The sequence below is a fragment of a genome, unplaced genomic scaffold (assembly GCF_019419815.1).
Source record: "Pyrus x bretschneideri cultivar Hongxiangsu unplaced genomic scaffold, Pyrus_bretschneideri_v1 Contig15, whole genome shotgun sequence".
Classification (NCBI taxonomy): domain Eukaryota; kingdom Viridiplantae; phylum Streptophyta; class Magnoliopsida; order Rosales; family Rosaceae; genus Pyrus; species Pyrus x bretschneideri.
In genome coordinates, this window is record NW_025999446.1 from 1,207,986 (window position 1) to 1,277,463 (window position 69,478).

The window sequence follows — 69,478 nt, forward strand, 5'->3', positions numbered from 1 at the left end:
CAGGTGGAGTGTACGACTGGGGTTTTACACCCTTGCACGCTATATATATAAACCATCCGGCATTGTCCACCAAGCATAACCAAATAGCTTGTGCCAGAAAGCAACATAACAAAAGGAGGCAGATTGTCTGCCTTCCTGTTTGGGTGCTCTTCCTATCCCCTCTTATTTGTGCGATCACGTTAAACCACGTCAACATTTTATATTCCTATTGTTTTTTGTCTTATTATCTCTATAAAAAAAAATCAACATAAAATATTGACGTGGCTTAACTATAACCGCACAAAATAAAAAAAGATGGAAAATGGCATCCAAACAGGAAGGCAGACAATTTGCCTCCAATTTATACCTCAACTCTTTTAAATAATACTAACAACTAAGCAGAAGAACAATCAACTACTCCTTCGTTACGTTACGATGTATGATGCCAGTAACGGACCAATAAAATGCAGCCACGTAATGCAATCCTGCTCAGGATGGTTCAAGGTTGGCTAACCACTCTTCTACTTCTGAGTTTCTAAGTTTGGCCACCCACACAAGGTTTGGCACTAAAAGGACAACAAAAGCATGTAACAGATTGAAAAAATATAGCATTTTTGGACACAAATGATACATAGAAATGGCATGTCAATAATTTACATTACGAAGGAAAGTAGCATGCTTCTGCTTCTACCATTGTTCAGTCGATCTTCGTTCAACAAGTCAAAACAAAGTATTTCAGATTCAAATAGAAACAAACATGTACAGGAATATTAAGAAGGGAAGCGATTTCGCACAAACCTTTTTCTTCCCCTGCACTCCTCCCTTTGTTTCTCATTTGGATTGAAATAAATCACATGAGAATCAACGGGAGTGTTAAAATCACTTCCCATTTAAGAATCTAAAGAATAATGCTACTTATGTCAAAAAATGGCTAATGTCTATGAAACTCTCTACTCTTTATCCCTATTTTCGGATGCCCACATAATGCCTGTCTCATAGGGTAACAATGCATACGACTTCGATAATATTTCTATGATGTATAGCTTTGACATAAAAGATAAGAACAACAATGCATATGACTTTGATGATATTTATATGATGTATGGCTTTGAATTAAAAGATAAGAACTTTCTAATTTAACACATTACAAATATACCTCCATGCCGATAAACTTAGAGGACTGACAGAGAGGGCAGATGCTGAGCTTAGTTTCACAATCTTTACACAGGCAAAGATGCTTGCAAGGTAATAGAAGCATGCACACTTCATTGACTCGGCAGGCCTTGCAAGTCATCATCTCTTTCCCATCATTATTCTCCTTGCAAAACATTTCCAAATTGATCGAACGGCCATTGCAGCAAGAAGCTGTATCATCTACCTCACTGTCACCGCATCCTTCTTTACTATCTCTACTTTGAGCATATACATGCTGAAGATTAAACCTTAGAGCTGAGATCATGTTTTCATTGCGCCTGGCTAGCTGTTGCCAAGCACCTGCTTCAACAGTCAACTGTTCCATTTGCTCTTCAAGCTCCATATTCTTCTCGTTAATGCTCTCCACTTCTGCTTCTTTCTCTTGCAGCTTCCGATGAACTTTGTCTTCCACAGCCGAGAGGGTCTGAAGTTGTGTGGCTAGGACCTTGTCCATGATAGTTTGCCGCAGTCGGTCACCCTACAAATTAAGAAATTAGAGTTAGTTTGATCAGTTCAAGAATCTATCGAATGGTTGTTTCTTGCTAGTAAGTAAACACGTTGACATAAAAGCAATCACCAAAAAGCAATTGGGACCCACAAAATATCCAACAAACCAAAAATAGAAGGCCCAACGTGAAAACCCCAGAGAGATTCTTGAGAAAAGAAAAAAAAAAGTTACAGAATTTGCCAGAATAAGAAAATTTCTTAGTAATTCATTTATTGTCAATACAATTCTCAACAGCTCCTCCAGAATGGCTAAGGGCATGTAAACCATCCACCCGGTACCACTACACACTTCTACTAAGGGTGAAGAATTCAAAGGGATCAAATAGGAAATCATAGTCTGGTCCCCCAAGGAATCTAACTAGCAAAAGAAGACTTAACCACAAATTTACAAACCACACTTTCCTCACACCACCACTTCTACAGCCTTAAGCCGCAAGGATCCTCCATCAAAATGGAATACTTAAGAACATTATCCGAGTTTGCAAAATCTAGTTCATTTTATTAGGGCTTGGCCTCTCATTGTTTAAGTAATGACTCCAATTCACTAAATACAGTTCACATTTAGATTGTATCCATAGTTGTGAAGAGTAGGAATCAAAATTTATCAGATTATAGTCCGCCGGATGAAGCATTTTACTATTAAAACATGTGCCATAAATTTAGTAACAAATGGCACGTATTTTAGTCATAGATATTGAATCATGATTGGATGCAAACATTATATGTTATGTGTCATGTGATTTGGGAAGTTGATAATATTTTGGGTTAACATCTTGAACTGAACTAAATGACACGCAGTGCCATCTCTATTCTCTAATCATAATGGCCTCGAACATACCAAAGCATTTAAGTAATGGTAAATAACGTGGACACAATCTGTATATAAATATCAATGACCATTTCAAATAAGGCAAAGGGATAATAGACTCATATAATTTTGTGCTACACTAGAAATGTTGATTTTCTAGTTTTTGGGTATAAGAATCGTTGAAATACTACTTAGCCAGTTAACCGAACTGCTACTAAACTCAACAACCTATTATAGATGAAAATCAAATCATGGATTTTATAGATGAAAATCATCCTAAACGAAATCCAAGAATCTGCGATAAAAAAAATTATTAGTAGTTCAAACCCGTACATAAACTCAACAAAAATGGCATGATCATCAAAACAATGACATAATACCACTCTACATACAAACATATACAAAAATGTAAGAGCATTGATCATCAGCAGATTAAGTAAGCATCTAAAAAAGTTCCTACAAAACATTCAACAAAGCAACAAGAAGATAAGGTCTTTTCCAAGAAACAAGACCTGGGCCTTGAGGAATCTATCAATCTCAGCATCCTGTCGTTGTAGCTCATGATCAATGTCATCACTGATAAGTGACAGCAACGATGAGTCCCCTGTAGAAGCCATTCGAGTATTGTCAAGTGACAAACCCAAGCCTGTGGAGACCGATTGCGGTTGCAGGAAATCAATGGACGATATTTGTGAGTTGTTCTCCAGGAAATTCTGTTCCTTTAGCTTTTTCCTTTTGGATTCGAACCCGTAATGACATTGCAAATCGGCGCCATTATCGCTGCCATCCGTTGCAGCCACCGGACCGGGCGCGAATCCTACTACATGAACTAAAAAGAAGACACCACTTATTTCAGGTAATGTTCCACAAGCTCAAGATCAAATAATCAAGGCTCTGTTTGGTTGCTAAGAAAATCTAGGAAAAGATAAGGGACAAAAATGTCACGGAATAATTAAAGTCTTGAACTTTAAGCAATTAAGTTATTAAATTTTGATAAATTCAGATCAAATTCGCAGCGAAAACACGGAAATGACGCTAAAGTGACCATTTTTATCTAAAACCCTCTGGAAATTGGAGCACTGGATTTCAAAAATCCAAACTTTATGGCTTGGCAATGTTACAGATTCTCGGCAACCAAACAGAGCATAAGAAAATTTAAGAAAAGGAGGAGGAAAGAGAAATTACAGGGCGGGACGTAAGGAGGATGCTGCTGGGGGTGATCGTGTATATTGCCGGGGTCGTAATACGCCACCGCCGGCGACATCTGGCCGTCGATTGTGTACAAATTTCTACACCAAAAATGTGGAAAAAGAAATAGAGATTAAAATAAATAAATAAATAAATAAGGAGAAGTCATTAATATTAGACGAAATTGATGAAATAATTACCTGAAAGACTTGGATTGTTGCTGCTGTTGTTGGGGTGGGTAGTGCTGTTGGAAATGGTGCTGGGGAACAGCCATATCTATTGAGGTTCTAGAGAAAGAGAGTCAGAGAGTTTTAGAGAGATAAGGAGAGAGTTCCTTTCTCCGATGGGACAGAAATGGAGAGAGAGAGAGAGAGAGAGAGAGGTTGCTTATTGCTTGTGTGAAAGGCACAACTGGCTCGCTGGCCGTGGGAAGATTCCATCTTTATTTTTCACCGCTTGTCCTCATTTGTTATCAGGCTTCTTATTTGTGGGCTTGTTTGGTAAATCCCACAAATTTTACTCTTGCTCTAATAGCTTGGGTCCAATTTTATCGGGCCTGATAACGAATAAAAGAAAGAGAAGTTCGGTTAAGTCACACAATGAAAAATTTAATTTGATATTGAATTTACCTTCAATAAGATTCGAACCTAAAACCTCTCACTTACAAATAAAAAAGAATATCACTAGATTGTAATACTAAGTAATAATAATGATAATTCATGTGGGTTGACATTTGACATGATCTTACAACTCAATGAAGGTGTTCATGGGTCGGGTCGGGTCGGGCTCATGTCGAGAAGGATTGGACACGTACAGTCTCTTCTTACCCAACATAATTAGTAATTATTTTCCAAGCCCAAAAATGATGCGAGTTCGTAGTCCGTATTTCACATAACATGGTTCGAGTTCAATTTCTAATGCTAGTGAATCATACAATAGAAATTGAAATATCTTTACGAGTCTTTTCAACCTCCCAAAAAGTGATAATAAATCCAGTAACTAATCCTTTTTAATGAAAAAAAAAAACACGATACGAATACTGAAAGTGACATGATTACTAAAAATATTATGAATCGGGTTAATTTTCAAGCCCAAACTTACATAAGGTTTATATCAAATAAAAGGGTAACGTTTTCATACTATGTAACATTCATACTAAGGGCTTTTTCAAATTAAAATTGTAAGTTGGAAAAATTAAGAGAGGGTAAGAGAATCTCCAAATGAGACATCAAATATTGAACACTAAATTTCAACTTGATGATCTACGTGGTAGTTTGACATCATACTAAAATTACATCTCTAACCAATGTGTCTAATATATTATTTTATATTTTAATATATTAACTTTTCAAATCATATTGAATGCTAAAAGAAATATAAATAACTTTTCGGTACTGTTTAGTGTTTAGTTATCTCCTCCGTGCTTAATTTCGTTGTTTTCGTATATATGCAGGAGAGCAAGTTCACAACAACTAGGCTCGGTTGGTTCTGGCTCTATGGTTAGATTTTAGACCAAAAAACATCAAAAGTATTGCCTCCATAAGTGATGCAATATACAATACATGCTAAAGTCTTCATCACAAAATACTTTTGATGAAGACTTCAACATGTATTGCCTAATGTTACTCTCCTCGTGGCCCACAAGGTTTTCTAGGCCCACGCCCTATATATTCCTCATGGCCCAAGCTCTATTAAAGTTCCAACAAATCACAACTCCCACCGCGGTTGAAAGGGAGATGCCACTTCCATCGAATCCCTAACAAATCACAACTCCCACCGCGGTAGGAGATGCCACTTCCATCAAATCCCTAACAAATCGTAAGAACCACCTTAATATCCATAATTCAGTATCGTAAAAATCAAGAATCATCTAGGAACTAATTTATCCATTCACATTCATTCTTTCCTTTATTCACATTCATGAATTCCTCTTATGACTTTCTCATACAATATATAACAAGGAGAAATGTAAAGAGGCTCTTTCAAAGTGGGATTCTTCATAAATTTTTTTATCGCCTCATATTTTAATATCAATTTAAATTCTTTCATTATAAAATATTGTACCAAAACTACGAAGCAATTAATTAGTGATCTCATATGCTTATAGCCACCGAAAAGAAAAAAAAAATTACGAATTACAATAATTTCATACTTTTTCAATTACAATAAAATGAAAATAAAAATGAATAAATAAATAAGAGAGAGAATGTGTGAATATAGTAAGTAGTAATACAACCTGAAAATCAACATTCATCTTGGGCACTCGGGCAGACCAAAAGTCCCAAACCGTGTTTCCTTTTCCTCCCTCAGAGTCTGCCCGCTGAGTTGTCCCACCACTTGTCCTCTTCAACGAAAACAAAGAAAAAGAATAATTTTTAACGAATTTCGTGTGCTTCCTCCTCCTATGTCGATCAACTAGTGGTGCAGTTCGTGAGCTTGATCGGAACGTTGAGCTTCTTGGGATCAAAAGTCACAGAACAATCAACCCGTCGGTTGAATTTCGGCTTCACCAACTTCCCCAAAACGTAGGCTCTGGATCGGATCACGAAGCTCAGCTGCAGCGGCACCGGCAGCGCCGTCGTCCCCGTCACGCTGTTCATGCTCGCGCCGCTTCCGTACAGCGGTATTTTATCGCTAAATACCCGAACGCTGATCGATCTTTGACTCTTCCTCGATTGATAAAACTTTTTAATCTGCAAAACCCAATTGAGATTAACGATCTAATCGATGACTTAATGGATGAAACTATGAAAGTTACGTATTGAAATTGGAAATTGGACTTACTGGACCGGAGGCGATTGTGATTTGGAAGTATGATAGATCTAGAGGCTTCGGCATTACGTGCATTCCGAAGAACGTGCCGGTGTTGCGGAATGTGAACTTCACTGTGGAATTGACTGAGATCATATCAGTGGAAACGCCGGTGGAATCCGAACCCGCTTGAATCTTGAACTGTTCGAACGTCACACTCTGCAATTATACAAAATTCACCCGAATTAATCACTACCCAGATAATCAATTTTCCAAATGGAGATTGATAATCGACAATGGCGAATCGGACGAACCTTCATGGTGATCTTGGGCTTCATGGGCCTACTGGCGCCCCAGAGAATCAGAGCGAACATGGAGAAGAGGAGGAAGAAACCGAGAACGAAAGCTGGAAAGTAGCACCGCCGTGGGAAGCCTTTGGATCCCTCTTCTCCCTCCAGAAGGCCTTCCTCTTCGATGACGGCTTGCTCCTTCCACGGCCTCTGTCCCTTCCGGTTGTGGCGGGACCCGTCATTGGGGTTGATCTTTCGGGATCCGGATTTGAGGGACCCGGAGAACCGGGTGGAGGAGGACTCGCGGGAGTGGCGGCCGTTGGAGGAGTGGGAGTGGGGAGGGGAGCCGGAGGGACTGATGACGGGGGTGGACTGAAAAGACGTCGTGGTTTTCTCTCCATCGTGGGAGTCGCGCGAGGGGCTCTGGACGTAGTAGACTGGGCGGCGGCCTGGGGATCTGGTGGGGGACGACGGCGCGAGGCTGGTCACCTCGGAGTCGGTCTTGGCGTGCATTGCAGCGGACTTTGGATTGTTTGGTTTCGATTCGGAGTTGCTTTAATGGAGGAGCTGAGCTGAGCTAGTGTTATGGTGGTGATCTTGGAGTAAGATTATACCTTACTGCGGTGGAGAGGAAAGACAAAAGTCACAAAAGTGGGGTGCCAATTTTTATTATTATTATTATTATTTAAAAAGATATAACTGGTGGCAAATTATGATTATTCATCTTTGTTGAAAGCCGATAAGACTCACAAATATATTTTAACATTTTTCTAGTCACAAGTCTAACTTCTACACCAACAGAAAGTTTCGAACCCAAAACCTCAAATTTTTAATGCTAATTTTTAATGGAAAATGTTATTGGCATTTCAAAAATCTCATTCTACCTTTTTCACAAATATATTTTTCTTTCCAAATATAAAAAGTTTGAAATATAGAATAAGATTTTTTGAATGCCATTAACAATTCATTTTTTAATTAGGGGATTAATGTTTGTGATTTGGTGGGTGAGAAAGTTTAGGTTAGGCGAAATAATGGAAACTAATTAAACTGACAGACATATCACAGTTGGCACCGATCGAATGTCATATGACAAATTGCCAGATACTCATATATGTTGCTGTTGTTTGTAAATAATTCACACACTCACGCTTTTTTATCTTTCACGCATTATTATATAAAGATTTTTTTATTAGCATTTCATCGTTGAATACATTCTATTTCCCTACACCCCAAATCGCTTAAAAAAGATCCTATCCAACTGTAAATTATATATAATTTTGTATACACCTACACTCACAATGCCGTGATTATGTTTTTTTTTTTTTAATAAAAAAATGTTAAGGATTCCGCAACATTAGAGATGGAGTACTTTGAAATATTCAAATCTTCTTTGAGATAGTGTAGTAGAGGTCTTTTTTTTTTTCTTTTGCTAAAAATGTTCAAGCACGTTTGCTATTTATTTATTAGGATGGTTTGTGGTGCAATTTCATTCAAGCATGATTGCAGAACCGAGAATCTACATGGACACAGCAATAGCAAAATCAAATAGCCCTTTCATGATTCCTTATTTAAGAAAAGCCAGCAAAATAGCTATTTCTGAGTTTAAAATCAAATTCACATTTAGAGCTTAATTCCCCTAAATTGACAAAAATCTTGGAGCAGTAAAACCATGCGCACTATTTATGTGCTGAAGACAAAGGGTTTAAGTTTATTTTTAGGAAATGATGAAGACTCGAGGTAGATTTTGGTGTGGGTTGTGTGGGGTGTATGAAATGTGTGGGTGTGAGGGTTGTTTCGGTTAGTAAGTAGGGATGTATTAAGATAATTTTTAGTTTAAAAAGTAAATGTGAGGTGTCTTCATCAATATATGGGATGTTAATAAAAAAATCTTTATATAAATATTATTTATTATTTATATTTAATTTGTTCAATTTAATGGATACAAACAAAAAGGACTGCAAAAAACTAAAAAAAAATGTGTGAGAATCAAAATTTACTTTCTTGGTCTAAAGTGATTATACCTTCTTCCAATTATAATATTGCTAGTTCACTTGTATTAAAAAAATAAGAGTTGATTATGTGTTTATGGGAAATTATTGAATGTAAACAATCAAATTTTGTACTTTAACAATCGTAATTTTTTTTTTTTTAATACAACAATATCTTTACAATAAGGGATAGGGGGCATTAGGCTAGGTTACGGAATGAGAACTCTATAACAAGTCGTATCTAACTCGTGATTTACAAAAATCGAACTTAAAACTTTTTACTTAGAAATAAATTTAAAAAAAAAAAAAACTATAATGCTAAGTGAGTAACGATCGTAAATTAAACATATGTTTTTATCATGCACGACTTCTTTTACAAAAAAGATAATGAGCAATGCATACTGACTTTTTGTATGTTTATATAAAAAATAAAATGTGAGTTTTATTTTACAACTTGTAATTAAATATATAGAAATTGAGAACCATATCAATTGGTTAGAGGGCTATTTGATCTCTTACAATTTCTTCTTTTTCTTTTCCAGATGAATCCCATCCAAATTTGACGGCACTTCCTCCCGTTGAAGGCCACAGTCCCCTCCTCCCTCTTTCTATCATTCACCTACGCTTTCTCCTCTTTCTTATTAAGATTTATAAAAATAAATAAAAAAAGACAAAAACCCAAATCCAAGAACTCCACATCCCTGATTTCAAAAAATACAATACGTTATGAGGCGATTACATTTTATCACCTTGAAGATTGCTTTATATATTGCTTTGCATCCTATTGTTAAATATATAACTTATGCTGGTGATATTTTACATTAAAATAATTAGAACAACAAAAATGAAAACTTATTTTCAGACGTATAAGAAGAACACACGTATTTATCCAATTTGGCAATGCCTAAGCCTTCAATTTTTTTTTGCAATTGTGTTAAACTTAGCAAATTGTGATGTGTCTTGTAGTGGTATTGTTAAATAATGAACTGGCTCATTTGAGTTACGATTTTGTCGTAATTAAAATCTCATAAATGTTGCGTGGATCAAATTATTAATAAAAAATTAAAAAATGAATTAATTGCTAACTTTTATCAGATAATGTAGGGATTGTAAGTTTGCGCCATCTTTGAACAGAAAAAGAGGTGAGAATAAATAAAGATGACATCCACCTCTGCAATGAATCTTAATTCTGTCATGTCAGTCGAAGCCAACATTGGCTGTTGGGACCTCCGCACGGGCGTCAAGCAGCTCCGCTACAAGCTCTGCGCCTCTCCGCCTCACGGCCTCATCTGCGTAGGCGAACGGTTCCTCGCCTCCTCTCAGCTTCGCGAGTCTTCTTCCTCCTCTGGCTCTGTCCTGGCCTTGGTCCAAGGTAAGATCACCTCCTTTCTTATGCACACAACATGTTTGATGAATTGCCTCAATTGATAAAAGTCTGCATTTTTATTGAATTTTGGGAATTCTTGCAATTTTATTGAATTTTGGGAGTTTTGATGTGCAGCCGCAAGTTCATGTCTAGAGCTTTCCAAAAGAACCGATCAATCCGCTTGCTGCGAACAGCGAAGGCACATAGATTGCTGGCGGAGGCTCGTCGGGGAATATCTACTTGTGGGAGGTTATTTTTCCGAATCATTTTCTTTAACTTCTTGTTTTTTCGTAGCATGTATTCTTATAAGTTCCTCAATATCCATTACATGTCTTTTGCCTATGGCCCTATTATGTACTGATGCATTCTTATGCGTCTCCAATAAACAAAAAAGCAATGCATTCTTGAAACTGCATGTGTATTACAGTTTTGATTTGGGTGTACATTTCTTAGGTTTGGAGCGTAGGAAGTCGGAGATTATTGAGAAATATTGTTTTCCCGACTATATTCCAGTTTGCAATTTTCTTTGTTATTCAGATGAGTTTTCTTCAGTTAACACTTCTCTAATTTTTAACTGTGTATTTTTCGTTTTTTAAAGTATAATTGCCAAAGATTGTTGCACGTTTTAAGAACCCTGCATTCTACCTTTAGTTATGACAGGCCTTGCATTCTGGCGAACTGAATCAAGGAACATTCATTTTGGTATATTTTTGTTTGGGCCCGAAATAATGTTGTTGGGCCGAGCAGAAGGTTGTGCTCGGCCCAAGGCTGTGTCAAATACTATGGGCCGAGTGATAAATTCCGGGCCGGTTAACAGGGTCGGTCGAGTCCTATCCTAAGAAGGAGTAGTCCAGTTGGACAGAAAGGGTCGAGGAAGTCCTAGTGCAACCTGGATTCCCTGCCGGCAGAGAATGAAGCCTCGGAAGAGGGAAAAATTCAAAGTCCTAGTGGGGGTAGGTTTGTTCGAAGTAAAGTTGGAACGAGACAAGGACTCCTAGTCCAAATAAGGGTGCGATTCAGTCTCAAGGAATGGGGGCTATAAATACAAGAAATCATGCGATGCAGAAGACCTTCGATTCAACATACAATTGCCATGCGCAAAGCCTCTCATACATCTTGAGATTTTTTCCTTTTCTCTTCCGCCAACACACCTTCAGTTTGGATAAACAGCACTGTGGAGGCACCCGGTGAACACCTTCAGTTTGGATAAACAGCACTGTCGCCGTAGAATCAGCCGACCGAAGCGCACCTTCAGTTTGGATAAACAACACTGCGTCGAGGCCGACTGGTTACCTATCTAAGTCTCGGCCGAGAAGGGTTTTCGAATCCTTGTTGGCAGAGGTCACCTTGTTAGCTCTCTTGGCGAAGCAAGGTGTCACGAGTTCGTTATTCGGCATGCCGGACGCCGAGTGATTTTATGATTGGATACTCACAAGTGAGTTTCAGAGTTCGGCATTCTGACGGCCGAACTACATTCACCATCAAGACCTACATCACCTTTGAGTGCTTGTGTCCATATAGTCTGGTGTCGATTCGATGTGCTTATACTCTTACGAATGTGATTCGTAATCACAGTGACCGAATCAGGCGCCGACGATTTGTGAACTTCGCAGAACTAGCAGCCTTGTCTTCAGGCTCTAGAACCCATAGACCGAGAGTGTTCCTTCCTCGGTCGCAGTCGCAAGATAAAGAAGTCAACAACGCGCTTAACGCAACATCAACGAATTTTACTCCTCGGCCGATGAGTTGGCACGCCCCACATTCAACCGAAGGACGTAGTTAGCTTGTTAGTTATTCGGCCTGCGCGCCACGTAGGTTTTGTAATTATTAGAGTCAACAATTTTGAATGAGCAAAACACATTTAACTTGAACTTTGTACTTTTGACTTTTGAACAGCTAAGTTTTTACTTGCTTAGCATATGGCATTTCTGGAAATTATTTGATTTCTAGATTAGAAGATGGCATGGTTCGAGTTTGGGATGCTAGAACTCATAATATTCTTCGCATGTTCAAACATGCAAAAGGTTATCTCAATTCTATTTGAATTATTTCCTTCCCTGGGTTTATGCATATTTGATGATATTGAGGCAAATTTAGCTGTATTTGATTAGCACTATTTCATAATACAGTTTATATTCAAATATCTCAGTTGTTTGCGTTTAATCTGCCAAACTTTACTAATTTGTTTAGTATTTACATAAAATTTGCACTGTACTCTGCAGGTCCAGTGAATAATATTCTAGTCGTTCAACAACACTTTTCTAAGAAATATTGTTCTGACTTCAACTGAAGACCTCATACAAGTCTGGATCACTTTGCATTATACTACACACACACGCTTTTGATATGCCTATGTCCAGACGATCTTCATTCTCCCCGAAAGCAAAGGAAATGACCATTCTGCTGAAATCTGTAATGTAGCAGCCAACCACCGGTTCTAGTAATGCATGCAGGCTTCTCTCCCTTTCCATCTCACTTCCTCTAAAGAGAAAATGTGTTAGCCCTGCGTCCATTAGCAGCACTCGCAACAGTCAAGCGGGTAGGATTAACAAAAAATACAAAAGGTCAACGAAACATGCATGCATAAACTAAACACCCCAATTAATTTCGAGATTACCTGTTTCTGCACTCTTCCTTTTTGATGATTTTTGCACCCGGCCAAAGTCAGCTCCAATGTAATGGTTTCGGTTTACTTCAGGCAGCATTCTTTGTACACCCTGTCTGCAAAATTTTGTGAGCATAAACTATTACTTTCTTGCATATAATTTTGGGTTTAAAGTTGCTTATAGTCTAAAATCCAGAGATTTTAAAAGTAAAATAAAACTAGAGCATTGCAAATCATAACATTGGGAGAGGAGGAATCGTGCTCGGGACCTGGAATATGGTCTTAACCGAGTTACAAGTCCCTTGAAACATTATATATGCAGTTATGCTTGTCTAGTTGGAATCTTGTCAAGTTGGATTGATGTAAAATGAAGAGTGAGTTGGTAAATAAATAGAAAAGAGGTTAATTACTAGAAGTGGAAGGCCTCTCATGCAACTAAACAACATCCTCTGCTTCGACTATGCCTTCACCCTCTCACTAGAAGTGGAAGGCCTCTCAAGTAACTCAACAACATCCTCTGCCTCGACTATGCCTTCACCATCATCATCAAAATCAGATGATTCTGATGTTGGGCATGTGAGAAATCTTAGGCCACTCCTTTGCTTTGCCTTTTTGGTAACCTGGTGCAAGGCTGCCACACTCTACGATGGAAAGTTTCCGCAGTGGTGTTTTTAGCAAGAAGTCTGGCAATCTTTTTCGCTGAGGGCAGTACCCAATCTGTAAAGAAGAAAGGCATGGCATTTTGGTAATATGAGAATCCTCTTCCTTTCACTCTTCCACTCCTTTCCACGCTTCCCACTCATACATGTTCCAAAATTCGAGTACTTTCAATTTTGGGAATATAATGCATGATGATGCTGATGACGTTTCCTTTTCTATTCCCAGAAACTCAACTCCAACCTTTTTCACTCCATTCATACGCCAAAGGGTTAGTGTTTCGAGGGATGGCAATTTTCCCAAAGGAGGTAAAACTTCATATTCATTCCATTCCTCAAGGCAAAGAAATCTCAAATTGTTTAATGACATGATCCAGTTAGGGGCAGTGCTTCCATTATGCCTTATAATATCTAAAGATTCCAAATTTGGATGCGGTCGTAAGAAATTCAATATTTCTACACTTGTTCCATAATTAACAAAACTTACACCCAAACGTAAGAGTTGTATTGGATGTGTCATTATTAAAAGTAGATAATAGATTAAGATTAGTGGGATTGGAGATCATTATGTTGGAGGTCATCATTATGTTGGAGGTCATCATTATGTTGCTTTCGGTTCTCCCATATATGTTGCATCTGTAATGGTATTGGATGTGTCATTATTAAAAGTAGATAATAGATTAAGATTAGTGGGATTGGAGATCATTATGTTGGAGGTCATAATTATGTTGCTTTCGGTTCTCCCATATAAGTTGCATCTGTAATGGTTTCAGATATGAAATATACATAAAACATTCAATATGGTATCAGAGCGGGCATCATCCTGAGCCAGTTCTGTATATCGAATCTGCTGTGTTTATTTTTCAAAAAACAATGGCAGATGGAAGTATCATTGCTTCTTCATCTGGAAGCACTTCTGAAATGGATATCAATCCAAACTAACGACTCAGTTCAGTATTATTGAATGAGTTTAATTATTTGCCATAGGCAAGGGCTGTTAGTCTTGCTCTCGGTGGAAGATCCAAACTCGGTTTCATCAATGGCAGTCAACCTGCACCAGATGCTTCTTCTCCAGAATATGGAGGGTGGCTATGTAAAGATCAACTGGTCATGTCATGGTTGTTAAATTCTATGGAAAGTAATATTGCTGAAATCTTCAGCTATTCCGAGTCGTCTCTCATCCTTTGGACCACCGTGAAGGAGATGTATGGAAATCAAAACAATGCAGCTCGCATCTTTCAACTCAAGAAGGATATCTCCAACATACAGCAAGAAGGTAAAAGCTTTGTTCAACATCTTGGTTCTTTAAGAAGCATGTGGAATGAGTTAGATGTGTACAGACCTCACACAACTGATCTCTCTGTGCTCCTTAAAAGAACTGAAGAAGATAAAATTTTTCAATTATTGTCTAGCTTGAGCTCAGAATATGAGGATTTGAGAAGTCATATTCTCATGAACTCGGAGCTACCATCCTTCACTAGTATCTGTGCAACTATCCAACGTGAGGAAGTAAGGAGAAAAGTCATGAACAATGGTATAAAAACCAACGTGACAGAAGCTAGGGCTTACCTGACAAATGAAAAAAGATATAAAGGAAAAAACTCTCATTTAAAGTGCCTACATTGTGACAACATCGGGCATGTGAGAGACAAGTGCTGGATCCTACATCCAGAACTCAAACCTGACTTCATGAAGGATAAATCCGCACCAAAGACAAGTCGAGCACACCCTCGTGCCAACACTGCAACATCTTCATCTATCAACAATGTTGATACCTATCAACAGTTCACTGCAAATCCTGCCATCCTTTTAAATGAGTTCGCAGCGTATCTCCAACAAAAGAAGGGAAAAGAGGATGGATCGGTTGATCATGAAGATGGAAGTACTACTGCATTGATGGGCAAATTTGCAGGTTTTTTAGCTGATGCTGATTATGTACCTCAGACAGACTTGAAAGGTATCATAACTGCTTTCCAAACTGCTCTTAAAATAAATGAGTTACATGATTTTTGGGTTGTAGATTCTGGTGCCACAGACCATATGACTAATCAAATGTCAAAGTTACATAGATTTGAGAAACTACATAATCCTTCACATGTATCTGTTGCTAATGGTGAAGGTGCAAGGATTGTAGGAAAGGGAAAAATCCACCTGATATCTGATCAAATAGAGTCTGTGGCCCTATATGTCCCATCATTTCCATTTCAACTTCTCTCAGTGGGAAGAATCACAAATTCCTTAAATTGTTTGGCCATTTTTTCACCAAAAACTGTCATTTTTCAGGATTGTATAACCAAGAGGACGATTGGTGAGGGGTTTTACCTTGATGGTCTCTATTACATATCAAAAAGCTCTTCCTGTGGGTTCCATGCCAAGTCAAAGTCCATCCATACCTCCATTCAAGCTTCCACCTTGTGGCACCAACGACTAGCTCATCCATCTCAACCTATCTTATCCACTTTATTTCCTGACTTAGGCAAAGAATCAACCCACTGTGAAACTTGTCATTTGTCAAAGGCAACAAGACTACCTCTAGGGTCTTCGATGTCTAGAGTTTCTCATCTTTTTGAGCTTGTACACTCTGATATATGGGGACCAACAAATGAATCTTTTGATGGTTATAAATATTTCATAACTTTTGTTGATGATTATTCAAGAGCCACCTGGTTATATTTATTAAAATCAAAAAATGAGGTGATGGAAGTGTTTAAGGACTTTCACAACCTTGTCAAAAATCATTTTTCTTCTCAAATCAAAACCCTAAGGTCTGATAATGGCACAGAATACATGTCTCAAGTCATGACTCAATATTTGAGCAACAATGGCATCATACATCAAACTAGCTGTGTTGGCACACCCCATCAAAATGGTGTTGCCGAGAGAAAAAACCGAGATCTCCTTGAAAAAACTAGGGCATTGATGTTACAAATGAATGTACCAAAACGTTTTTGGTCTCAAAGCGTCATGACAGCAGCTTACCTGATCAACAGATTACCTAGTAGGGTTTTGGGGTTCAAATCCCCAATGGAGATAGTCAAGAACAGAAAGGTGGACTTGTCTCACCTTAAAGTCTTTGGATGCATCTGTTTTGTTCATGTTCAGTCATTACATCGAGACAAACTTGATCCTAGGGCAACTAAATGCATTTTCCTTGGCTACTCGTCCACACAAAAAGGGTATAAGTGTTATAATCCACAACTTAAGAGACTAATTGTTTCAAAGGATGTTCAATTTCATGAAACTAACTCTTATTACAGTAAGTCTCTGGATAGTACAAGTCAGGGGGAGATTATCTTGGACATGTTTCCACTGCCAAGGACTGAGATACTCAACAATGCGGGTGATCAAACTCACACAATGGATCTTATGGCTCCAAATCAACCGGATTCATATGACGACAGCAACATGTCTGTAGAAGATGAAACTCTACGTAGTATTGGTCCTGAAGAACCTTCAGAAGAGTCTCTTCCTACCATACCTCGACAAAATCCAACTCGTGAGAGGCACCCACCAGCAAGACTGCAAGACTTTGTTACGTACAAGCTCAAGCACCCCTTATCCAACTACTGTTCTTATCAAAAGTTGTCACATAATTACACTGCCTATTTGAGTAATATATCTGCGCATGAAGAGCCTCAATCATTTCAAGAAGCTAACCAATCCCAAGTGTGGCAGCAAGCAATGTAGGATGAACTGCATGCACTCGATCAACATAAAACCTGGAGCATTGTGCCACTGCCCAAAGGAAAGAAGATAGTAGGCTGCAGGTGGATATACAAGATTAAATTCAACTCGGATGGGTCTATTGAAAGACACAAGGCACGATTAGTGGCCCGTGACTTCACTCAAACATTTGATGTGGATTACAAGGAAACCTTTGCCCCCGTTGCAAAGATGAACACAGTGCGCGTACTCTTGTCTGTGGCTGTCAACAAAGGATGGCCTATGTATCAAATGGATGTAAAAAACGCCTTCTTACATGGTGAGCTTGAAGAAGACGTCTACATGAGATTACCACCGGGTCACTCTCAAAGTCATAAACAGGATGTTGTGTGTAAACTGCACAAATCAATTTATGGTCTTAAACAATCACCGAGAGCCTGGTATGCTAAGCTCAGTTTAGTCCTTATCAGTGTTGGTTTTGGAAGAAGCAATGCGGACTCCTCTTTATTTGTACGCTCAGGCACCGCTGGTACATTGGTTGTTCTTGTGTATGTTGATGACTTGATCATCACCGGAGATAACCCTGAAGAAATCAAAGAACTCAAGCACTCCCTTCAGCAACGCTTTGCAATAAAAGATCTTGGTGTTCTGAGATACTTCCTTGGCATCGAAATGGCTACATCTCACAAGGGCTTCTTCCTTAACCAGCGCAAATATGTTCTGGATCTCCTTAAGGAAGCAAACATGAGTGATGCTAAACCGGTCCCTACACCTCTTGACATTAAACTTAAGGTCAGCTTAGAGGGTCAATCTCTTCCAAACATAAGTTATTATCAGCGGTTGGTTGGTAAGTTGATATACCTGACCATCACAAGGCCCGACATTACCTATGCTGTCAGTATTGTTAGCCAATTTATGCACTCTCCCACGATGGAGCACTTTAACCTAGTCAAAAGGATACTTCGGTATCTAAAAGGTTCTGTGGGACGTGGTATAATCATGAAGAAAAATGCAAGCACTCAGATTACAGGTTATTGTGATGCAGATTGGGCTGGCAATTCCATTGATCGTAAGTCTACAACAGGATTTTGCATGTTTGTGGGAGGCAACCTTGTCTCATGGAAAAGCAAAAAACAAACTGTCGTTGCAAGATCCAGTGCTGAGGCAGAATATCGGGCAATGGCATCTACTGCGTGTGAACTAATCTGGCTCAAAGGTTTACTGTGTGACTTAGGTGTTTTCAATCATCAATCCATGTCCCTTTTCTGTGACAATCAGGCTGCAATGCACATTGCTTCCAACCCAGTTTTTCATGAGAGAACCAAGCACATTGAAGTCGATTGTCACTATGTTCGTACACAAGTTCAATCTCAGGTTATCCAAACGCATTTTGTAAGGAGCTCGGATCAACTTGCGGACCTATTCACAAAATCATTGGCCTCTCATCAGTTTCAGCTTCTTCTTGGCAAGCTTGGATCTATCAACCTTTTGGATCCAGCTTGAGGGGGAGTATTGGATGTGTCATTATTAAAAGTAGATAATAGATTAAGATTAGTGGGATTGGAGATCATTATGTTGGAGGTCATCATTATGTTGCTTTCGGTTCTCCCATATATGTTGCATCTGTAATGGTATTGGATGTGTCATTATTAAAAGTAGATAATAGATTAAGATTAGTGGGATTGGAGATCATTATGTTGGAGGTCATCATTATGTTGGAGGTCATCATTATGTTGCTTTCGGTTCTCCCATATAAGTTGCATCTGTAATGGTTTCAGATATGAAATATACATAAAACATTCAATAAGTTGTTTGTTCCGCAGGGGTGATGCTTTCTCACCCTCACCCACAGCAACTTCCACATCCCCATCAATATCTATTTCAAGTCCCCCCTGAAGTTGGTCTAAGTTTCTCAAATCTCCCAATTTGAACGCTTCATCGTCGTCTTTACCACCGCCAACAGGGCACGCATCTAGTCTTCTTAGATTTGTTAATCTTCCAATCCCTTTCGGCAAGTACTTCAGCTCAGCACAATCCCCGACATAAAGATGCTTGTGGTCGCTCCATTTGTGAGTTGGGCTCGCAGTGCTTTTATGAACTTGTTGTATGAGTTGCTTGTAGCTCCATTTGTGGAGAATGAGATGTTGCACTCGGTGCCATAGAGAAAGAGGCTAAATGCGAGAGTAATGTATATTGCTGGCACTCTCGTCATTCTGCTATATATGTAGGTACGTAATGTATTTCTGTTGGTGATCAGCAAGGTAATATGCGTCTGATTTTATAGTTGGTTCAAATAGTATTTTTCGCATTTGCAAAATGTGTCGGATGCAATCAAGTAAATGAGTGATAAAGCGAGCAGTTGGAGTTGGCAGTTGTAAAGAAAAATTAGTACCTACTTCTTGTTGGAAGTTATGCATTACCAAACCTTAAAGTCTTAGAGCCTTTAAATGGAATTGAGCCTAACACTAAGCCCAATGAATTAAGTATTGGGTTCATAGAGAGGAATGGTCACAGAGGGCAGTTTCCCAATAAAGAGATTGAAATAAATTGCTAGGTGTTGGGAAGGAGGATTCAAGAACAATGCTTTAGCTACTTAAGGATGAATATGAATTTCTATTCAAAAATTTTCGTGTTCGAATCACAAAGTTTTGTATTTATGCTCAGAACGGTTCATATTATAAATCACTCTGTAAAGATCGTCTCTACAAAAAATCAATTAAAATTAAAGTCGTTTAGTCAATCTATTATAGCAAATACATAGATGGTTCGTAATACTTTTACTAATTCTATCATCTTTATACAGTTCCATGACTAAATGACCTTAGTTTTAATTGATTTTTTGTAGTGTCTATCTTTATTTGGTGGTTTATACGATGAACGGTTTATATCATAAACATAAAATTCAATGAATCGGCAATGAACAATTTTGAGTTAAAATTCATACTTATTGAGCAACCAAGTATTATTCTGAATTCAAGAGGGTTGGGGTGGGTGGGGGGTTTTGTTTTGTTTTGTTTTTTGTTTTTTTTTTTTTGTTTTTGGTGGGGATGGGGTTTGAGTTCAGGGGCCGCTTAGGTTGTCTTGATTTTTTCATTTTTTTTTGGATGGTGGGTGGGGGAGGGGTTAAAAAACTTAAAACTTGGGTTCGAGTTTTATTATACCACGTTTAGTTAACGGGAATGGAAAACATCATGAATCGGGAAAGAAGATATAAGGAATATAATCAAATTTAGTTAACTAGAATGAAAAACGTCGTGAATTGGGAAAGAAGATATAAGGAATATAATCAAGGCTTATTTTTAGCTACGTCATATGAAACTTAATTTTAATCTCATTTTGCTTATTGTAACTCAAAAGTCGTCACTTTACTCCTTAAAACTCAAAGTTCGCTCCAATTTACCCCTGGAACTCGATTTTGATCCCATTTTGTCCTCTAAAACTTGAAAGTCATTTCTATTAAACACAAAATTAACTCCACATTGTCTTAGATTTGTTTTTTTTTTTCCTTATGTTTGATTTGGATGCATCAGGCTAATAAAATTTTCTTTTCCATCTCTTTAATTTATTTTTAACTTAGATTCTCTTATTTTTTTTAACGTTAATACATAATGAAGATTTATGATCACATTTATTTTACATGTGGTATAGTCTTATTAGGTATTAGGTCCCACTTATGTTTCAGGATGCGACTCATAAGTTTCAGAGAGAAGAGGGAGTCCACAAGTCAAAGTTACCTGGTTGAATTAAAAGTGAAAAACCTCAAGACTATTGTAGCCTGTTTTATCTGACAAGATTAAGGGGACCGGTAGCAAGGAGATGAGAGAGTGAGGGAGATGAGAGAGTGAGAGAGATGTGTGTGTAGAATTGTTGGGGAATGTGTGTGTTATCTCTCCTACATAGTGCCTTTATTTATAGTAGTAAAATGAGATAATATATTTTTTCATCCCCAAGGAATACAAGTTTTAATAGGAAATGATAACTAGAATCAAATCAAATCTAGGATTTACATAATCACACTTAAACTATGAAAGTTTACAACAAGGATGACAATTAAAATCCTTTTTTTATTTTTGTTAATATCATATATGAAAATTTGAACAATGAAAAAAATATACAAAATTAATCCACAATCGGTACAACAATTAGAAATTTTCGAACAATCACCAACGGCATCGTTTTGAGGACCTTCCCGGCCTTTTGTGTCTGACCACACGCCATTTAAAAACCCTATCAAAATTTTCAGAGAGCAGTACCATCAACGTTTTATGGCTTTTTTTTTTTTTTTTAAGGAAATTTTAATAAAACACTCTCGGTACTGTTTACTTGTAATGAAAAATCACATTTTTACCTTTCCCTGGTACTATTTACTACCCCTTTATTTGTCATTTTTCATTAAAAATAAAGTTTTTTTGAACTTTTCGTTAGTTTTTTTTTATTTTTTTTATTAGCACCCCACTTAATGTTAAAGAGTAAACCGCCGATTTACCCCTTGAACTATCACCCAACTTTCGATTCCCCCCTAAACTTTTTAATTGGAAAATTAAGGACTTAAATTAATTTTTTTGGCCGATTTGCCCCCTGCTGTTAATTTTTCATTCATTCCAACCAAATTTATGTTAAATGGAAGTATGTGCACAACAGTTGTGGGTAGTTCGATCGCTTCATTCTTTAAAATAATTGAAAACCCTAGATTTTTAAAATATAAACCTATGTAAATATGTGTGATTATATAGCTTTTGTGTCTGAATGTCTAATGAAGTGACGCTTTTGTCCACAAATGAGAGTTTCTTGGTTTGCACATGATAAAAGTAATTTGGATGAAATATATGAAAAACTAACGGTAGAAGGGAAATCGGCCAAAAAAATAAGTTTAAGTCCTTAATTTTTCAATTAAAAAGTTCAGGGAGGAAATCGAAAGTTGGATGATAGTTCAAGGAGCAAATCGGTAGTTTACTCTATGTTGAATACATCCCAAATAATCCAAGATTATTTATCTTCTTCAACATTCAAAATTCCTCTCATCCTCCATGGTGGTGATTCCAACTGTTAGGTTTCCCTTCAGTGAAAAATTCTCCAACCCCATTAAATGTTACAACAACTGTAAACAAGTTGCTAATTCTGCAGTGAGTTTGAACAAATAAAGTCGAAATTAAAGAACAATAGAGAAGTTTGTTTTAGACAGTCGGACTAAAAAGTAAATTACATAAATTCTTTCTTACACACTTTAAGTACACTATTGACCAAAAATAAGCCATTAAATGTATTCCCTCAGCTTTTAGAAGGAAAATATAATTAATAAGCTTTATCTTAAGAGACTAACATAAATGATCGCAATATTGGAAAAAAGGTGATTTGAACTTATGACTTCGGGTGTAAGATGTATTCTCTAAATTATCAAATACAAGTAACAATATGCATTGTTACTATAAAATATTACAAGTTGTTGAAGATGTATTCTCTAAATTATCAAATACAAGTAACAATATGCATTGTTACTATAAAATATTACAAATTCAACAACTACTGTAGGGTATGTAGATAAATTTTATGAGAAAGTATGCGGGATATATTAAAATAAATTTTAATTAAGTAAATGTGGAATGTAGTAAATATATATTATGAATTCAATAATATGTGGTGGGTTAGTCTACCAAGGTATCCGTTACTCTGTCTGAGATTCCAAGACGCTCAATAAAAACCCTTGCAAGAAACCTCATCGGCTGCTGGGACCTCAGCACAGGCGCCAAGCAAATCCGCTGCAAAATCTGCGCCTCTCCGCCTCACGGCCTCATCTGCGTTGGCAAACGGTTCATCGTTTCCTCTTAGCTCCGCGAGCCTTCTGCCTTCTCTGGCTCTGTCCAGTACCGGTCCTAGTCCAATGTAAGATCACCTCTTTTCTTATGCACACAACCTGTTTGATGAATTGCCTTAATTGATAAAAAGCTTCCATTTTCATTGAATTTGGGGAATTTTTGCAATTTTATTGAATTTTGGGAGTTTTTTGAGCTCTGAAATGCTAATGAACTTATTAATTTTTTTTTGGGTACTTATTTAGGTTAATGCTGGTAGACTGCTTAAGAAATGGCATGCTCACTAGTCACTACAGAGGTGTTAGTTGCTTGGTATTCTCGGATGATGGCTCCCTGCTGATTTCGGGGTCGGAAGATGGAGGCATTAGAATTTGGTCTCGGGTAACCATTTCTTATCTTATATTTTTGTATCTATATATTGTTTTTAATTATCTGAAAACATATCTCTGTCTGTTGAATCTCACAGATTATTTGATGATAATCGAAGTCAACAGGAAAGCAACCTGTGCATGCATAACTTTACGGAGCACACTCTATTTAACAGTTGTTGTCGTAGGATATGGTGGATGCAAAGCCATTATCGTGTCAGCATCTCAGGATCGCACGTGTAAGGATATGGTGGATGCACACTCTGTTTAACAGTTGTTGTCGTAGGATATGGTGGATGCAAGGCCATTATCGTGTAAGGTATGTCGTGGTCTTTAGTGAAGTATAAACAATATTTGGTATAATAATAATGTTATTTAACGGACGAATCATGTACTGAACAATGATGACAAGGTTAATTAAAATGGGCTCCAGGTACCATAGGAGAAAACAATGCATGAATCTACCATCCACGCGTGGATTGTTTGTCTTGACTTGTTGATCTTTTACTCTCTTAAATGCTCAGATTTATCTTCTCGGTTTTTCGTAGCATGTATTCCTTGTAAGTCCCTCAATATCTATTACATGTCTTTTGCATGTTATGTACTAATGCATTCTTATTCATCCCCAATAAACAAAAAAGAAATGCATTCTTGAAATTGCACGTGTATTATAGTTTGACTTGGATGTACATTTCTTAGGTTTGGAGCGTAGGAAGTGGGAGATTGTTGAGAAATATTGCTTTCCTACTATGATTGATGCGGTTGCACTGGATCCTGGTGAAAATGTCTTCTTTGCCGGTGGTAGAGATGTCAAGATATACGTTGCTGCACTTAATGCTAGAGCCCACTTAACAGCAAGTATGGGTTCCATATCATCGATTGTTTCTCGAATCACAGGTTTCTCTCTTTTCCTATAGGACCCTTTTGATGAACTTACTGATATTCCAGTTTGCAGTTTTATTTGGTATTCAGATGAGTTTTCTTCAGTTAAGACTTCTCTAATTTTTAACTCTGTATTTTTGTATTTCAAAGTATAACTGCCAAACATTGTTGCACGTTTTAAGAACCTTGCATTCTTCATTTAGTTATGCCAGACATGCTTGCATTCTGGTGAACTAAATTGAGGAATATTCATTTTAGTATATTTCGAATGTGTAAAACTCTTTTAACTGACAATTTTATACCTTCTGAACTGCAAAGCTGTTGCTTAGCATATGGCATTTCTGGAAATTATTTGATTTCTGGATCAGAAGATGGCGTGGTTCAAGTTTGGGATGCTAGAACTCATAACATTCTTCACATGTTCAAACATGCAAAAGGTTATCTCAATGCTATTTGAATTATTTCCTTCCCCCGGGTTTATGCAAATTTGATGACATTGAAATTGAAGCAAATTTAGTGCTAATTAGTGTACCACTATTTCATAATACAGTTTATATTCAAATATCTTAGTTGTGTCGTACGACAGCATTTTTCTGAGAAATATATTGGAGAACTCAAACAAGTCTGGAGCTCTTTGCAATATACTACACTCACACACACACACACACACACACAATTAATGTGCCTATGTCTAGAGTCTAGACGATCTTCATTCTGCCCGAAAGCAAAGGAAAAGACGATTATGATGAAATCTGTAATGCAGCAGCTAACCACCGGTTCTAGTAATGCATGCAGCTTTGTCTCCCTTTCCATCTCACTTCCTCTCCTGCGTGTAGCTAAATCACACAACAGGAGGTCTGCAACAGTCAGGCAGAGTCAGGCAACATTGTTTGTACACCCTCTAACTGCTAGTAGCTAAATCACACAACTGGAGGTCTGCAAAATTTTGTGACCATAAACTGTTACTTTCTTGCATATAATTTCCGGTTTAAAGTTGCTTATAGTCTCAAATCCAGAGATTTTAAAAATCAAATAAAACTAGAGCATTGCAAATCATGATATTGGGAGAGGAGGAATCGACTTGGGGACTTGGAATATGGTCTTTTTACCCTTGCAACATTATAAATTGTTACTTTCTTGCATATAGTTTCTGGATATTTTAAAAATAAAATAAAACTAGAGTATTGCAAATTGGGAAAATTGAACTGGGGACTTGGAATATGGTCTTAAACCGAGTTACAAGTCCATTGCAACCTTATATATAATAACTTGTCTAGTTGGAACATGGGATCTTGTCATTTGGTAAGTATAATAAAACCTCAACCCTGATATTAGCGTATTGATGTAAAATGAATAGAGTGAGTTGGTAAATAAATAGAAAAGAGCTTAATTACCCGAAGTGGAAGGCCTCTCGTGCAACTAAACAGCATCATTTGCTTCGACTCTGCCTATGATTTCGATGTTGGGGATGTGAGAAATCTTGGGCCACTCCTTTCCTCTGCTTTTTTGCCAACCTTGTGCAAGATCACCACAGTGCTTGATGAAAAGTGTCTGAAGTGGTGTTTTCCGCAAGAAGTCTGGCAGTGTTTTTAGCTGAGGGCACTGAAAAATCTTCAAAGAAGAAAGGCATGGCATTATGTTAATATGAGAATCCTCTTCCTTCCACTCTTCCACTCCAGTCCACTCTTCCCACGCCTCCATGTACCCAAATGTGAGTGTTTTCAATTTTGGGAATGTAATGCATGATGATGCTAATGACGTTTCCTTTTCTATTCCCAGAAACTCAACTCCAACCTTTTTCACTCCATTATTACGCAAAAGGGTTAGTGTTTCGAGGGACGGCAATTTTCCCAAAGGAGGTAAAACTTCACATTCATTCCATTCCTCAAGGCAAAGAAATCTCAAATTGTTTAATGACATGATCCAGTTGGGGGCAGTGCTTCCATTATGCCTTATAATCTCTAAAGATTCCAAATTTGGATGCGGTCGTAAGAAATTCAATATTTCTACACTTGTTCCACAATTAAAAAAAATTACACCCAAATGTAAGAGTTGTTGTTTGTTCCACAAGGGAGATGCTTTCTCACCCTCACCCGCAGCAACTTCCACATCCCCATCAATCTTTATGTAGAGTAGACCCTGAAGTTGGTCTAAGTTTCTCAAATCTCCCAATTTGAACGCTTCATCGTCGTCTTTACCATCGCCAACAGGGCACCCATCTAGTCTTCTTAGATTTGTTAATCTCCCAATCCTTTTCGGCAAGTACTTCAGGCGAAAGCAACCCCAAACATAAAGATGCTTTAAGTTAATCAACTTTCCCATGCTCTGAGGTAGACTTTCAAGTTTCCTACATTTTTCAAGGTGCAGTGTCTGCAAATTGTATAAATTACACACCCCACTTGGTAGCTTTTTCAAATCATAATTTTCAGACAAATCAATGAACCTTAGATGCACCAATTCACCTATCTCTTCCGGAAGCTCTTCAATAGAATTACCACTCAAATTCAATGTCCTAAGATGTTTCAATTGTGACATCAAAGTTGAGTCCACAACGGTGAATTTTGAACCAAAAGTTGCAAGAGTACGCAAATCAGTTTTGCAGCTAGAAAATGAAACACGTGGAAATGGACCCTCAGGAGCAAGCAATAGGGTCAAATGGCGGATCTTATCACCCAAGGGATTTATCGTATCGTTACCACCCTTAACCTCCATTGTAAAGCATTCATTTTGAGTAAGATACTGCAGAAAGTCGTGCACAATATCATGCATTTTACACCCCCAGATACCTCCATCACTGCCTTTTTCAAAGTCTTGGAAGAAAGATCGCATTACTAAATTATCAAAACACCTTTGGCCAATTATTTTCTTCTCTATTTTTTCTTTCGAATAGAGATAATTTTGTGACATCCACAACTCAATCAAATAATCTTTATCGATCAAATGATCTTTTGGAAAAATAACACAATATAAAAGGCATCGTTTGACCGCAGGTGCCAAATCAAGATAACTCAGTAATAATGGTTGGAAAACCTGTTGCTCAAACTTTTCTAGCTCCCATATATTACTGGCCAAAACTTCCTGCCATTCTTTCTTCGTTTTCTTGTAACGCATGAGACTGCCCAGAGTCTTTGCAGCAAGAGGCAAACCCTTGCACTTTTTTGCAATTTCTTTACCAATGGCTTCCAACTCACTATCCTTATCTCTACTAAAAAATGCCATGCGGTTGAATATTGACAAACAATCTGGTTCGCTCAACCTCTCCAAATCGATCTGTTGTGTGAGAGCTCCTATCATATGAACAACATCCTGTTTTCGAGTGGTCACCAATATTCTACTGCCATGGGCGCCACTTTGGTTTAATGGCAACTTCAACTTCTCCCATTTTCTCTGGTCTTCAGTCCACACATCATCTAGGACAAGGAGAAACTTCTTTCCCTCAATCGATTTAGACATACATTGCAAGACAGTTTCCAATTCATTTGAATTTGGGCTGGTATCTTTTTCGACACCCTCAGTGATGGCTTTGGCAGTTTTGATCTCATCAAAAGGGTCCGAAACACAAACCCAAATTTTGATATCAAAATAGGCTTTAACATTTTCATCGTTAAAAGCATGTTGGGCCAGAGTTGTCTTCCCCATTCCTCCCATCCCGACAATAGGGATGACAAGGAGGCCCCTCTCTTCTTGACTACTCTCATTCAACAACTTGCTGACCAAATCTTCTTTTTCTTGTTCTCTACCAAATATCACAGATGCATCAACAAAAGAAGAAGTTTTCTCTCGCTCGGGTTGTTCAATGGTCGTTCTCTCCATGGATTGAAAGTTATATCTCTGTCTTTGCTCAGCAATCTCATCTAAATTTTCATTCAGACGTTTGACCTTAAGAGCAATCTCACGACCACGAATTACCCGTCCGACTTGACGAAAACAAAAGCAAGATGAGGGAATAGAGAAACATATTGTCTTCATCTTCTTCTTAGTAACAGGAGAAGTACTTCCACCGTGCTCTTCTTGTTTCTCAACTTGTTGTTTCAGTATTTCAGTGTTCCACTCATCCAACACATTGTCCATCTTGTACGACACGTCTGTCAGCTTCTCCAGCCAATTTCTCACGCTAGCCTCCTTCACCTGCCTCTGCTCCGCATCCTCAAGCACAGCACGAATCACTTCAAGGTTGCCAACGAATTTTGCAACATCTTCCTCCGCATTCAAAACCAGGCTCACCTCTTCCTCGACATGCTGGTAAGTTATCGAAGCCAGTTGTTCGAGAAGCACGGAAATGAGTGCCTCGGCCATCTTTCGGTTAGTAGCGGAAACAAAGAAAACTAAGAGATTTGAACTGAGAAATATAGGATTGGTATGGTATTTTCCTATGGCCAAATTTGGACATAAGAATATGGGTCGGCTAGACAAATAATAATGGTAGGGTATAGGTGAGTCATCCCTCACTTATTTGTTCACCAACTTGTATAACAGCCATGCCTCAATCCTCATAAGACAAAAATCCTCTTTCCAGTCAATTTACATCCTAAACATCTAGTAGTAAAAAAATAGAATGGAACTCGTTTGCTGAAAAATCAATAACAGTTCCTACTCCTTACCAATTACAGATAAACACGTGTCCAAATTATTAACTTTTTAATCACAAATTAAATACGTGTCTATTTATAATTGATGAGGAGTAGGAACTCCTGCTAATTTTTTCAGCACCCAAGTTCTTTCCAAAAAATATGGCAATAATATGAACACCCTCATCAATTTACACCAGGTCAGTACTAATAGTCAAAAAAGGCAACAATAATATTTAAATCCTCCTTTTGTACCCTACCTAAAGATTTTTAATATTTAAATCCTCTTTCGTGTCAATTTACACCCTGTCTAAAGTTCATTAATATTTACACCCTACCTAAAGTTTATTAATACTTGAATTTTCTTTCCTTTCAATTTACACCCTATCTAAAGTTTGGCATTAATATATAAAAAAAATAAAACAAAATAAAAACACAGCAATAATATTTATACGTAAGGATCCTCTTTCCTGTCAATGTACACCCTAAAGACTCTCATTTTTGTAAAATACCTAAATCAGCACTAAATTTTGAAATTTTAATTAAAAAAAGAGTTCTTAAAGAATCTATTAATAGGTAATTTAGATAAATTAATTTTGTAATAGATTATTTCTTTAGCCTAAGCCTCCTCCTTCAACTCCCACATCCATGTTCGTTCGTAGCCGTCAACCCAAATTACGCCGCTGCCTCCGCCGTCTCCCCTAGCCTGAATCAAAACCTCACAGACCAGCGAAAAAATTGCAGGTATATGTAGATGGAGGTGGGCCAGCCTTAAAAAAAAAAATAAAAAAAACAAACAAACCAAGTGCTCCCTAGTTTATTTGCCGTCATCCGGTTTTTCATTTTTTTCAAGTTGTCTTTTATCTTCAACCGTTGAATAGAATTCAGACAATTGTACCAATCTATGTTACGAATTGGTTAATGCTACGCAGTTTATTACATATTATTTAATGCTAAGTAGTTTATTACGTATTATTTAATGCTACAGAGTAAGGAATAATTTTCTCAAATAAAAGGATTAAACTTGTTATTTTACCTTTTTTTTTTCTAACAAACGATAATATCTACACTAAGGAAAGGAATGAGCTTAGTCACACAATGAGCTAGTAATAATGTGGTTTAAATTCGCATTTGGCGAGAATTAAATCTAAGATTTCTCACGTATATTGGTTATAGAGGTCATATAGGGTTGTTAAAGCGTTGTAGAAAACATGTAAAAACATGTAATTTTCGAATTACGTGATTTTTTTATTTAATAAATGATAATATTTACACTAAGGGAGTGTGCTTCCTTACAATGCGCTAGCAATAATGTGGTTCAAATTCGTATTTGGCAAAAATCGAACCTAAGACCTCTCACTTACAATGAAAGATGAATACATAAGCAATTAATTTGGTGTGGGTTGACGTCACATCCCGACCCGGGACGGATCACTTCCCGGGCCCGCTCCACCACCGTAGCACAATATTGTCTGCTTGGGGCTTACCATTCCCTCGCGGTTTTGTTTTTGGGAACTCACGAGCAACTTCCCAGTTGGTCACCCATTATGGGATTGCTCTAGCCCCCTTCTCGCTTAACTTCGGAGTTCCTACGGGATGTGACAATTTGCCCAAAGCGGACAATATTGTGCTACGGTGGTGGAGCGGGCCCAGGATGTGACAATTTGGTATCAGAGTCTAACATTGGCCGTGGTATGCCGACGAGGACGTCGGGCCCCTAAGAGGGGGTGGATTGTAAGATCCCACATCGCCATGGGAGTAATCCTTATATGTATATTCTCATCCCTACCTAGCACGAGGCCTTTTGGGAGCTCACTGGCTTCGAAGTTCATCAGAACTTCGAAGTTAAGCGAGTAGTGCGCGAGAGCACTTCCATGATGGGTGATCTACTGGGAAGTTCTCATGTGAGTTCCCAGAAACAAAACCATAAGGGCGTGGTCGGGGCCCAAAGCGGACAATATTGTGCTACGGTGGTGAAGCGGACTCGGGATGTGGTGGACCCCGGACCGAGATGTGATAGTTGACATGATTATGGCCAACCCAAATTTGTTTGTTTCGTGTTATTTTTTGTGTCAAGTTGTCTAAAAATCAATAATTCAGTATCTTAAAAATCAAGATCATCTAGGCACTAATTTATTCATTCACATTCATTTTTTTCCTTTCTTGATTCATGACTTTCTCTTATGATTTTCTCGTTCAAGTAAACATACCAATAAAATTAAGAAGCAATTATTGATCTCATGTGCTTATAGTGAAAAGGAAAAAGAATAATTACGAATCACCTAACCTAGCAAGCGAGATTTTGCATTATTGAGACTATATATAAATAAATAATTTCATATTTTACAATTACAATAAAAATAGAAAATTGTTATTGGCATTTCAAAAATCTTATTATACATTTCAAACTTTCTATATTTTGAAAAAAAAAATACACTTGTGAGGAATGTAGAATAAGATTTTTGAAATATCAATAACATATTCCTAAAAATAAATAAACAAGAGAGAGACGCTATGAATGTAGTAAGTAGTAACACTTATCTCGGGCAGCCCAAAATGTCACAAAACCGCGTTTTCTTTTCTTTCCTTACTGTCTGCCTGAGCTCCAAAAGTCTGCCCGCTGAGTGGTGCAGCTCCTGAGCAAAGCTTGATCGGAACGCTGACCTTTTCGGCACGTCATTGATTAATGAAAAAAAGGAAAATTTTGAAATATGTCAAATTTTATAGATTACTTTTTAAAATATGTCTAATTTTTAATAATTTTTAACTTTTGAAATAAGTTCAATTTTTAGTTACTTTCGACCCATATCAAAAAATCCCATGAAAAAATTTGAATGGTTAGGCAGGGTTGTTACTGTTGAAAATTTGGACATAAGAATATGGGTCTTCTAGACAAATAATAATGGTAAGGTAGAGGTCAGGGCCCCTCGCCTAGGGCGAGCTGGGTGATGGTTCGAGAACTTAAAAAATGGGGGGCACGAAAAGAGACATTTTGAATTCAGTTTCTAATTAATAATGTTCTTTTATTGAAATATTTGTTCTGTTTAGTTTTCTAATGAAGTTTCTACATTGTAATAATATATTTCTATGTAGGTTATTATATTTTTAACTTAAAAATGAGTTAATGAGATCTAAAATAAAGCCGATAATTTATGGGATTAAAAATATTGAAGATAAATTATACTCACCAATATATTTTGTGAGTGTGTGTGTATACATATACATGGGTCCGTTCATAAAAAGCTAACAAAAAAATTATTTTATCAAAACATGGGTACATTTTTCAAAAATGCAAAAAAATATATATATTAGGCTTAATAACATTTTAAAATTTTTTCTATCAAACTTGACATAGATACATTCTCAAATCAACGGAATCGGATGTACTTATATAAGTTTAAAATGGAATAGAGAAAAAAATTGAATGAATTTTATATATAAAAAAAAAAGGTATATTTTTCATGTAACAAATTGGTATATTAAGAATGGGTACATATCAATTTTTTTTAATAAAAATTTAATGGGTACCAACTTATTCTAATTTTATTTTTTTTTATTTTGAAAATGTTTGAATTGTCACGTCCCGGCCCGGGACGGATCACTTCCCCGGCCCACTCTACCACCGTAGCACGATATTGTCCGCTTTGGGCTTACCATTCCCTCACGGTTTTGTTTTTGGGAACTCACGAGCAACTTCCCAGTGGGTCAACCATCATGGGATTGCTCTAGCCCTCTTCTCGCTTAACTTCGGAGTTCCTACGGAACCCGAAGCCAATGAGCTCCCAAAAGGCCTCGTGCTAGGTAAGGATGGGAATATACATTTAAGGATCACACCTCTGGGTGATGTGGGATCTTACAATCCACCCCCCTTAAGGGCCCGACGTCCTCGTCGGCACACCACGACCAGGGTTAGGCTCTAATACCAAATGTCACATCCAGGCCCGGGCGGATCACTTCCCGCCCCACTCCACCACCGTAGCACGATATTGTCCGCTTTGGGCTTACCATTCCCTCACGGTTTTGTTTTTGGGAACTCACGAGCAACTTCCCAGTGGGTCACCCATCATGGGATTGCTCTAGCCCTCTTCTCGCTTAACTTCGGAGTTCCTACGGAACCCGAAGCCAGTGAGCTCCCAAAAGGCCTCGTGCTAGGTAAGGATGGGAATATACATTTAAGGATCACACCCCTGGGTGATGTGGGATCTTACAGAATTGAAAATTAATTAGGAGTTTAATAAGGGTGTGAATATTAAAACTCTAAATCAATTACTAATTTTTATTATAAAAAATATGTAACTTACATATAATTCATTAATATATTAATGATAGGGACTTTGATCAAAATCTAAAAACTAATAAGGTCTTAATCAATGAACATTAGAAATTAAAGACCGGATACTAATTTTTCCTAAAAAGCATTAGGATGATATATACATATATATTTTCAATAGAGCATAAATTTTAAAAGTTGGATTAAATCATCAAAAACTTCATCATGAAGCAACGGTTTTGGCTCCTTAATATTAACCCCCAATGTTTCGAGTTAGAAACAAAGTGTGTTGTTTTTGCTTTCCAATTTTTTTAACTAAACAGTTAACGCTAAGAATTTGTTTACCACATACACCCTCATGAAAAATACAAATGAGGTTCAAACGAAGAAAGACTTACAGTGGATACCTAGGCGTCTCTAGACAAGGAAGGGCGTAGTAAGGGACAAAATGATTCAAGGGGTTGAAAATAAGCGTAGATCTTGAAATTTCCGAATAGATTAACCTTTTCAACTACTGCTTAATCTATAGACAAGCAAGAGACAACGTGACGAAATGAAACATCTAGTAGCCATAGAAAAAGAAAAACACATGACAACTTAAAAAGTATATGACACCTCAGTTAACATGGAGGAGCAAAAATACTCATTTTATTAAAAGGTAGTTTAAATAAATTAATTTTATAATAGAATATTCATGTTCATTTTCTTTGCCCAATAAATATGGTTTTCCTTTTACCATCTCTTTTATCGCCTTCATGTTTGACAATGGGCCATTCTCGGTGCAAGTTCTAGTGAATGGGTTTTAATTGCTCATGCATTCTGCGCAATTTCAATGACAGCAACTAATTAGGTGTAGTAGATGGATCAGAGGGTCACACTGTCACAGGTTGATTTTTGTACGCGAGAGAGAGAGAGATTGCAGGTGTACGTAGATGAAGGTGGGCCAGCCTTTCATTTTTATTCAACAAATTGTGCCCTGCGTTTACTTGCCATCAGCAGGTCATCCTGGTCTTTTTCTTTTTCTTTTTTTTTTTTTTTTTTTTTTGTTTTGTTGAAGTTGTCTTTTCTCTTCAGCCGTTCGATGGAATTCAGTCATTTGTAACCGTTTATATCATGTCTTAATTAATGCTACATGGATTGAAAGAATCTTTTCAAATAAAAGGGTTAAACTTGTTATTTTATTTGTAGTTTGAATAGATTATATTGTGGTATACTGGTTATATAGGTCACCGAGATGGATTGTTTGTCCTCCCATTTTCATACTCTTTTCATGCCCTCATATGATGTATGGTCACGGTTACGTCACGTCAACATTTTATATTAATTTTTTTATAAAAATAATAAAACAAAAAGTAATAAGAATATAAAATATTGACATGCCTTGACCATGACTACACAAACAAAAGGGTCTGAGAGAGTATGAAAATGGATGGGCAGACAATCCACCTCTATAGGTCATACGGGGTTGTTGACGGGTTGCGGAAAACATGTTAAATCATGTTATTTTCGAAATTAGGTGAGTTGACTCGATACATGAATCATTAATTTCCTTTGAGTTGACGTGACTCAAACTAATTTGTTTCGTGTTATTTTTTGAGTCGTGTTGTCTATGACATGTCTACAAAACGTAGGAACCACATTCTAATTCATTAAAAATCAAGAATCATCTAGGTACTACTTTATTCATTCATGATTCATTATTTTCCTTGCCCGATTCACAACTTCTTCTTATGACTTTCTCGTTCAAGTAAATAAACATACTAATAAAATTACAAAAAAAAAGTATTTTTATTCTTTGGTCAAACGATACATTTGTTGCTAAATTACCTAACCTAACGAATATGAAATTGCATACCTGTTTTTATAAATAAATAATTCTTACTTTTACAGTTACGATAAAAATAAAATAAATAAACAATAGAGAGAAGGTATGAATATAGTAAATACTAGTTTGATATTAAGATGTTTTTATAAAAAATAAGTAGCTGAGCTTAAAAAGATGTTTGGTAAACATTTAAAAATAGCTTATTTTCATAATTTTTGATAAAAAAAAACACTAAAAATATGAAGTAGTAAAAATGAATCTATTATCACAACCCAATAAAAATAATTTTTTTTCAAATCACATCAATAACATACTAGCAACTGATCTCTGTCCCCCAAAATCGCGCTTACGTTTCATTCCTCAATGTTTGCCCGAACTCCAAAAGTCTACCTGCTGAGTTGTCCAGCATTTGTTTTCTTCAGCGAAAACAGGGAAAAATAATAATTTTTTAATGAATTTCTTGTGTGCTTCTTCCTTCTATGTCGATTAACAAAAATTTTTTAATTGTGACGGAAATATAAATAGTATATCACGTGTTTTAATAATAGTGGTGAAAAATTTTATTTTTTAAATCATTAACCTTTTAGCACACATATCTCATTATTTGTATAATGACATGTAATGTACCATCCCGTATATTAATTACACTGAAAAATCTCTCCTATTGTGCAGTTCATGAACTTGCCACATCAATTGCTTTTCAGTCATACTTCAACAATTTGTAGTGCTAAAAATAATTCTAAAAATTTTACAGAGGACATGTTAAATTTTTTTTGAAGAAGAAAAGAATGCACACACTAAATGGGGCAAGGCCGCAGGTATTGCCATGCCCAGTCTAATATATCTAGAGACTTGAGCAGTAGATTACGATATGAAGAAAAGTCAAAGACATTATTGATAGAATTAATGGCAAATCATATCTTGGTTATAATTTTGAAATTTCTTTGAAAATAAATTACAAGAGTTAACCAGGTTGAGTGGAAAGTTACTTGACAACTTAAAATGTGTAAGATGAACATACGCCACAATTAACGTGGATAAGCAAAAATACTCTTTTTATTAAGGAAAACTAATGAAAAATGATTGAAAATTTTGAATTTTAATGATAAAGAGAAAATAAAGGGTAAAGTGAATAATATCATGATTGACTTTTTAGTGTAAAAATGTGATTTTTCGTTAAAATGAACAGTACCGTGAGTTTTTCATTAAAACTCTATTTTTATTAATAGGGAGTTTAAATAAATGAATTTTCTAGTAGTATATTGGTTTAGCCCGAACCTGAACCTCCTCCTCCTCCTCCATTTCACCGATTCCCACACCATCATATTCATGTTCATACATACGTACATGCATACCTGTTTTTATTGCTTTTGCAATCAACGCAATTTCAATTACAGCAGCTAATTAGGGTTTGATTCATGTGGGTAGAGAGATTAGAGGGTCACATGTTGATTTTTGTACGAGGGATGAAGAGAGTGAGAGGGAGATAAACTGCAGGTGTAGTAGATGAAGGTGGGCCAACCTCTCCGGATGTCTTCCATCAAATCATACCAATCAACAAATCGGGATTTTTAAATTTGATCAAACGGCTAAAAACAGAAGACTTCTTTAAAAGTTATAATAAATTTTGGATTAAATTTCAAGGGTCCGAATTTGTTGATTGGTAGGATTTGGTGGAAGAGATCTAGAGAGGATCCCTTTCCATTTACTTGCCTTGAGCAGGTCATCCCATTTTTTTCCAAAAGGATCCTTGCTGAATCCTCCAACGTTCATCGTATATCGTGCAATTAGAAATTATTGTAAATTTTTTTATTTAAAATTGAACATAAACAACACCTGACAAAAGTTGATAGCATTTTGTAAGATGAACGGATGTGATTGGCAGATTCTCCAATCACATCCGTTCATCGTATATCGTGCGGTCATAAATTATTGTAAATTTTTTTATTTAAAATTGAATATAAACAGCACCTGACAAAAATCAATAACACGATGAATGATGAATGAATGTGATTGGAGGATCCTTGAAATTCTAATCCGGCGAGGATCCTTTTTCCATTTTTTTGTATTTTCAAGCTGTCTTTTCTTCTCAGCCGTTCGATGGAATTCAATCAATTGTAACCGTTTATATCACACATAGTATGGAAGAATCTTCTCGAATAAAAGGGTTAAACTTGTTATTTTATCTTTAATATAAATAGGTTATCTTGTGATATACTGCACTGGTTGTATGGGTCATATATTGTAAACGGGTTGCAGAAAACATATTAAACCATGTTATTTTCAAAATTAGGTGAGTTGACTCAACACATGAACAATTAATTTCGTGTGGGTTGATATGATTATGGCCAACCCAAACTAGTTTGTTTGTGTTATTTTTTTAGTGGAGTTGTCTATAACATGTCTACAAAACGTAAAAACTATCTTCTAATTCATAATTCAGTACCTTAAAAATCAAGAATTTCTAAGCACTAATTTATCTATTCACATTCATTTTTTTCCTTACCGATTCACAACTTCTTCTTATGACTTTCTCGTTCAAGTAAATAAATATACCAATAAAATTACGTAGCAATTTTTTTTTTTTTTTTGTCAGACATTAGGTTTGTTCGATTACGAAGCAATCATAGATCTCCTGTGCTTACAGCTACCGCAAAAGAAAAGAGAATAATTACGAGTCACGTAACCTACCGAATGGAACTGCATTATTGAGGCTTATATAAATAAATAATTTCATAATTTTACAATTACAATAAAATAAAATAAAAATGAACAAATAAACAATAGAGAGAAGGTGTGAATAGAGTCACACTCACCTCGGGCACTTGGGCAGCCCAAAACCGCGTTTTCCTTTCTTTGTCACTGTTTGGCCGAAGTCCAAAAGTCAACCTGCTAAGTTGTCCACCACTTGCTCTATTCAACGAAAACAAAGAAAAATATTTTTTAATGAATTTTGTGGGCTTCTTCCTTCTCTGTCGATCAACCAGTTTTGCAGTTCATGAGCTTGCCACGTCAATTGTTCTTCGGGCATACTCCAACCATTTGTGGAGCTAAAGATAAAAAGAAGAAAAGATTGCCCTTATTGTATAGGCAAATTTTTTTCCGAAGAAGAAAAGATTGCCCTTATTGTATAGGCATGGTCCACAAGTATTCCAACACTCAGTTTAAACATGCTTGGAGGTTTGAGCAGCAAACTACGATAGGAAAAAAAGTCAAAGACATTAAAGATATGATTAATGCCAAATTCATATCTTTAATACTCTCCTAATTCAAAATCAACTCAAACAAGTAGTAAATCCTCATCATAATCAATCAAGGATGCTACCATCATCGTCCCAAGATTTCTCATAATTAATATTTTTAGGATAATTCTTTCATCATCCATCTTACAGATGACTCACCTTGGCCCATGGAAAACCGCCATGTGTAGGGCAAAATCTTACACCTAGGTCGGCCACCACCCTGTAAATACCTCATCTTCATCAATTTCTAGGTAAGCTTTTGCTACACAATTAAACTCTAAACGTTCACTTTTTTCCGATAAATTGATTTAGACATCTGAGATCCAATGGCCAATCCATCCCCACACCTCGTGGGTGCGTGAGTCTTTGGCTAATATGTCAAATTAAAGTATTATTTATTACCTTATTTACTTTTCACAATTATAATAAAATATTTCAATATTTTTAGAACAAAAAACAGCTGTGAAAAAAGTAAATAAATGTTTCGTAAGCTATCATGCTAAGAGTGTTTTTAGCAAAAAAAACCAAAAAAAGAGTAGGATTATCAAAATGAAAGTTTTGTTAATTGTTAATGTTTACCTGCTTCCAATGAAAAAAACATTATTTGAGAAGCATGTGTAAAGCTATTTTTGCTTTTTTCTGTTTTAATTCATGATTTTGAAAGAAAAAGGCAGTTTTTTTTTCATTTACCAAACAATAATCAAGTCCCAACTGTTTTAAGAAGTTGCTTTTAAAAAAAAAAAATGGTAAACCCAAATCCGCCCTTATTTTACACAGGAGAGTTCTACATGATTCAGAAAATTAGTTTCCAAATGTGGGCTCCGTGCAAACATGTGAATCTATGTCAAGAAATACACCAAAGGAAACGAGTCACGGTGCGCATATATAATGCTGAAGACATGCAATGCTTCCGCCACTGCCATTGCCAACAATGCTGATCTGATGCATGTTATGTTAAAATGTTACTAGACTTGAATGCTCCAACATATATTCTGGTGAGTAATTAATATGTAATCCTGCTTATCAGTAACACATGAATTATTATTTTGAACTAAATGTTTCGACAACTCTGAATTATGGTAATTATCCAAAATGCTTCGACAATTTACGAATTTTTTTAACCCACTGCGTTTGGAGTTCAAACCCTCTCCTTCCTCTTTGGAAGGCCATAATCCTCTACTCCGATCTGGTGATATTCCTCTTCACTTGAAAACAAAATGTCTTAAATTCGAATCTTGTGGATAACGAATATGATACCAAAGGCTACCGATAAAATACTGACGTAGTAAAAAATACAAAAATCCAAATCCAACAACCGCCACACGCCCATTTTCGTTTCGAGCTAACCACCCAACCACCAACGGTGGCTCCATGACGCCAGCAACCATCCCTCCTTAATGTTATTTCCTCTAGTTTTTCTCTCTCCTGCATGTCTCTGCTCTCTTATCACTATGTGAAAACTTGTTGGGTCAGTCCTACCAATATTTCTCTTATGGTCCAATGGCCCAATATTCAATTGAGATGCTTGCTTAAACATGAAGTCTATTATCATTCAACCATAAAGAGAAATCAACTTGGGCCCAAATGAATCTTGATGCTCATAAGGGACAAACATATACTTTAAATAATTTGAATTTCGCCAATTAGTACTACGGTCTGGTGCTATTCATTTTTACTTGTAAGTGAGAGGTCTTGGGTTCAAATCTAGTGGATAAAAAATTCAATACCAAATTAAGTTGTCCACTGTGTGGCTTAACCGAACTCCTCCTCCCCATAATGTAAAATATATCTTGTACTCAAAAAAAAAAAAAAAAATTCAAATCTCAGTATTTGAGTACAATGCCTCTATGAATTTCCCCAAAAATGATAAAAACACGCTTTTTAGCATTTCACACACTTATATTTAATTATGGCCATTATTTTTATTTTATTTATTCAATCTGATAGCAAAAAATAAAAAAGAGTGTAAAAGGCGAAAAAGGTTGTGTGCTTATCTCCCATTGCCTAAATATGCAATACATTATGGGGCAATTACATTTTACCACCTTGAAGTTTGCTTCAAATAACGCTTTGCATCCTCTTGTTTTAAATGTCTATTTTATACTAATGATATTTCACATTAAATTAATTTGAACAACAAAAATAGAAATTTAAACTCAGATTAATAGGGAGAACACATTTATTCATCGTTTAGTTCTGTGTAAATGAGCTTTTGGATGGTGATCAAGGAAGTGTCTCAAATGGAAATGCCGCTTGAATATATACATACCTGACAACTTACAAGCTTAATGCTACAGTCTGTATACCGTCTTTTGGTTGATTGAACAAAATTTTGAATGAATTTTGAAATATTTATAGAATTTCTTTGAACTTTGAAATTGACGTCTTTTGTGTTTGTGTCACGTAAAGAGGTGTTAAAAGGGCCGCTTGGTCGGCTGGCCCATATGAGCCTGGGTTGGGATTGAGCCGGGCCACTAAACGGGTTGACCTGGCTTTTTTTATTTTAAATAAATAAAAGGTTATTTATATTTGTTTTTTTTTTTTATCAAGCTATTTATCAAAAGTTTTAAACGAATTAATAATTATTAGCTCAATTATGTATGTTTGTACCTTAACAAAATGCATGATATGTCAATATGTAACAATGTGTTAGGGATGGTCAAATGACAAGCTCTAGGGGTGGGCACGGGCCGGGCCGGGCCCAAATTTGAAAGAACCTAACTGGACCCGTTTTAAAATGCAATGGGGTGGGCCGGCTCGAGTAATGCCATTTTTGAATTTGGAACCGGACCTAACTTGGCCCGTTTGAAATGGCCGATTCAGGTAAGGTCCACGGGTCCGATTACAATTTTTTTAACTCTTCGTTCATCTTCCTCTGTCGATAACCTAGATGCTCAATCACAAGTAGTAGCATTAGGGTAATTTGCAACAAGAATTGGAACGACTCATGGTTCTCAAAGCAGTAGTATTTTGATTGTTATGGGATTTCTAGTATCTCTTACTACACCCACTTGCCTAAAAAAGGTTGACGTGCATACAAATTAACCAAATGAATCATATAAATTCAAATCCCAAAACCTCCAGTATCTCTTACTAAATCTAAAAACCTTTTTCAAAGCAAAACAATCATATAAATCACTTAAACCCACCATCTTCTCCAATCTGCAACAAGCCATCTTTGTCTGAGATTTAGCAAGAGCTCGAGGGCCACGACCGAGATCTAAGAGTCTGAACTAGTAATTACCATGTTGGGTGGTCAACGATCGAGATCTGACGGTCCAACGACTACAGCAAAAGCTCAAGGGCGGCGTAGTCGTGGTGGTCGTGAGGTGGTGATGGTCTGGGTGAGTTGTGACTGCTATTGAGAACTTGACGCAAGCTCGAGTGTGAATGAATGGAAAATGAGGGATTGATGAAAGTCTCTGAGATGAGGGGATAAAAATGCTAAAGAGTTGGATTTAATTAAATCATATAAAAATGCTCTGCTATGTATTGGTTCCAGAGACCTTCTTGAGGGCCTCCAAAATCTAGTCCAATTTGGTGGGTGACCTTGTAACTCGAGGGCCACGACGTCACTTTAATCCAACCCATTATCCCATGCTACAAACGGGCAAGGTTGGGGGCCCGTTCCTTCTTATTTTTGGACCCATCTAGCCCTACTAATTTCGTAGACCCGTCCCGTCCCGTTTTGTGTTTCGATTTTTTGGACCCGCCCCAAACCGCATGCACCCACCCGTTTACCCACCCCTAACAAGCTCCAGCAGCCCATGTCGGCCAACCAACTCTTATGAAACGGGCCAACCAAGACTTATTTAAAAAGGCTCGAATTTGTCCGCCCTTATCTAAATGAGTCATACTTGGAGCGTTACGTTATGTGTTGCAACTTCACACTTGTGTTCATATGTATCTTCAAGATAAAAGATCAATTCTTCCTTTAAAAACACTTGCAACTTCACATTTGTGTCCATATGTAACTCCGAGATAAACTATCAATTCTTCCTTTAAACACACTTGGAAGGATAAAAGAGTAATAAGACAAATTTTACAAACTACAGAGTTTGAGAACTGAATTGAACAATACGAGCGCAAGTTCACGTGTCATTTGTGTAATTAACCTTTATTGTCGGAGTGAAGTATGACATCATGATGATCATAATTCATGTCCTTTATTGGTCGAAATAATTCGTGTTTGAAGCCAAACAAATTAGAAGGATGTCACTTAACACATACTCCAATGTGACCAAGACCCAATACTTGCTGTTTTAGACAAAAACCATCCAGTGAGATCACCAAACACATCATGGCGCAAACACCTCCAAATAAGCAAAACCCTTTTACCGGAGTAGGATACTCTCTCCTCTTTTTTTTTTTCTCTCATTTTCTTTCCTTTGATTTGAACAGTCACAGCTAAACCACGTCAACATCTTATATTAACTTTATTTATAGAGAGAGAAAGACAAAATAAAAAGTATGAGAGGAGGAGAGAGAAAGGAAGGAGAATACGAGGAGAGAGAATCATATTCCTTTACCAGCACAACACAAGACAACAGTAACATTATATTTGGATGAAGAAATTTAAGATGACTAAGGAATTTTAAAATGACGGTATTTTATTTCCTAGAGTTTGTGAATTTTTTATTTGATTAACTTAAAAGAACAATGAAATTGAATACGGAATTTGTTATTTTTAAACTCTCAATCATAGAAATTAGGCAATGACACTATTTACATGGAATTGGAGGTCCCAAATTCCAATTTTTTTTTTCTAGCCAGAAATTCTAAATTTCTATGTTTATAAATTCAAACAAAGGAATTGATACATATCAATTTATAAATTCCAACTTTAATCTAAATTTCAAGTTTATTTATCTTATTCAAATATAATATAAGGATAGTTTGTGGACCAAACCAAATTGCCTTCTCTTTCTTTCTCCTCGACCACGACCCTTTTTTACCCTTCAAATTAGCGGACACTGGGAGTTGCCACCATCTCGAAAACGAACACCAAAATTTGAACCCAAACAAGTGCATGAGATGCTTTTTGACCGTCTGATGTGCCCAATTGGTCGACCAGAAAAAAACTGCAACGCACCACTCAATCTGAAAAATGATGACAATCATACAGGGAGAGAAAAGCAAAGAGATCAGATAGGGGACCATTTCTCATTAAATATAAAATTTAGAGTAAATTATATTTTATAATAATTTGTAGTGTGGAAAGAGGAAAGGTAAATAAGAAGTGACGATTCAGATCTTTTTTTATGAGAATCTTTACATCACATTTGTTTATTGTACATTATGCAATAAAAAATTATTGTAATTTTTTAATTTAAAATTGAATATAAACAGTACTTGACGAAAACTGGCTGCACGATGCACGGTAAACGGATGTGATTGGAAGATCCCCGAGATCCTCACACTAGTACAAAAACATGTTTGCACGATGACAACTTACGCGACGCAGCAAATTTAATCATTGAATTACTGTTTTTATTTCAAATGGTAGCTACAAGCCAACCTTATCTTCCATGTACTTAAGCTTTCAATTTGCTTTGAGAACTATTAAATGTAATGAGCTTTGGTATTGCCTTTGTTCCCTTAATCTGTATATTGTCTTTGTTTCCTATATCTTCTCTGCAACCTATTGGAGTCTAAGTGAGATATGGCTCAATTATTACGTCTAAGTGTGGTTTTGGTGTAGTGATAATACACCAAAAATGCTCAGTGGAAATTTTACCGAAAAACATATATATCTTGCCTCAATTTCCATTGGTTTATTAATTATTGTTTAGAATTTAATTACAATATTTATTAAAAATAAAGTAAAAAATATTTTTGCCAAAAAAAAAAGGGTTTGCGCGACGAAGAAGTAACCTGCGTTGCGCAAAGCCACTTTGCAAGACGTAGGTCCCTACTACCTTGGCGCGATAGTTGGTGCCTGACGAAGGTTTCATTGGGCTTATTTTTGCACGATGTTTTTTGACTTTGTGCGACGAGGGACCTATGTCGCGCAAACTGTTTTTTGTACTAGTGAGATCACAAAGAAAATGGGGGAGAAGCAAGAATTATATTTTGGGCACTGCTAGTTTGACTTATGATATATGTCAAGTCATTCGTTGGTTGTCAACGACAAGACTATGTAACATTATTTTACCGTATAAATATAATAATAATTGACAGTTTATTATAAAGATGTTATTTGGTAATATAATTTTTATTTATTTGACACATGTGAACGACTAAACACCCTCCAAATTTAATATATTTTTTTAGAGATGATAACAAGCATAAACCGTTCTAATTATAATTGAAACAGTGAAATAATGTCATGTCCTGGTGGTAAAATATGGTTCTTAAAACGCGTTTGGTTGCTGGGTTTGGTGTATTATATAATATGGCTAGCTAGGTACAAGTATAATTGGTGTATTATTATGATATGGCTAAGCTAGGTTCAAGTATTATAAGACCATCTCCAACCGAAGGGTTCAGAGGGTCGAAAAAAAGCCGAAAACTGTCTTCAACCGAGGGTTAGGCCAGAGGGCTGTGGAATCTGAGAAGGCCCCACGGAATCGGAGAGGGCTGAAGGGTTGGCTGCATGGCTAGCCGTTGCATTTGAATATATATATATATATATATATATTTTTTTTTTTTACAATATTATTATTATTTTTTATTTACAAAATTTTTCCTATAATTTATATTTTTCATAATTTTTTTAAATTCTATTTTTTTTCCTATAACTTTTATTTTACAAAATTTGTTTCATATTTTTTTTAAATTCCATTTTTTCCTATAACTTCTATTTCACAAAATTTGTTTTATTTTATTTTAAATTCTATTTTTATCCTATAACTTCTATTTCACAAAATTTGTTTCATATTTTATCCTATAACTTCTATTTCACAAAATTTCCTATGACATCACTTAGCCGTTGAATTTGAATTTAAGTTGTAGTTTTTAAATAATAAATTATGTTTGGCCCTATGGCCTTTTGGCCCTCAGTTGGAGACGGTTTTTTGTGACATGACTAAAACGAGCCCTATGACCCTTTGGCCATCGATTGGAGACGGAGGCAAATATGGCCCTGTATTGCTCATTAAAATATTAATTTCTTAGAGGGCTAGAGGGCTAAAATGAACCCTCTGGCCAGCCCTTGGTTGAAGATGGCCTAAGTGTTTAACATGGGGAAGAAGATAAGGTGGTGCAACCAGTGATAATGCAAAGTTAGAAATTCCACCCAACATCCACTTAATATTATAGTCTAGTGATACTTCTATTTACTTATAAATGGAAAGTCTTACAACATCTCGAATTCCAATCTAGTTTAACAAAATTCGGAAATGTTTGCCTAACCCGAGTTTTGATGCCAGAGTTGGCGCAAATGTATTGTTGACATAGATGTATTGAAACAATGTTTGTTAACAAAACTTACAGCATCTCGAAGATAAATTTTAAATTTTGTTAAACTAGCAAGTGAACAGTGCAAAAAACTATTTTAGCTACTCAATTTAACTTTTCATCTCCAATAACATTCTCAAACTTTGAATATTTTATTATTAACTGTTCAAATCCAACCCACTCACTTTTTAAAACAACCTTCACTGTCTTCCTTTCTCCTTCTCAAGGGTCCACCTTTGGTTTTTTTATTTATTTAAATATTTAGCAAGTGAATAGTTGCACTCTAAATTTAAAGAGTAGCTCAACTGATACATATGAGCACATATAAGGTTCTTAATTTTTCAATGCGAGATTCATTATCTAAACATGTCCATTCAAGTGTGCCACAATTTAATTGTAATACGTAGACAATATATATATATATATATATATATATATATATATATTAAGCGATGTGAGATCATGTCGATCATTGTACTTCACTAGGACTATACAAAAATGTAAGTTTTCACCATAAAACATCTCTTATCAATAAAAAAATGTTATATATAACCAATGTAAATGTAAGCAAACATTTGATTGTAGCAAGAGCATTGTTACTGTATCAAATAACTATATAGGTATGAAAATAAAAGGTTTTACATACTTGATGGTCATCACAAGCTGCAGGCTGCATGGTATTGGTAATTGTATGGTTCAAGCGTGATAGGAATTCCAGCAAATGAATCAGGAGGCCGTAGGCATCAGAAAACTTGATCCATCTCGAAACGCGTTCCCAAGCCACAAGAGAAGAGAAGAAGATGAGTTTTTTTAGGCTGTATACCACCATACAATAAAATACAAAACCCTAGCTAAATCATATATATATATATATATATCATCATATCATATCATATCACTTATGTGGAGCCAAAACCCTAAAAATTTACTAGCTACATTATCTAGAACTCTCCGATTGGACCATTACCACAGGCAACAGGCCCACACCCACATCACCGGCATGATCAGACGGCACCGTATTCCCACCGCCAGCCAGGAAGGAAGGGAATGTATCTGTCACTTATAAGGGGGGTCTGGTGAGATTTCTGACCCTGTCATGTGATTGTGGGGGCTTTGGCCTTAAAAGGAAGTGAAGTTTTTAAGGGCAAAGTTAGACCATCACAGTTGACTGTTGACAGTTCCACTCAAATGGTGTTTTTCTGCATTGTAAACAAACACTTTCAGGAAAAATAAATAAAAAGAAAAATGATTCATCCACCCCCAAAAGCACTTATTGTGTGCTAAGTGCTTCTTCAAACAGTTGGTGGATCTGAACCCTTTATTGATCTTTCATCACATTCACTACTTGAACATTTCTGTGTTTCTATTGCTTCTCTTTTGGAGTAAAGACCTAGATTTATGGTGAGAGTCACTGAAATTAAAATGACCATCTTCTGCATTTGATTAGGGTTTTTGGTCATTGGACAATTGGTATTGCATGTAAGTGCTAGGTGGGTCCCACTTGTTAATCAAAGGATCCAGATGAAGGGAGATTTTTTCAATGTAATCAGAACATAAGGTGGCACACCACATGTCACTATACAAATTGTGAGATATGTGTGTTAAAAATTTAATAACTTAAAAGATAAAATTTCTTACCAATTATATAAAAACACGTGGTATACTGAGGTGGTACACCACATGTCACTATACAAATTGTGAGATATATATGTTAAAAATTTAATAACTTAAAAGATAAAATTTCTTACCACTTATATAAAAACACGTGGTATATTATATGTGTTCCGATCATAATAAAAAATTTCTCTAGCAAATGATGGACAGCATGCTCCACTGTGATGCTCTTCCAAATCTACGAAGCAATAATCGGATATCAACCTTTTAACTTTTTTATCTACCTTACGATAGAAGAAATTGTTTCCCAATAAAGAAAGGAACCAAAAATCAAGGCAGGAAAGAAAAAAGATCTAACAGCTTTGTCACCTTAAAAGATTGACCACAAAATTCCAAGAACATATATGTGAGGACGTTAATTTCCGGTCTTTCGTGTGGACATCGACTCTAGTTATTCAACAACATTGTTACAATTTCTCGTTTAAATTTTAAGTTTTAACTCGAAAGTTAAACTTAAAATATGGACTTCTAAGGTTACTTGTACCTTCCAAAAACAATTAATCGAGGACTGGATCTAAACTTGAAGGAAAAGTATTGATGAAAACTAGCGTCGATCACAACTTTCACCTTAAAATATAACATGTTGATCGAGTAGTCATTTAGACAATATCACTAAGTTAAAAGAGATTGCATGTGGTTTTCATGCTCAGCCCAGGTCCAATGCTGGCACGACGACCGTTCGGGGCCCAAAATAATTGGGGGCACCAAAATTATTAGGGTGATATATTTATATATATTTTCATAAGTGTATAAATTTATAAAATTTGGTTCAATGACAAAGTATTTAACTATAGTTGGTAGTTTTGTTGTTTGAAATTAATGAGGAGGTCTTGGGTTCAAAACACCATGTGTGCTTATTTACCTTTCAATTTTTACAAATTTCTTTTCATAAGAGTATAAATATACAAAATTTGGCTAAATGATCAAGAAGTTTAATTAGAATCAATGATTTTTGTCGTTTAAAATTAATGAGGGGTCCTCAGTTGAAGATGCTAAGTGCATGTTTATTCTTTTCAATTTTTACGAATTTTTGTTTGATTGTTATTTTATTTTTAATTAGTAGCTAGTAGCTATGTGGGTTGTTATTCTTAAACATTTGTTCCAATTCAAGTCTAATCTTCAACAAAGAGTAATGCATTGACCAAATTTTAGACCAAATTTGCAAATCATATGATGTGTCATCAAAAAGTTTAATTTAGTACCCATTTATTACTTATACATATCAATTAAAGACTCAAAAACATAATTATTTTTTTGATCCCCTATTGACAAGGTTAGTAAATACTAAATAAAAAAAAACACCTCACGATTTATACAAACACACTTTAAAAGTTTAGATGGAAAACAAAACTCATATCTATCTACTTGTAAACTCGGAGTTTTTTTGTTTCCTTCTCACGATACAAAATAAATTAATTTTTCCGCGTTTCTAAATTATTAAGTTTGAAGTGATTTTCTAAGTATTATCTTATCGATATCTTACGTGTGAAAACAAATAATTTTCTTAGATAAAGTGAGGGCACATTTTTTGACGTCGCCCCATGGCCATGCCTCAAAAATCTCTAGACCAGCCCTGGTGGTCTCATATTCTAGAGGATAGGGTATTGAGTTTTCAGCCATGCGTACATCCCTTTTCAAACCTCTCTCCTCTATTAAATTATTATAATAATTTCGACCTAAACTCTTCTCCCCTTATTATTATTATTATTATTATATATTGTTATAAAGAAGAGAGAATTTTGTATACCACCTATGTTCTTTTTTTTTTTTTTTTGAAGGATATACCACCTATGGTTTATGAGAATTAAGGGAAGTAATTGTAACGGCACTTCACCATGTAAGTCAAGCCCGGGGTACAAAATATATTGTAACACATTCGATTTGAAGTAAAGGAACCTAAAATTGGTGTCTATATATATTCTTCCCAGAGAAATGGTGGTCTGTTCTCAATAATTTCATTCACTCGTTTTCTTCGGCTTCTCTTCTCTCTTAACATTGTGTATTTCTCTCCTTACTCCCCACTGCACATTTTCTGATAAACTCCACTAAGTCATTTATCTTTCCCATCCCTCTGCACCTCCTCCAGTACTACTTTCCATCACTTTTCTCAGCCTTCAAACCCTACGTCCCCTTGCTTTTCTCTTTTCTTCTCAAACACTCAGACACTTCAAATTTTATTTTTCTTACCAGTTTATATATATAATATAAAGAAAATTATAGGCTACGCATATATATAGCAATGGATATTGGCCAGTACAAATCAGAGGAGCAGATGGAGATGATGATGATGATGATGCAAATGGAAAAAATCTCTGAGCTCTGCGGTGCCTACAACGATGTGGTTTCCGACCTGCCGCCGTCCGATCACAATTTCTCATCCACCACAACTAGTCCTAATAGTCTCAGGGCCACCATGTCACATTACACTGACCAAAACACACGTAACAATAATATTCATTCACCAAACTCACAATCCTTCCTAAACCTCCCAACAATACCATCCACCATTTCATTCACCAACACAAACCCAACCGACCAAACAAACGGCACGTCGTTTTCAACACTGTCGCAAGAAAATGCTTCGATGGCAGCCATGAGGGAGATGATATTCCGGATTGCAGCCATGCAGCCAATCAACATCGACCCGGAATCTGTTAAGCCGCCAAAGAGAAGGAACGTGAAGATTTCTAAGGACCCTCAGAGCGTTGCGGCCCGGCATCGGAGGGAGAGGATTAGTGAGAGGATTCGAATCCTGCAGAGACTTGTCCCGGGCGGGACAAAAATGGACACCGCTTCCATGCTAGATGAGGCCATTCACTATGTCAAGTTTTTGAAGACTCAGGTCCAAACGCTGGAGAGGGCTGCGACTAATAGGCCTACCGGGATTGGATTTCATGTGGCCATGTCTAGTGGCAGCTACATTTCTAACTCTATGTCTAAGGCTTACCAAGCTCCTCATCATCATCAGAATGTGCAGCATTTCGGTGACGCTTAATTATTGATTAATTAGTCCAACTGATAACGAGATTAATGTTAATTGTTTGATTGTGGGGTTGTAAATTAGGAACATGCATGAAACTATTATGATCTTCGTCGATCTTATATAGTTTTAAGCTTACTTGTAATCCATGTTCTCTCTTCTATTAATTAAATAATAACATCCCTCAATTTTCATGAGAGTCCCGGAGATCTTCCAATCACATCGTTCATCATACATTATACGGCAAGTTTTCGTCAGGTACTGTTTAATATTCAATTTAAATAAAAAAATTACAATAATTTCTGACCGTATGATGTATGATGAACATATGTGATTTGAGAATCTCTAGAATTCTCACAAAGAGAATCCGACGAGAATCCTCACTCGATTTTCATGAAAGAATCAGAGAAATTGGCAGAAATTATTGAACTAATCAACTTTCAATATGTCGTCGAAATCTAATCACTAGTGTACGTATTGGATATTTAATAATTTTATTGCTAATATTCAAATTTTAATCATTTTTTATTTATTTTATGAAAGAGAGCTTCATGTAAAATCAAAGAATTATGAAAAATTGCAGTTGGGGAATCATGTGTACTTTGTCATATGGTCCTTGGGAACATATAAGAATGTACTATATATAATTTTTTGTGAGTTGACAGGTTTACGAAACTAGATGCATCTTTACGTGCTGGTGAGAAAAAAATCTAGAGAGACCAAGAACTAGCAGCTGGGTCATGATAACAATAATGTTGATGGACCCTGCGTGCAATGGAATGGTTGGGACAAAATATTATTGGCACGGAAAAGTTGAATGCTTTTACAAAATAAATCACATCATATCTTATCATCTGACACGATTATTAAACGTGTAAATATTTTATTGAAAAGTTAATTTCACATTTATCTGAGAAGTTCATCACTTTACATTTATTCGAGAAGTACATCACTCAGTTTATGATACACTAGATGATTAGTTGAGATTATACAAATATAAAATACCAATGATTTTTTAGCATGTATTCCATGACAGCATATATTACTCAAAGTTAGGGAGAGTTGAATGGCAAGTAGGATGGGAGGAGGAGAAGAAGGAAAGAGGTAGCAATTAATATTATGATTGTGAATTATAGAGAATGCATGAGAGGTCCACGTGAAGTTCTCTGACATAACGGTGGAGGTAGCTTTTACGATTACGCAAAGCGATAATGTTGTTTTCAGCCATCACCACTTCACCACCCTTCCCGTTACGAACACGTGAACTCTATCCCACATGGCAATTCTTCGTGGCTCTTTAGTGCCAACACATCACAACGCAACACTTGCTGCACTCCCCTTGAACTTTGTTGCCGTTGTAGAATGTGTATACGTATCAGTTCTTGATAACGATTAGTATTGTGTAGAAATATTAAATTTGATGATTTGATGCCAATATAAACCCCAATATGTTTTAGGAGTGTAAAACACCTCACAGTTGCCACTTTCCTGTAACTTGCTACTGAATTTGCATCGGGGAACGGGGCTTCTGGAGGCCTTCAAGAGTTATAGAAAAATTAATGAAAATAACTTAAAAATTTTGAGTTTTAATAAAAATGCCAAAATAAAAAGTAAGTGAATAGTATCATAATTGACTTTTTAGTGTAAAAATATAATTTTTCGTTAAAGTAAACAATACCAAGAATTTTTCGTTAAAATTCCCTTCAAAATATTCAAGACTTTCTATTTTTGGAGAACTTCCACACCTTTCTAAATTTATAATTTTAGGGTCCTTATCCATTTTTGTCAGAGACGTGCCATAAGGTGCAACCTCGCAAGCAACTCCAAGGGGTTTCTCTTTTCGCATGAGATAATATTGGGCACCTCTTAAGTTCCTGAAAGAATTCAAACCCTATAAAATAAAATAAAAATACAAGCTTGAAAATGGTAATGACAATAAAGTTAAGAGGAAATATATAGATCACTTTTGTTTAATACTATATTGTATGCATTCCATAAAGGGGTCAATAAAAGGTTGGTTAAGTAGGTAAAGATCGTTCTTTTTACTAGATTAAAGTTTAAATTCGAGTTTCGTTGTCGGTAATCTCTCTTGGTGGAGCTCTATAAAAACCAAAAAAATAGACCCTTAATTTATAGGTCCTCAAATAGACTTGTTGAATGCCTTGTCGACGTTGTCGTGAGCTGAGTTAGTCTTCCCTCCCTCTAAACTTCATGTTACCGAAAAAGGGGTCAATATTGTTTACAAATATAGTAAAGAGAAGTTTCCAAAAAAAAAATATATATATATATATATATAGTAAAGAGAAATGAAGGGTAGGTTGCTTCCCAATGGTGGATCTAATGAGGGAAGTGCTAATGTCTCAACACACCAATAAAATAAAATAAAACCATTTATTCCCTACATCCACAACATCCCAACCAAATCTAACACAATCTAGGAGAAATACAAAATAAGGGAAACATAGACATGAGATAATATATAGATATTAATAACTTTTACTAAATAAGAATGGTCAAACAAAAAACAATGAGAAGACCCATGTCATGTGAGACATATGGCTAAGGTCCCCAACATCCTCATCCTCAAGGTCGTCTTCAATGGAGTAAGAGGTGTCCCCTTGTCCTTTGAATACAAAGCATAGACCCTTCCAAAACGCACAAGTGCCTTGCATCTCTTTCATAAATCTACTTCATGCACCAAAGCATTGAAATCTTTGGTTCAATTTCTAAACCCTACAACTAAAAACATGAATATGGTGTCAATTTAAGTAATTACATGCATTAGAGAGATTGATGTTCTTTTTTGTTTTCCTCGGAAATGTAATTAAGTGACAGAATGAGGGACATGCATTATCAAATTAAAATATAAAACGTGTAACAAGTTTTTATTTAGAATTGAGATTTCTAATTCTATGTTACGTTGTATAGAATAATACAAATTGCATGTGAACTGAGAGTGCGGAATTGTCCTAGTATATAACATCCTTCTTTCATTTTTTTTTTTTCCGTTTTCAAAATTTTTTTTTTTAATGTATGGTTCAGTGTAAAAGTGTCGCTGCTATAAATAAATAAAAAACCAACATGCTGCATGTGAATTCACACCAAGTCCTTGTAATATTTGAGGAATCGATTTTGAGAATTATTATCAATATTCTAAAAATTTTAATTTGTAGTTTTTATAAGTGTTTTTTTTTTCTTTCTAAATATAAAAAATTTGCAGTGTCAAATTAAAATTTTGAAGCGTCAATAACAATTTTTTAAATTTTAATTTTTTTTTTTTTTTGTTAAATTTGTGTGGGGATTTTAGATACAATTAAGGGTAGAATATGCAAAGATAAGGCCAACCAAATGAGCAATGGCTAGAGTCCAAAATGTGGGACTAAGAGACGTTGGTTGGTCGGATTGGATTTGGTAGGGGCCCACTGGGAGAGTGACGGAGGGTGACACAATCTTAATCTCTCCCTCTGTCCTTTCTCGCAGGTGGTATGTATTTCAACACAAGACTCCACATCGAATTTGTCCCAATTCCTACTTCTAGGAGTCTGGATAAACCCACCTCTCATATCACTATGAGTAATGCTACTCGATAGATTTTCAACTTGCTGAGAATATAATTGGGTATATCTAAATAACAATACAATGGGTTGAAATGTCCAACTAATTGTATTATGACATATAGTGTACCGGATCATGTTCTCAGCATACTAAAAAATTTATCCTTTCTATAAGAGATGTTATACTTTGCATTAATACAAATTATTGAGCACATTAATCTTAACCAATGTGATTATGTCACGTTTTCTTGAATGATACAACATTATGTGATTCAATTGTTGGTTATAGAGTATTAAGCTGTTAGGCAATTCCATTGTCGATTTAGGAGTATTGAGCTTTTAGGCGATTTGATTGTCAATTCTAGAGTGTTGAGCAGAAGATTACACCTATTGAGTTAGGTTTCCATATTTGCATGATTAAATGTTACGTAGGGACACACAAAATAAATTACATGCATTACTGTCACACTCTTTAATATACAAGTATATCTCACTTAAAATGGTGATGCCTCCTTTTGTTAGGAAGTGTATTAATAAAGTAGTTTGTTTTGTGTAAATAGGATTATTGTCGTGGGTTAAACCAAAATTAATGGAAACGTCGAAAAGGAGGTGAAAGCTTCACAATGAGTTGAGGTAGAATTTTAACTAAATTGCTATAAAATAAATGTCATGCTCAACTAATTTGAAATGTTTCTTCTTCTTTTGTTTTTTTTATTTTTTTTCCCAAGTCATTTGGGTGTACCAAGTCAATTTTTGGGTGTATTTAGAAGATGCTATCTTTTGCTGCCTTTGCGCGAGGCCTGGTCATACTTCCACGATGAAAATATTTCAGATCAGAGATTGCAGACCCCGGGAAGGCCCAATGTTTATCAATGGTCATGGGACTACCCGTCAATTTCAGCAAAATTGGGAAGAAAAAATGGGCAACCTTTATAGAATATTAGAGAGACGGACCAAAGATCCACTTTCAACAACACCGATAATATTCCCGACTTGATAATTATCATATGCACAATCTGTTAGATGTGAGGTTTTATCACAAAAGCCTCCGTATTGGGGTTAGGATATTTAAACTATTATTTCTTTTTTTTTTTTTTTTACTGCTGATGTGAGATTCAACAACCTTGACATTTCGTCGCAGATGGTAAGTTTTTATTATGTTGTCATTTTATCATCATATTATGGGCGATAGATGAACAATGTTTCAGGCATGGAAGAGAAGTATTATCAGACTAGCTGTTTTCAAATCCGCTAGTAACATCAAAAGATTAAGACTAAAATACCCATGAAACATGATATACACCTTGCAAATGTTTAATAACTAAGAAGAAGAATTTAAAAAACGTAAACCATTAATTGTCATTTGACAATAACAGTGATTCATGCTATACGACGTCAGATCGATTATTGATGAACCCTATAAATTCCATGTCATATGCTGAAATATGGTTTATTTTTCTCTCCAGATCCTTTGATAATTTGATTCAGTGACCTTCATCTTCTTTTGATTAATTCGATCCAACGACCAAAAATGAAACGTGTAAAACAAAGTTTTATTTACCGAGATGGTTTAGATTTGATGGTCCGTACGAACGGCATAACAAAATCTGGATCTCTGTTTTACAAAATTGCTAGTTCTAACTGAACATGTTACAAACTAAACACGACATTGAATCGAATCAAAATTCTAATGCATGATGATGCGAGTACGAAGAAGGTGAGTGTTCAAAATCGATCACAAAATCGTAAGGGGAGCAGTCTAATTGATCCTTGTTTTGAGGAAACCATAGAGAAGACGATTGTAGTTCCATTTGCACAAGAAGCTTCATTGTTTAGAAAAAAATTGAACAGAGTATACAATCTGAAGTCTTTGATTTACATACACACAAGCATTATTAGTCACACCAAGAATTTTCTCACCGGGTAGGGTCATCTCCAACTGAACTTCAGGCATTGGTGCTTCGTGCCACTATAAAACCGCGTTGACGCTGATCGAGTGTCAAAATAGTAGCTGCTAACTGCTGTACACCGTTCATTTGTGTCCTGAATTTAGTCTGGAAGATAAATTGGCATTCGGCATCAGAACATGGTATAAGAATCATGTAAGGTTTCATAGCATTGATTAGACGGCGCAATGAGACCAAGCACATGCATGTTAATTGAATCGGAGAGGTTGTGGTTTATAGTTAAACTGCATCAGCAGCTAGTTGTCATTTCTTTAACTTTTTGAAAAACTACAATGGCTCGTGTTTTGTTAAATTGTTATCACAATCAACATTCACGATTCATCATATAAAACAACAAAGATTGAGAAGCTAATTTTTGGAAAAAGGTGAACTATTTTGCAGAGACCAATTACCTTGCTTTATCGCTCGAGTGGAGCAACACGTGGCTGGAAGGCATCACAAAACATGACATGTAAAACAATCACTCAAAGAAACCATATGACGAGTTCTTCGGAATGATAAAGCTTTGCGTGAGGTTCTTGCAACTTGTGCTTGGTCGTCTACAACTGAGCTTCTCATGTCTTGCGCTTTCTTCTGAGCTGATCTCAACTTGTTCATGATTTTATCCATGGATGATGATCTCTTCTTTTCCAGCTTCATCTGAAACAGATTACAAGTAAGGGCCACTAGTTGCAGGACATACATACAAAAACTGCGTCTCTAATACATGTGCGCATGTGTGTGAGAGAGATGGATGGCGAGAGAGAGACCTCCAATTTCCGTATTGCTGCCTCAGCTTTCGCCTTCTGCAGGTTCTCCCAAGCAATGATTTTTGCTTCCTCTCTATTAACTCTGAAGAATATAGAAATGAATCAGCACACATTTTAAAACATTAAGAAATACCACTATATTTATTTTCCTCATGATGAAAAAATTGGGTGACAAACATACTTTGAAATGCTCTTCGATGTGTCAGAGAGATCCCAAGCAGCAGATCGAACGTCTGCATCTTTCTTTTTCCAACTATCACCAAAATGAGAACCCTTCCCAGATCTTCGGGATTTATGCTTCTTGGACCACCTTGTCACAGTGACCCGTTCATCTACCTGCACATCCCTGACTTCCGACTTTGAAGAAGCCGCACTCTGCACTTCCATAATAGGCAGACCAGAGGAAGTGGAGGCAGAGTAAGAAGCCCGTGCCGTGGGAGATGAATGAGAGCTATCTGGGCTCATCTGGGTTGCCATATCCCTTCTTGAAACGGCACGACATACATTCGTAGCCTCATCCTTGACCCCATCACGGCCATCAAACTTTTCATCTGGTGTAAATAAACCAATGTATTCAAACCATCCATGCATAAGTACACTAGTTCTAACAATTCTTAATCAAAGACATCCGTTGTTCCGAAAGTATATCTAAAAGCTTATCAATTAACACAATCGAAACATGGTAATTAAATCACCTTCATTAATTGCTCATTCATGTAACAATCTAGTGATGGTAATGAAATCACTCAGCTCAATCAAGAAACTGATGTCCAATTCGCAAATTAAACACTAACCTTGAGAGTCGGGCAGTGAAGATTGCTGCTCCAGCACCTCAGAGCAACCATGAACACTAACCGAACGGGCAATGCAGGCCTCTGCCCGCGTTGTAAAGCCGCCATTTTGGGCACCGGATTGGAACCCCAACCCATCAGCTGATATAACACCAGCTGAAAACGGAGAAGCAGCCATGAAATTACTCACATTGGTCCCATCAAACATCGGCATGGCCGGCGAGTACGACGAGTAATACGCAACCCCAGGAGGCCCAAGCGGACCGCTCTTTGACTTGGGCCGTCTCTGAGTCTGCTGATTCGACGGCCTCACCACACCATCCCCTTGAACCGGACTCAAAATCCACCTCTCGGCATCTTCCCACTTCGACGGCAATGTCCTTCCGTTATTAAACGGCAACATCACAGCCGCCGTATTCTTCCGACCCACATTGGTATGCGACGGGACCCGCTCCGAGCTCCAACCCTTTTGAACACCGAGACTCGTGTGCCGGTAACTCGGTGTGCCTGGACTCGGGAAGTTGGCCGATTTCCGAGACGCCATTGAACCCTTCTTTATCGCGCCTAATCTCGGCGAGGACACTGATGCATTGTTGTTCAAATCCAACGAGGCTGGTCTCGGCCGGTCTAGCTTCTTCGATAGAGCTTCAGATCTGGACCGCCGGTCCTGGCATTCTATACAAACAGACAAAAACCCAAATGCTTAAAGCTGAGAACTTTGAATGGTTTGGACGGGATTGGACTAATTTGGACTGGGATTTTACCTTTGAGGGCGAGAGAGAAGGAGCTTCTGGCGGAATCGAGGACTAAATCCGAGTCGGAGTCCTCCTTTTGAACTGCGAGAGCTCGAAGCAGCCAAAAGCAACAGTGAGAGTTTGAAAATTGAAAAAATGGGGGAAAAGCGACGTCGTTTGTGAGCTGTAAATACCTTTGGCTTTTCCTCCTTTTGCGGAGAGACGGCGAGTGTGCTGAAAAGCGTGGATTCTGTTCGGATCCGGATCGCGATCTGGACCACTCGAGCTTTCCTCGTGGCGGCGATCGTGTGCGGCCGAGTTCTGCTGCATCCAAATCAACACATCAACAATTCGACCGTCAATTAATTAACCATGCAATCGGAAAATGCGGGTTCTATATCGGTACCGGAGAGATCTCGGAGGCGGTGGAGTCAGTCGCGGTCGAAGGAGCAGCGGTCGACGCTGGCGGAGGCGGAGGAGAAGAGGCTGAAGTTGGACTCTAAGGCGAAGATTACGGAGTCGGGGCTCGGGTCGCGGACTCGGAAACCCGGTCTCTGCTCCGGCATTTTTCACATTACCAAACTTGCAGAGTTCGCTGAAGATTCCGCTTCGAGTGACGGAGGGAGGGAGTGTGAAATGGCGGGTATTAGAAGGAATGGGATTTGTTTATGCGATTAAGTCACTGTCATTAAGCGAAGCTAATCACGCTTAAGGATTTTGTTTAACGAATCGGAAGCAGCGGTGGTGTTTAATTAAAGTGGATTAATTTATAATTTTTTGTGCCTTTTAATGTTGGGTCGTTGATTAGGTTTGACTAAGGGAAAATGACAGTGGTTTAATGAGGAAAAATGACAGTGTGGTCTACGTGTCATGTGGCAGGAGGTGGGTCCCGTTTTGGAGTTTAGGTCAAAGTAACATGGTGGCATGGACTTTTTAGTGTGTGACGTTTTGGTGACATGGAATTTGAATTTGTGATGAAATAAAGGGAATACCATTCAGAGTTCTTACGCTTTGTTTTACTTTCATATATTTTTTTAAATTTCTAACTGTTAGATCAAATTAATTGAAAAAAAATTAATTATAATAAGTTAACAAGTATGTAAAAGATAAAAATAAATATGCGAATGGCATTTTCCTAATAAAATTGACAAATTAATGATGTGTGTTTTGTTTGGTGATTTTTTTATTTTTTCTGGTAAAATGTTTGGTGATTTTTTTATAATGAATTGTATGATTTTAGAATTTTTCCCACGCGTAATAATGTTGTTTGATTTTAGAGTGAACTTTGCGATATCGTCACTAATTGATTTAGTTTGCTTGATTAGTTCTCACATGACTTTTCTTTGCACTACTTTTAACTTGACTAATCGACAAACTAGACATATATAAATATTATTTTCTTATCACGAAAGCTAGTGTGATCAATGCGTTAACGCTCCTTGACAAATAATTAGTGGTAATCTGTCTGAACGTTTAGGTTGATATCTTTCAGATACTAATAGTAGGAATGAGCTTCTTTCTTTCTGATTTCTCAATCACCATTTGCAGTAGCAGAGCTAACTTAGGGTTAACGACTGCTAATGTTCCAAACAGCTTCCTAACCCAATATATATTTGGTGACTAATTTATCTTTAACCCCAACTAAGGAGAGAGTGAATAACGTTGAGTTACAAATTGAGGCTTCTTCCTTCTTCAATTTTCTTTTTACTTTCCCGTGTCTTCCTTCTCATTTTTCTTGTGTGCAACCCATTTGTGCGCATCACATGCTTGACGTAATGCTTCGCTCAAAAAGCCTTGGTAGGCAAGTCTTGACAATTTGCTAGCTTGGGCATAGCTTGATAAATGTAGATGCTAGACGAACACATTAGCTATTGATGGATGTCATCACAAGCTTTTGGCGAATGTGAGTAGATTTTAATAGGTGCCCACCAGATACTTGACGGAATAGTGCAATACGATTTCTATCGGTCAAAATCATGACCCATTGTCATAAAATTCTTACTCCGTCAATGAAAAGTTTGAAAGATGATAAGTGACAAATCCCCATATTCAATCTCCTTAGATTCTCAACTCGAGGACGCTTATGTTTAAAGCTGTACATTTGCTAATAATCATATTCTTTCTTTCTTTTTTAGTTGGAAGGAACCACTAATCATATTTGGTGGTTATTTGGTCGAATCATCTTTCGGTGGTTTAGAATATGGCTGGAGGGGAAGAGATTCAATTTAAAGGGTAAGTTTGAAATTTAAAAGTAAGAGAAATGACCGAGTTTTTTAGGTGCAGTAGGACCACTCAAAGGTAAATCGTAAATGTAAAGTTTTCAACTCTCTTTCATGCAGTTAGATCAACTGTTAGATCATGCATGTAATAATTTAACATATTTTTTCAATCATTAAATCTAGCAAAAAATTACATGGAATTAGACGTAATATTGTAGCCGGACCTGTAAAGTTTGAATTTAACTTTACGGTCGTGGATTTACCTAATGTAAAACCTACGTTACATCAAATTCCTGGTCAGTTGTCGTTATCGTTCAAATTGTGGGAACACGGACAGAGCCAATGTCATAGACTCACATGGAGTTGAAGGAAAGAACATTTAATCTTGCTGCGTCTTCTTTGTTTATTTTCACACACACAGAAGAGGAACAGCGGAAGGCAGCCTCCTTCCCTCCACGGGTTGGCATTTGGCAGGCGCATCCGATATCTTCCTGTCCCCATCACCATCCCGACGTCCAATACATGACACTTGAGATCGACCCCATATTCTATATGCTATATTTTGTCCTTCACAACACAATTATTACGTCGTCAATATTAAGTATCTAACTTGTCATTCACGTAAATAAAATTTAACTCCACGTTCATAGAGGAAAAATACAAAATTATAATACTAGTTATAGAAACATATTAATAGTTTATTTCTATAAAACACAACGAGAAATCCAATCAAACAAAGAAAAATCGGTAAAAATAAGACCTATTTGTTTAAGGTAATCTCAGATTGTAGAGGAGCCAAGTTGTTAGTATTAGGTACACCAATGACAGTATTTTAAACTAATAGCGCATTGTCATATATTTTAACTTTTTCACATAAACAGGACGTTATCGTTGAAAACAATCCATAATGACGTATCCAGTGTTGATAAACAACTAGTTCATGTTGGTAACTCATATCCATGAGAAAATTGAGGCATAAAAGGTGGGGAATATTTTGACTATCGATAAAGAAGTAGAGACAGCATTATGTCCAACCCATGGCATTGGCAATGGCAGCTACAAAAACCTAAACTAGTGCCGCTCAAACCGGTTTTATGCAGCTCAAATCACATTATAAATCTGACTGAATAATTAATGGTCAGATTTCTGTGTTTAATTAAGTCAAATTTAACAAGATCTTAGATCTAGTTATCATACCTTGATTTGTCAAGCATTGATCTACCCTCATCATATTGGTCAACAGGATGTACACGACCAGCGTAGAGTTAACAGGACGGTGATTATATACTGCCGGCGATCCCGGTGTTGTTACTGCGTCATAAGAACAAAGTTAGTTTTGTTGCTGTAAAAGATATATAGTTTTCTTGCTTACAGGACTGTACAATATTACAAAGGTGAAACTTTGTGTTCAGTGCATGAGGCTAGGCTCCAGCTAACACAGGATTTTGGATTAAGGTATCAGCAACCGCACCTTTTTCCGGACAAATTGTTTCTACTATTCACAACTGCAACTATTTGATCGCTTTTCACAAGTCATGACGTTACGTTAAGGTGCTGCTCAATATCTCACCACCTAATGGATAAAGCTAGATTATCATCATCTCCTGGCCGTTTCACTGAAGTAAACAGTTATCCCCCTCAACTTGCCGTTTAAGAAGTTTTTCTCAACCTGGGAGCAAATAATACCCAACAGTCAGGGATAAGAGTATGATACTCCATTTGGTGATAGATAGAAAATGGTGCAACGTTCTTATAGAAAAGAAGTTAACAACGGTGGGGACTCTAGATCGATGATTCTCACAAGGCGCTATCCATTGGTGGGGAGTGGGGAGGACAAGAAACTTGAAAGCATTATAAACTGAAAACGAAAATGATAAACACACTCTCTCTCCTCATACACACCCTGTTTAATCATGTCCATTGTTTCCATTTGATTTATTCAATCCGATGGCTAAGAAAAAAGAGGGGTGCGTGAGAGGCTAACAATAGTATTTGAAAATCAGCTCTTAATTGAACATATATATATATATATATATATATAAGAAAGTACCTCTAATGACCATGGCTGAGACCCTGATAAAGCAATTTCTGCTAATTGGTTGATATCAATATTTCTTGGGAGAAACATGATAATCCTAGTAGCAACTTCCTTTGCAGTGTTAAAGAGAAATAACTGCACAAATACATGACTGAGTTACATTGATCCAGAAAAGATGAGAGAAACTAATATGACAACCAACTCCAAAAGTTAAAAGAAAAAACATAGGAAAGTGGAGGAAAACACACAAACACACCCATCATGTGGCTTAAGCATTGTCTTCATGTCGCATGTCTTTACTTTCGCAATCTTTCGTAACAATTAGGTTTATTAGGCTCATTATTGAGTTCAATAGTATTTTGTTCATCAATTTGTTCAGCAAGAACGGGTCACAAACCACTGTTGCAGACATTATCGCATATTAACTGCTTGGTTTTGTTTCCAAAACTGTGAGCAACACCCAATGAAAGCAAAGTCTCATTATCATCATGAAGTAACATCATAAGCATAAATCAAATTCATGAATCTCAATAGGAGAAGAGAAAAAAAGAAAGAACATAAGTATACCTAGCTATGTGGTCCTAGACATCTGATGAGAATTTCTCATGATGTGTTCCCATCATTGCAGGTGTTATTGTTCTGATTGATTTCATGTGAATGTTCCGAACATCTGCTTACAGTGACAGCTGACAAAGCGGTATCAGATATAGAAGTGTCAACAGTGAGTTCAATCTCCCCTGAAAGCTCAGGATATGGCTGATCCTGTGAAACATCTTTATCCATTGATTCTTGAAATGAATCAATTTTACTCACACCACACCTTTGAATCAGTGCTAACATCAATCTCAGTTACTTCAGAAATCACTTAATTTGGCTTACATATGGCATCAAGAGATGCTAAATATTCCATGCCTGGGCGTGGATACCATGTGGAAGTATGTGTTCTGATATTATAGAAATAATTTCTCATGTAGTTAGAATCCCAATATTACCATCCAGTCTCCGGAATCACTGTTGTTTGGCTGTCAGTTCCATCAGGGTCAAGAACTTCTGAACACATGGAATACGAAATTGACTCAGAAACACCTGGCACTTCAGGGATATAGTCCTAGCATGTTTTGGTAAGTTCTGCTTCATGGCAAGTCACTAATGAACACTCAAAGTGATTATGTTCAATTAATTTTTCACGTAATTCTATCTCGTCATTGCCAACAGCCGCATCTGTTGAGCAGCCTCGTCGGCAAATTCCATCATCTAAATCAGTTGGGCTCGCTGCAACTACCATTGTGTCATTGGGCGCAAGACCACTGTTTAAAGGGTCACAATCTTGACCTTTGTTACAAACAATGCCTGATATTTCGTCATGATTTTGTACCTCAACAGCATCACAACTAATCTCAATTAAACTTGCAGAACTATCTCCTTGACGAGCAGAGCATTGACATTTAGTGACGTCCTCTGCAACACCAGAGGAAGATGATTCACTTTGCCCATCACTGGAAAACAACACAAAGAAGTGCTTGTGTTACCATCAAATATAATAGGAGAAACAATCTCCCCCTCACTCACTTTGGAAGACTCCATTGCTCCATGTACAACGTCCTGAAAACAGTCCTGTTGCTTCAGGCACATTCCCTTTCTTTTTCCTTCTGTCTTTCTGTTCCTCTTCTGCAAATTGGTATCAGCATCAAGTTATGAACAGTCCGAAAAACATAAGTTTACACTAGTGATACTAAATGTGAGTGTCAAAGAAGCAGTAAACCATCTCCAGTTGAAATTTCACCCCTCTACATATGCCGACATGCACGAAAATGTATCCAAGACGGATGTTAACTTACCTCTTTGTTTGTGTTGAATGAGACTGGAAGCCCCAATGCATTCATCTGTTTAGTAAGCTCCATATCCTCTTGCAAAATCCCACATTCTAAAACCCCAAAATTTTCCATTAATACCGTCAATATCACAAAATACACATAAAGTAACTAAACTATAGCTATAAACAAAACAAAGAAAGCATGAATCGAATCACTAACCATCGCCGCCACCGCCGTCACCAGCTGGTTTCTGAAATTACAGGCGGAATTCAAAGCATTCAGTACAAAGTCCAAATTTTCGAAATAAAAGTGCAATGAGCTGAAAAAGAACCAAAGACTTACAGTCCGGCCCATGGAAAGGACCTGTCTTTCGTCTCCCTTGAGCCGTCGTCCCTGTCAAAGCATACACAGAGAGTAAAGTCAATGCCCTAACATTTGGTAGGAGAGAGAAAAAGTGAGACAGAGAGAGACAAAGAGACGAACCAGAGAAAGACTTCGGTGAGCTTGAAGAGAGAGCCGAGAACTCTCATGGCGGGACCTTGCTCTTCCAGTTCGACCATAGTCACCATGGCCGGTGAACTGGTTCGGATCATTCCTCTACCTGTTGCCAAAGCACTGCCGGAATCCCAAGCGACGTCGAGTCGTTCGCTTCGGGAGGGAAAAAGGGTAAACCAATTAAGAAAAATAGGGGTTAATTGCATATTTGCATACTAAACTTCTGAGAGTTTTTCATCGTTGTCCAACAACTTTTATGGTTACTATTTGGTCTTAAAACTTTTGAGATTTTATTTAGGTTTGCATCCTCTCTCCCAACTTGTATAGAGCTATCAATTTTTTCATGAACTTTAATTTTAGTTGATTAACTCTTAAACTTTTATAATTAGCCAATTTCCTCATTCAACTTTAATTTTAGACAATTATCTTTCTAAACTTTTATAATTAGCCAAATTCCCCATTGATTCTAGATTTTAAAATCTAATTTTCCATTTATTTTGATCACGCGGACAATACATGAAAACGGTATGGGGGTAAAAAGAATGAAAAATTGGATAGATTAGGGGGGAAATTAGCTATTTATAAAATTTTAGGGAGATAATATGCTAAGTTAAAGTTTAAAAAGGGGGGGGAGGGGAGGGGAGGGGAATTAGCTAATTATAAAAGTTTAGGAGGGTAATCGGCTAAAATTAAAGTTCAAGGGAGAAATTGACAGCTCAATACAAGTCCGTGGGGCAAACTGACTAATACCTCTTTTTATTTAATGAGAAAACACTCGTTAGGCTTCCACGGTAGTTTGAGTGAGTGTGATACTTATATATATGAATCAGACAGTTTGAGTTTGATATTTATAGCACTAGGCAATAGTGTGAATTTCATATATTGGTATTACACTCATGAGTTTTAATGTATTGAACTCATGACTTACTCAATTTTTCAACTTAGTGTAAAAGTGTGATTCCTCTATGAGTTAAGTATATTGGTATTACACTCACTTTTTCTAGCTCATTGTAAAAGACCTTATAAAAATTTTCCAAAGTGTGTTTATTTCATGTTTAGTTCTATAAGTCAAGAATATGACAAAACCAAATAGCATCCATCGCCCTAACATGGGAGAGATTTTTTAGTGTCCAGAACACGGTGTTGAATATCATATGTTATTATATAATTGAAGAGATTTGATTAAAAAAAAAAAAAACTTTACAACATACGATATACCATCTCATATTCCGAGCACATTAAAAAATTTCTCATAAACTAGAGATGTTTTTATAATTAGCATTAAATTCAAATCGAAATAACTTAGACTTATATGTCTTCTTTTACGTACATATCACTACTTAAGTGATGGTATAAGTCACACATTCACGTGCAAAATACCTTAACAACTTAGACTCGTGTCTCTTCTTCCATCACAAACAAAATAAATGATTTCCCCTTATTTCTCTCATCTTTCAAATCCAAAAAACATTTTGAATGAAATTGCAGGCAACGCTAATTCTCTAAACTACTGTGTCATGGCATGGACCAACTTGGGACGAATATCAAATTTAGGACCATAGAAAAATATTCACTAAATGAAAGGGGCACAGTTGCAAAAAACTCATAAATTTATTAAAGTGCAATTCTTGTTTTGTCCTCGGTCTTTCTTTTCCCCTTTCAATAAACCAGAGCGAGTCGCACAGGAAAATCAAATAAAGGGAAAGCAATGGAAGACGACGAGATAGAGGAGGGGATGCTGGTGGACGGAAGACGCCACGCCGCCGCAGCCTAAGAAGCCGGAGAGGTCGCCCTACGAAATGCTTCAGGAGAGCAAATCCTCGGTGGAGGACATAGTGGCGAAGATGCTCGCCATTAAAAAAGAAGCCAAACCTAAATCGGAGCTCCGCGAGCTCGTCACTCAGATGTTCCTCAACTTCGTCACCCTCCGCCAGGTTCGGAAATATTTCTAGGGTTTCACATTTATCAAAAGATTAGGGCTTTACGGTTTTTTTTGTGGTTGAAAGTTGGGGATTTTGTTTGATTGAATTTGGAATTTGCAGGCGAATCGCTCGATCTTGCTCGAGGAGGACCGAATGAAGGCCGAGACGGAGAGCGCGAAGGTGCCGGTGGACTTGACAACGCTGCAGCTCCACAATCTGATGTACGAGAAGAGCCACTACGTGAAAGCCATTAAAGCTTGCAAGGACTTCAACTCCAAGTACCCGGAGATCGAGCTGGTGCCGGAAGAAGAATTCTTTCGCGACGCACCGGCCAATATCAAGGAGCCGACGCTGTCGAATGATGCGGGCCACGACATTATGCTCAAGAGGCTCAATTTTGAGCTCCACCAGCGCAAGGAGCTCTGCAAGCATCATGAAGAGCTGGAGATTCATAAGAAGGATCTGTTGGAGATGATTGCAAATCGGAAGAAGTTCTTGTCCAGCCTTCCTTCGCACTTGAAGTCGCTAAAGAAGGTGTCTTTGCCGGTGCAGAACCAGTTGGGGATTCAGCATACCAAGAAGCTCAAGCAGCACCACTCAGCGGAGTTGCTTCCGCCACCTCTTTATGTAGTTTACTTGCAGTTCATGGCACAGAAGGAGGCGTTTGACGAACAAATTGAGTTGGATATTGTGGGGAGTGTGAAGGATGCTCAAGCTTTTGCCCACCAGCAAGCAAATAAGGACACTGGTAAGTAATGCTCGACTCTTACCATGTAGAATATAAATTTTGATGTTTCATGTAGGTTTGAAGTTCCCCAATTGAAAACTTAATCTTCGAGTTCTTTTTTCGTTGGATTTGGTTTCGGTCAGCTTAGTCTGGATAAATAAGTACTAATGTTGTGTAATGGAACAGGCGTTTCTACCAATGTAGAGACTAGTAGGGAGGATGATGCACCAGATGAGGATAATGATGGGCAGCGAAGGAGAAAACGGCCAAAGAGGGTTCCAGTCAAGCAAAACCTTGAGCAGTCAGGATTGTATCAAGTTCATCCGCTGAAAATCATCCTTCATATCTATGATGATGAGGTTTCTGATCCCAAGTCTGCAGAACTTATCACACTCAAGTTTGAGTTTTTGTTGAAGTTGAATGTTGTATGCGTTGGAATTGAAGGATCCCATGATGCAGCGGAAATTGACATCTTATGCAACCTATTCCCAGATGACACTGGCCTTGAGCTTCCGCATCAGGTAGTAATGCCTCCTCTATTTGTTGGCATTTGGTTATCTTTGTGCTCTTCTATCTGATGTCTATTCTATTAAGGGTTCATCATTCTCATACTTATTTTGTATTGACTAATACAGTCAGCCAAGCTTGTTGTTGGTGATGTTCCTGCATTTGATGAAAAGAGAACTTCCCGTCCATATAATTGGGCCCAACATTTGGCAGGAATTGATTTCTTGCCTGAGGTGTCACCTTTGCTTGCTGCCCCTGAAACTTCAAGTGGCGATACCACTAAAAATGACGCTGTTATATCTGGTCTGTCACTTTACCGCCAGCAGAATCGAATACAGACAATTGTGCGAAGAATTCGTTCTCGGATAAAAGCTCAGATGGCTCTTGTGTGAGTCAATGCTCATTATAGTTTAGAGTCTTGAATCATCAAGAACATTCTAGAAAATCTATAGGACAAGGATACTACAATGTGATCAAATCCTAATGTTAGCTCTAGTGTTTTGTTTTACTTGGTTGCGACTGCTATTGGCATTTTTCTGATATAAAGTAGCTAATTTGTATTATGCTTGTTTCTTTTAGTGCTTGCCCCTTTCTTTGGATCTTAATTCCATTCTGTCTGTCTATAACTTCTATGCGAGACAGATTCTCTTTATTTTGCAAGTCCCTTTGTGTTTTGTTTGTGAGTGGTTGGGTATGCCCTATGTTGAGAAGTTGGCATTCTTTCATTGGATTACATGGAACAGATTGAACCACTTACGAAGCTTAAATGGCCGTCTTTGTCTTGTGAAAGTGTTCCATGGGCTGTGCATACCCCTTTGTGCAAATTGCATGGTTTTTCATCTGTAGGCCCTTCACCTAATGTGGCATCATCTTTGTCTGTCATAGATAAGGAGCAGGGTCAAGAACCTATGGATGTTGATTTGGTTGGACGGTCTGGTCCTTCAAAGGAAGAGCAGGAGAGTATCAGAGAAGATGGAGAACTTCCATCATTGGTTCCAGCTGCATCCATTGTCAAAGAGAATAAACTTTCTCACCATAAAGGAGCTAATCTTGACCACTCTGGACGGCTGTCTTTACTTTCAAAAAGACCTCCAATCAGCAAGACCAAATCCCTAAGTTATAAGAAACATGATGCAGATTAGATCTTTTTCTGGATACACAGAGTTATCTTGACGAACCTACACTTGTGCTAGAGGAAGAAAATTTAGCATCTGTTGAAAGCTTTGAAAATTCATGGGTGGATGTTGGGGTCAGAGAATTTTGTGTTGTTTTGACCCGGAAAATAGACAAGGATAAGAGGAATATGACGCTAGAAGCCAAGGTAGCTAATGATTCATGTGGTATATTTTTTCGTGCTTTTGCATCAAACATTACCTTTTGACATTTTTATCACTTCTATTGCGGCAGATTAAGATCAGCATGGAGTTTCCTTTGAGGCCACCCTTTTTCGCATTGAGTCTGTGCACTATATCCGGAGAAAACCATACAGAGAGTGATGAGTCTGAGTGCTACAATGAACTTCGTGCATTGGAAGCAGAGGTAAGCAGTTGATAACATAGGAATAACTATCATGAATAAATCAGTCGAGGGCGTGTTTTATTGCACTTTGACAAGCAAACGATCTAGACTGCATTTATTTTATCTGCACCACAGCACAGAAGTATGATCACCTTACCTTTTTTGCAGTGTATTGATTATGACTACACTTTTTGTTCCTCTCCGGAACTGGAATTCACAGTTTCCTTTTCATTCTTCTAGGTCAATCTGCTTATGGTGAAGATGTTACCTCAAAGTGAAGAAAATAATATCATAGCTCATCAGGTTCGTTGTCTGGCAATGTTATTCGACTATTACATGGACGAAGCATCCCCGTCTTGTGAAAAGAGACACAGCACTTCTGTTGTTGATGTTGGTTTGTGCAAGCCCGTCAGTGGTCAGATTGTTGCCAG

At 36.9% G+C, this 69,478-nt stretch overlaps 10 protein-coding genes and 1 pseudogene across 14 annotated transcripts in view; 6 read left to right on the forward strand and 5 right to left on the reverse strand.

Moving 5' to 3' along the window:
• Positions 1-384: 384 nt before the first annotated feature.
• Positions 385-4,082, reverse strand: LOC125475487 (probable BOI-related E3 ubiquitin-protein ligase 2). 3 transcript variants are annotated; one of them, XM_048580246.1, is made up of 5 exons: positions 3,877-4,082; positions 3,674-3,777; positions 3,001-3,317; positions 1,136-1,651; positions 385-545 (listed from the first exon to the last, which is right to left on the reverse strand). In XM_048580246.1, the coding sequence occupies exons 1-5, from the start codon at positions 3,948-3,950 to the stop codon at positions 501-503; spliced, it is 1,056 nt and encodes a 351-aa protein (XP_048436203.1). In that variant the 5' UTR covers positions 3,951-4,082; the 3' UTR covers positions 385-500. The 3 variants fall into 3 exon arrangements, with proteins under 3 accessions (XP_048436203.1, XP_048436205.1, XP_048436204.1); XM_048580248.1 differs by lacking the exon at positions 385-545 and adding an exon at positions 552-685 and having other exon boundaries at positions 3,877-4,081; XM_048580247.1 differs by lacking the exon at positions 385-545 and having other exon boundaries at positions 1,056-1,651; positions 3,877-4,081.
• A 1,711-nt stretch (positions 4,083-5,793) lies between these two features.
• On the reverse strand, positions 5,794-7,355 carry LOC103950301. Its single transcript, XM_009361494.3, has 3 exons — positions 6,742-7,355; positions 6,461-6,646; positions 5,794-6,369 (listed from the first exon to the last, which is right to left on the reverse strand). Exons 1-3 carry the CDS (start codon positions 7,228-7,230, stop codon positions 6,088-6,090), a joined length of 957 nt encoding a protein of 318 aa, XP_009359769.2. The 5' UTR covers positions 7,231-7,355; the 3' UTR covers positions 5,794-6,087.
• Positions 7,356-9,587: 2,232 nt separating this feature from the next.
• On the forward strand, positions 9,588-12,859 carry LOC125475495. Of its 3 annotated transcripts, XR_007256852.1 has the most exons (4): positions 9,618-10,077; positions 10,207-10,320; positions 11,968-12,095; positions 12,294-12,859. XR_007256852.1 is itself a non-coding variant. In XM_048580257.1 (3 exons), exons 1-3 carry the CDS (start codon positions 9,864-9,866, stop codon positions 10,665-10,667), a joined length of 471 nt encoding a protein of 156 aa, XP_048436214.1. In that variant the 5' UTR covers positions 9,588-9,863; the 3' UTR covers positions 10,668-11,596. The 3 variants fall into 3 exon arrangements, 2 of the variants coding, with proteins under 2 accessions (XP_048436214.1, XP_048436215.1); XM_048580257.1 differs by lacking the exons at positions 11,968-12,095; positions 12,294-12,859 and adding an exon at positions 10,525-11,596 and having other exon boundaries at positions 9,588-10,077; XM_048580258.1 differs by lacking the exon at positions 11,968-12,095 and having other exon boundaries at positions 9,632-10,077.
• LOC125475494 lies at positions 12,159-13,852 on the reverse strand (annotated as a pseudogene).
• Positions 13,853-14,414: 562 nt separating this feature from the next.
• On the forward strand, positions 14,415-15,758 carry LOC125475491. Its single transcript, XM_048580253.1, has 2 exons — positions 14,415-15,289; positions 15,616-15,758. Exons 1-2 carry the CDS (start codon positions 14,443-14,445, stop codon positions 15,642-15,644), a joined length of 876 nt encoding a protein of 291 aa, XP_048436210.1. The 5' UTR covers positions 14,415-14,442; the 3' UTR covers positions 15,645-15,758.
• A 1,265-nt stretch (positions 15,759-17,023) lies between these two features.
• On the forward strand, positions 17,024-18,692 carry LOC125475492 (uncharacterized mitochondrial protein AtMg00810-like). The gene has a single exon (XM_048580254.1). The coding sequence runs from the start codon at positions 17,227-17,229 to the stop codon at positions 18,496-18,498; it is 1,272 nt and encodes a 423-aa protein (XP_048436211.1). The 5' UTR covers positions 17,024-17,226; the 3' UTR covers positions 18,499-18,692.
• A 3,049-nt stretch (positions 18,693-21,741) lies between these two features.
• Positions 21,742-24,210, forward strand: LOC125475432 (protein ROOT INITIATION DEFECTIVE 3-like). Its single transcript, XM_048580160.1, has 6 exons — positions 21,742-21,786; positions 22,736-22,875; positions 23,051-23,166; positions 23,272-23,412; positions 23,873-24,070; positions 24,206-24,210. Exons 1-6 carry the CDS (start codon positions 21,742-21,744, stop codon positions 24,208-24,210), a joined length of 645 nt encoding a protein of 214 aa, XP_048436117.1.
• A 283-nt stretch (positions 24,211-24,493) lies between these two features.
• On the reverse strand, positions 24,494-28,351 carry LOC125475433 (putative disease resistance protein RGA1). Its single transcript, XM_048580161.1, has 2 exons — positions 25,450-28,351; positions 24,494-24,991 (listed from the first exon to the last, which is right to left on the reverse strand). Exon 1 carries the CDS (start codon positions 28,349-28,351, stop codon positions 25,475-25,477), a length of 2,877 nt encoding a protein of 958 aa, XP_048436118.1. The 3' UTR covers positions 24,494-24,991; positions 25,450-25,474.
• A 20,221-nt stretch (positions 28,352-48,572) lies between these two features.
• LOC125475493 (transcription factor HEC2-like) lies at positions 48,573-50,211 on the forward strand. The gene has a single exon (XM_048580255.1). The coding sequence runs from the start codon at positions 49,272-49,274 to the stop codon at positions 50,025-50,027; it is 756 nt and encodes a 251-aa protein (XP_048436212.1). The 5' UTR covers positions 48,573-49,271; the 3' UTR covers positions 50,028-50,211.
• Positions 50,212-55,353: 5,142 nt separating this feature from the next.
• On the reverse strand, positions 55,354-58,529 carry LOC125475434. Its single transcript, XM_048580162.1, has 9 exons — positions 58,259-58,529; positions 58,214-58,227; positions 58,002-58,131; positions 57,838-57,909; positions 57,077-57,748; positions 56,464-56,833; positions 56,283-56,364; positions 55,926-56,172; positions 55,354-55,620 (listed from the first exon to the last, which is right to left on the reverse strand). Exons 1-8 carry the CDS (start codon positions 58,371-58,373, stop codon positions 55,969-55,971), a joined length of 1,659 nt encoding a protein of 552 aa, XP_048436119.1. The 5' UTR covers positions 58,374-58,529; the 3' UTR covers positions 55,354-55,620; positions 55,926-55,968.
• A 7,537-nt stretch (positions 58,530-66,066) lies between these two features.
• LOC125475496 (THO complex subunit 5B-like) overlaps positions 66,067-69,478 on the forward strand; it is a 3,791-nt gene continuing 379 nt past the window's right edge. Inside the window, 9 exon segments of the mRNA XM_048580261.1 lie at positions 66,067-66,120; positions 66,122-66,307; positions 66,416-67,043; positions 67,209-67,543; positions 67,658-67,916; positions 68,265-68,666; positions 68,669-68,850; positions 68,937-69,068; positions 69,288-69,478. The exon segment at positions 69,288-69,478 is cut by the window's right edge and continues 379 nt beyond it. Of these exon segments, the coding sequence (XP_048436218.1) occupies positions 66,082-66,120; positions 66,122-66,307; positions 66,416-67,043; positions 67,209-67,543; positions 67,658-67,916; positions 68,265-68,666; positions 68,669-68,850; positions 68,937-69,068; positions 69,288-69,478 (2,354 nt within the window). The 5' untranslated portion in view covers positions 66,067-66,081.

Excerpts from the sequence above, each read along its gene's own strand:
- LOC125475487 (XM_048580246.1), bottom strand. The coding sequence starts at position 3,950 with ATGGCTGTTCCCCAGCACCATTTCCAACAGCACTACCCACCCCAACAA. Across the intron at positions 3,778-3,876 it reads CAACAATCCAAGTCTTTCAG|AAATTTGTACACAATCGACG; the intron begins GTAATTATTTCA and ends TTTTTGGTGTAG. Across the intron at positions 3,318-3,673 it reads TCCTCCTTACGTCCCGCCCT|TTCATGTAGTAGGATTCGCG; the intron begins GTAATTTCTCTT and ends TCTTCTTTTTAG.
- LOC103950301 (XM_009361494.3), bottom strand. The coding sequence starts at position 7,230 with ATGCACGCCAAGACCGACTCCGAGGTGACCAGCCTCGCGCCGTCGTCC. Across the intron at positions 6,647-6,741 it reads AGCCCAAGATCACCATGAAG|AGTGTGACGTTCGAACAGTT; the intron begins GTTCGTCCGATT and ends GTATAATTGCAG. Across the intron at positions 6,370-6,460 it reads TCACAATCGCCTCCGGTCCA|ATTAAAAAGTTTTATCAATC; the intron begins GTAAGTCCAATT and ends TGGGTTTTGCAG.
- LOC125475495 (XM_048580257.1), top strand. The coding sequence starts at position 9,864 with ATGACATCCACCTCTGCAATGAATCTTAATTCTGTCATGTCAGTCGAA. Across the intron at positions 10,078-10,206 it reads TGTCCTGGCCTTGGTCCAAG|CCGCAAGTTCATGTCTAGAG; the intron begins GTAAGATCACCT and ends TTTGATGTGCAG. Across the intron at positions 10,321-10,524 it reads GGAATATCTACTTGTGGGAG|GTTTGGAGCGTAGGAAGTCG; the intron begins GTTATTTTTCCG and ends TACATTTCTTAG.
- LOC125475491 (XM_048580253.1), top strand. The coding sequence starts at position 14,443 with ATGTCATGGTTGTTAAATTCTATGGAAAGTAATATTGCTGAAATCTTC. Across the intron at positions 15,290-15,615 it reads ACCTCAGACAGACTTGAAAG|GATTGTATAACCAAGAGGAC; the intron begins GTATCATAACTG and ends GTCATTTTTCAG.
- LOC125475492 (XM_048580254.1), top strand. The coding sequence starts at position 17,227 with ATGAACACAGTGCGCGTACTCTTGTCTGTGGCTGTCAACAAAGGATGG.
- LOC125475432 (XM_048580160.1), top strand. The coding sequence starts at position 21,742 with ATGTCTAATGAAGTGACGCTTTTGTCCACAAATGAGAGTTTCTTG. Across the intron at positions 22,876-23,050 it reads AGTACCGGTCCTAGTCCAAT|GTTAATGCTGGTAGACTGCT; the intron begins GTAAGATCACCT and ends GTACTTATTTAG. Across the intron at positions 23,413-23,872 it reads AGCATCTCAGGATCGCACGT|GTTTGGAGCGTAGGAAGTGG; the intron begins GTAAGGATATGG and ends TACATTTCTTAG.
- LOC125475433 (XM_048580161.1), bottom strand. The coding sequence starts at position 28,351 with ATGGCCGAGGCACTCATTTCCGTGCTTCTCGAACAACTGGCTTCGATA.
- LOC125475493 (XM_048580255.1), top strand. The coding sequence starts at position 49,272 with ATGGATATTGGCCAGTACAAATCAGAGGAGCAGATGGAGATGATGATG.
- LOC125475434 (XM_048580162.1), bottom strand. The coding sequence starts at position 58,373 with ATGCCGGAGCAGAGACCGGGTTTCCGAGTCCGCGACCCGAGCCCCGAC. Across the intron at positions 56,834-57,076 it reads TTCACTGCCCGACTCTCAAG|ATGAAAAGTTTGATGGCCGT; the intron begins GTTAGTGTTTAA and ends TATTTACACCAG. Across the intron at positions 56,173-56,282 it reads CAGCAATACGGAAATTGGAG|ATGAAGCTGGAAAAGAAGAG; the intron begins GTCTCTCTCTCG and ends AATCTGTTTCAG.